The sequence below is a fragment of the Semicossyphus pulcher genome, unplaced genomic scaffold, assembly GCF_022749685.1.
Source record: "Semicossyphus pulcher isolate SPU_LCO1_2020_fin unplaced genomic scaffold, fSemPul1.0.p SCAF_4, whole genome shotgun sequence".
In the NCBI taxonomy this organism is placed as follows: domain Eukaryota; kingdom Metazoa; phylum Chordata; class Actinopteri; order Labriformes; family Labridae; genus Semicossyphus; species Semicossyphus pulcher.
The window spans coordinates 13,827,029-13,899,117 of NW_027211715.1; the positions used below are offsets into that span (position 1 = coordinate 13,827,029).

General features: G+C 44.1%; 1 protein-coding gene across 2 annotated transcripts; it reads right to left on the minus strand.

Moving 5' to 3' along the window:
- Window positions 1–29,131: 29,131 nt before the first annotated feature.
- Window positions 29,132–55,686, minus strand: midn (midnolin). 2 transcript variants are annotated; one of them, XM_069679734.1, is made up of 8 exons: window positions 55,411–55,686; window positions 52,884–53,112; window positions 51,137–51,224; window positions 50,940–51,002; window positions 41,713–42,276; window positions 40,239–40,362; window positions 39,829–40,152; window positions 29,132–32,762 (listed from the first exon to the last, which is right to left on the minus strand). In XM_069679734.1, the coding sequence occupies exons 1-8, from the start codon at window positions 55,484–55,486 to the stop codon at window positions 32,500–32,502; spliced, it is 1,731 nt and encodes a 576-aa protein (XP_069535835.1). In that variant the 5' UTR covers window positions 55,487–55,686; the 3' UTR covers window positions 29,132–32,499. The 2 variants fall into 2 exon arrangements, with proteins under 2 accessions (XP_069535835.1, XP_069535836.1); XM_069679735.1 differs by having other exon boundaries at window positions 52,884–53,218; window positions 55,411–55,497.
- Window positions 55,687–72,089: the final 16,403 nt, after the last annotated feature.

A 72,089-nucleotide genomic window follows, 5' to 3' on the forward strand; every position in this document is an offset into this window, starting at 1 on the left:
ATATGAGCTAAAAAAGCAAACAAGACCATCACCACAAGATTGATTTTACATTTATAGTTATTGTTAATGACTGTTGGTGTCAGACGAGGCGATTAACTTTGCGCTTCAAAATTGGCCTTTTTTAATATATTTTCCACGGCAAATATTCACAGCGAGTGAAAGAAAGCAGGATGAGAACACTTCTTTCACATGTACAGGACATGATCAGCAAAGAGGGAAGACTTCGTCTACAGGGATCTCCAAGATCAACACAAACCGAAAGTTCCTCAGAGGAGCTTTAAGTAAAGATCGAAAGAATGAATGAACCCATTCTAACTCCTTATTGGTCAAATACGGCAGCTTGGTCTGTGACCCTGAGCATAAGTGCACAGCTCTGCATTTAATTAAGATATTATAAATATCCAAGGTTCGGCTAGACTTTCAAAATAAAGCAGTCAAGTAAGGGATTATAGTTAAGTAACATCTGGTCATATTTTCAAAATAAAACTTTAAAACTTTAAAAGTTATTTTAGGCCCCAAAACGTGTTTGTTAGAAATAGAAACAAAGAAAAAAAAGGTGGTTTGGGTTTAACTAAGTTCTTACATAAGTGCACTTGTCAGCTGACTTTAATGCCATATCAGCACAATAAGCTAGAAGGCAACACCCAGAAAGAGTACATGGGGTGCACACAACGTCATATTTTGACGCACTTGGCCAATGCCCAAGCTGCTGTATTTGACGACTTAGTAGTGAGAGCCCGGCTGAAATATGAAATAAAACCAACTGTCATGCAAGAACCAGTTTGTGTGTTGCAACCTGTTGAACAGAACTAACTGACACATTAGTCATTAGCTTGCTAATCCATGTCCATTTAAAATAAAGACATTCAGCTTAAGAAGGAAGTTCACGTCTGATACTAATTCCAAGAATTCAACAAAAACTACTTTTTAAATTATCAAGATGTAACAATAATATAAGCTGCTTTTGGAGGAAACGCTGCATGCTGTGTGCATGCATTACTGCAGGAAGGGTAGCAGGCTGATGCAGGGAGAAAAGGAGCTGCTCGGGGAGAGGTCACGATACAAACACACAGCCCGGATCACCGGCAGCACACCATGCCTGTCAAAATAGAACTCCCTGCAGTTTTCCTGCAGCGTGACATCATTAGTATGTGGAAGTGAAACCTCTCCGCCGTCCCTGAGTCCTGTGAGTGAAGGCAACGTCTTCGGCTCAGCCTGCTGGCCCGAGCACCGGCTTTACGTCAGACACGAACACTCTGAGTATATGACTAACTCCATCCTACATGGCTCCTATTTGAGCTTTGCAATTCAAGCAGGCGGCGGAGCTTGCAAGGCCCAAACAACACAGACACGAGTGAGGGAGTAGAGGGAGGAGCGGAGGAGTAGAGGGCACAGGAAATGGAGTGAGAAACACAAGGCATTACTAAAACAATAATGACTTCCACTAATTGTGTTTCCTATGGCCAATGTGAGTGTGGTGACATTTCGGTTCTGTGTTTGTCGGTCAAAGGATGGGCTAATTAATATGGTAATTTAGCCCCGACGCCTCCAGTGACAGCCACACCCCCTCGTTAGCAGCCACAAGGACAAGGGTCGGATGCACCAGGAGCAAGAGGGAGAGAGACAGAAGGAGGGAGAGAGAGAGAGAGAGAGAGTTTTTCTGGCATTGCCTTCTCAGCAGCCCCGGAGTCACACGACTCTGTCTCTGTAACGGGAACAAGTGATTATTTCTGAAAAATGGGGAACTTTGTCAAAATGTATCCCACCCACACACTGTCTCTCTTTCTCTCTCCCTGTGGCTTTCTCACACACTCACACGCACAAGCCCTCTAACACACACACCATTTCAACTTTTATGTAGAGCATGTGGGCACACATGAGCTGTGCATGGGTATAAACATACACTATGAGTCTGTGTGTCAGTGTTTGGTGCACACACACACACACACACACTGACGCAGGACTTAAACTCTGAGGCATGCTGTCTGATTGATCCCATCAAGCCAAGGGCATCTCTGCCTGCGAGGAGTCATGTGGAATTCAAAATCATCCTGACAGCAAAACAGGCATCAGTGATGAAGGATAAGAGGGGACACACTCCAGCTAAGGTTTGTGCGAGTTTCAGACACAGAAGAGAAGCTTTACTGCACCTACTAGAGGACATGATGCAAAAGTGTAACAAGTACTTATATATCCTGAAAGTAAAAGTATTAATACTACTAAATAAAATGCCTCCACAGGAAGTGACAGTCAATTTAAAATCCTGCCTAGTTACATTATAAGCAAGTTATAAGTTATAAGCAAAATGTAGGCCTACTTTATATTTATAAGTTACTACATTATAATGTGAAGCATCAATGCATAAGTTGGGCCGAGCTTTCTGTGGTTGTGGGGGTAGCTTGAATGTTACATTATGGGTACATTAGAGTACTCGGATTACTTTTTTGTTGTGACAAGTAACACAGTAACATTCTGCAATTTAACAAATCCGTTATGTATTTACATTTTCAGAAAAAGTAATCTTTTACTTTACAAAAAAATTTTGAATTTCCCTTTTTCCTTTGTTTCCACAAAAGCAAAGAAAATCCCAGAAGCTCTGTTTCTTTTTAGCTGTGTCAGTGAGCATAGCAAGCTCATTCAACTAGCGAGATGGCAGAGAGGAAAACGTTTACTTTGTGGAAATATTCATATTATTTTCAATTTTTGGGCGAAAGGGACAAGAACATGACGGTGAAATGTAAGTTGTGTCTGGAGGATAAGTGCTCGTCAGCTCTGAAGAGCTCTACTTTAAATTTGAAGCATCTGCAGCTAAACACAGCACCACAACACTGGTGGGACTAAGAGCCTGTGTTGTATTGTTGTCATTGAAACAGCTGTGCCCGATACTGTGTGCCTCTGCCCAGTTCACTGTCAGATTGTTATTATAATAAAGAGCTGTAAAGGTTAGATTGCGTCTGTCATTCCTGTTATTAGGCTGCAGAGTTACAGATTATGGGCCGTATACGAGGCTATGCAATGACGGTAGAGTCAATTTATTTAAAGGAAGATGTACTGTCATGAGTCATTCTAGTTTAGTTATGTTTTTGTCTTGTATTTCGGTGTTCAGTTATTATTTCTTGTTTACCTTGTGACTTTGTCTCCCTGTCATGGGTTCAAATTGTTTAGTTTTGTGTTTAGTGTATTCCATGTTCGGTTCACTTGTGTCTTTTTGATTAGATCATTTCCTGTTTTACTTTGTCACCTTGTCTCTCGTGTTGTTCCACTTCCTGCCTTTGTGTTTCCCGCTTGTTTGATTATGTGCCCTGCCCTGATTGTTTTCACCTGCCCCTTGATTGTCTCACCTGTGTCTGTTTAGCCTCACCTCCTAAGTTTAGTATTTGTGCTCCCCTGTCTCGTTGGCTGTTCATTGTCGTCCATCGTGTGTGAGTCTATGTCCCTGACCTTTTTTTGGATATTCTTCGTGCTTCCCCTGATTTCCTTGTGTCCCTTGGATTACCTGTTCCTGGTTTTGTTTGTAAGTTTTTTGCTCTGTCTTTTGATTTTCCCTTTTGTCTTTTGTTGGAGTTAGATTTTGTTTGTGCATTTTTGCCTTTTATTTAATTAAATCCGTATCTAAGTCTGCTTCTGGGTCCTCACCTTTTTGTTTAAATTGAAACCTTGACATGTACAGTACTACACGTCGTCCTGATAATATAACCGACATGCGTAACGAGTCACAAAAGGTTTTACATTTTTGGTAATGCAAAAGTAATCTTATGTTACTTTTCTCAGTAGGTAATGCAGTAACGTAAGGAGTTACTTTTAAAAGTAACGTTATCCGACACTGCTCATAGACATGTTAAAAATGACAAGGTGCCCATAAAGGTAGAAGTCACAAAGGTTCCAACAACATCTTCCTTTAATATCCAACAAATGCAATTTGAATGATCTTTGATTGATGAATTATTTTGTTATTCTGAAAAGTAGCTTTAGCTGTCAGTGAATGAAGTGCGGTTAAAAGTATTATACTTCTCTCCTTTATGAAATGATTGACAAGAAACAATCTCAAATTGTGCCTTAAAGTCTATTTAAGAACTCTACACCAATGTACTTCAGATACATGTAGGCTATTACTCACTACAGTTTGGAATAAAACATTCAATTGTTCCAGTGTATTTTCTGAGCTGATTGAGCTGTAACATGCTATCAAACTGAATTTGTTGACGTGCTGTTTGCCCCCTTGCCTCAGTCCATTTTTGTAAGCTTCAAAAAAAAGAGGAGCTGAAGTTTGTATGCTGCCAAAAAACACTCAAGTCTTCACTTATGCAAACAAAAGGAGACGGCCCAGTGTAGAAATCTGAGGAGGCACATAAATGTTTGTGTGTTCCTAATAAACCTAACTGTAATGCGGGCTGTCAATTTAGAAATGTTGTCTAAATGTTACATGGGGACAAAGTTTGTTTTGGAAACTTGTCAGACTTGACAGTCCAAAATCAATGTTTCATATTCAGATAGTTTTCCACTGTGACTCCTTTATAACACGAGTGTTTATATTTCTGATTCCTTCCATAATAGTTTCTCTCTTGTGTCTCTATCTCTCAGTGGAGTGTGGAGTTATTTTGTGGCTGCGGGAGTTGGAAAACTAACAATAACTCTTTCCTTAATGTTCTCATCGACTCTAAGTGCCAGAAAATATACTTATATATTAACTGTGTATCACATGACAGGTGGTAGTAAAGAACTTGACTCCACAGTTCCCCACAGAAGAGCGTTGTAGAAACCTTGAGCTTGTTGTTCTTGATTTACAGACCACAATGCTACTGTTATGGTTCAGTCTCCCCCAACTTATAATAATTTGTTTTCAGATGTACAAGCTAGCTTTGAGAAAGTTCCAAAAACCAACTGTACACTACCAGCCGAGCACCAAAAAACAAGCTAGCAACTAACTGCTGAATATAATATTAAGCACATGAAAAGGGAAATATTTTTGTTTTATATACTTGTTTTCGACAACAAATTGTTGTATCTGGATGATTTTAAAAGTATCAGGATGCTCATAATATACTAATTTATAGCAGTGAATTTTAAACGGGGGCAGCTAGAAGGTTCCTGGTTCAAATCCAGGTTCAGATATAGAGGGGCTTTCTGTGTGGGTTCCCTCCAGGTACTCCGGCTTCCACCCACAGTCAAAAGACATGCTTAATTGGTGACTCTAAATTGACTGTAGGTGTGAACGTGAAAGGTTGTCTGCCTCTAAGTGTCAGCCCTGTGATTGACTGGCGATCAGTCCAGGGTGTACCAAGCCTCTTGCCCAATGACAGCAGGGATTGGCTCCAGCCCCCCTCACGACCCTGAACAGGATAAGCAGAATAGATAATGGAGGGATGGATGGAGACAAAAACAAAGCTAAAAGGAGAGTGAATATTGGACTTCATTAGGTGGCTATAAAACACAATGCAAATGTGGCACTTACTCAGGGAACATGAGTGAACTTTGAAAGCTGCCCCCCCTTTTTTTTAAATCATCAATTCATTGATCAAAAGAGGAAACACCTTATCTGCTATCTCCGCCTCACAAGCCATTTTAATAAGCCAACTCTCTGTTCCACCACCCACCACATCATTCCTCTTTACCTCGCCTTAGAAGTCTCGCCCCACCCTAACACTCCTAACACACAACTATGCACACACTCACAGACACACACACACACACAAACATTTGCCTGGCTCATTAATTAAAAGCACAAACAGTTTACGGAAGCCCGGCTCCTCCAGCATCCAGGGTTGGGGGCCTTTTTAGGGGCTTTTTCCCCTCCATTTGTGGAGGAATGTTTGGCCGCGCTGAGCCTTCTTGTTAATGTAAATAATTTACCTTTACCTTTATCCTGATGGAATCTTAATTGTGCCTCTCCGGCTCGCCTCGCAGCAATTCATCAAAGTCCTCCTTGAGCAGAAAAAGATGCGCTGCCAGCCGTTGGGAGGGGAAGAAATAAAATCGAGCACTTGGAAACCTAGAAAGTGAGCACAGACAATGGGAAGCACACACACACTGGTCTAGATTAATGACAACTCTCCACCAATTAAATGAGTGCTTGCTGTTTTCATCTGATGCTGCTGGTCATCTATTGTCTCTGGATATTGATCTTTATTTCAATGGAACAAATACAACCGAGAACAATAAGAGCATTATGGGCCAGGGCCGTGTTAGCCCCAGAACATTTGGTAGGTTATTGGCGGATCCATTCATTCCAGCGCAAGGTATTCATTATACCGCGAGACTGATAAATGCTAAGATGAGCTGCATGCACATATGGGGGCTGGAAGCCGTTCAGAGGCAAGATAGCGCCCGTGTGCATGTGTGTGTGTGTCTGTTTATTTGTGTGCAAGGGGAGGGTCAGAGCGTTGGAGGGGGTTGAGGAGGAGGGGTCGACTCTTTATTTTTCATTCTTGGCATATCAGCCTTGGAGGGGCTCGCTGGTGCAATAAAAAGCCATGCATCTCACTCACGTGACCCGCAGAGTGTAATTGCTAGCCTCTCGGCTTGAAATGAAAGCAGCGTTCGGCCATTTCTCAACACGCCGGGCTAAAACGAGACCACAAAAACCCACCACTTCCCTTAGCGAGAAATGTCCCTGCACTCCCACACCCTGCGCTCTTTACCAGAAACAGCAGCAGCTGACACAGCAACAGTGGCTGTGTGTGTGTGAGCGCAGGCAGGGCCTACGCTGCTCTCTGCTGATTTATCTATGCTTAATTATGTTGCACTATGCAGTCACAAGCCAATTATTTGCCCTTTCAGAGCTTCAGAACACAGTCAGAAAGAGAAGTATAACATCGGAATATTTCATAAAACAAGCAAAGCACACAGACGAGTTGTCAGGTTCATATTTGACCTTCATGCGAACAAAAGTGAACCTTTTCATTAATAGCTGTGATTTCAGAAGTAAAACCGAGGTTATATAAAAGTACAAAGCCCACGTTAATACCACAAGATGTACAAGTCTGCTTTAAAATAGATCTAAAATACCTACTTCCCCTTTACAAGCGCAGTATTTATCTTTCCCAACGCTTGTTTGCACATCAGTGTGGCCGAACTGACGGAGAGAAACATTAAAAAAAGGAAGGAAAAAAGTGACCTGGCGTGACAATAAACCGATGAGGTCAAAGGTCAATTGTGTGCGAATATGTGTATCTGTGCAGGAGAGAGAGAGAGCGCGGGAAGGTGTGCATCTGGGGGACAGGTGACAAAGTGTGTGTGTCCTGGTGATGAAGGGTCAGCTGAGGGTCACAGTGATCCAGTTACACTCCGCTCTCCTCTCCATTGATCCCTCTGATTCCTCTGATACACTGCTGTTTCTATATTGACATCTAACCATACAGACGAATGCTGGAAGGCACACAGTCTTCCAGTGTCTGAGCTCTTTATTGAGCCATGCGAGAGACGCTAATGACCAGGATAGCTTCCAGCAAGTCTTCGTGCATTTCTCCTCCACCTATTTTGACCTCGGTTCTCATCTCGCACACGATCGCTCGCGGCTACGATGTCATCAAGACCTCATGTCTGTCTTTTTTCCCTTTTTATCAATACTCACCTCTGTCTTTCTCCAATTTGTCTTTTCTTGTCTTTCTCACTCCTACTTTAGTTTCCATTTTCCTTGCTCTCTCTCCGCCCCTCCCCCCCTTCCTTTCCTATGTTTCCCCACCCTGCACACCTGCTCGGGGACCCAGCCCTGTGCCTCCCAGGCCGGGCAGGGCGGAAAACAGACGGCCCCTGTGTTTTCTGATAATCATCACATAGCTCACATGCCTGCTCCTCTTCTGTCTCTCTGTGTTCTTTCTCCACTCCTCTGTGCCCCGCCTGCCAGCTTACCTCAGCCAAGCCTATAACCGCCCCCACCCTCCCCGCTCTCCCCCCTCAGCTCCCCCTCCCCGCTGCATCTGCTCTGCCATACATCAGCCTTCTGACAGGCTCACTCAGCACCCACAATGCCTCGGTCTCATTCTTTTCACCTTTCGTCATCAGTTTCATCAATTGCAGCTGTCAATGGCAAAACAGACATCTAGGATGAGTGCTCTTTCCAGGAAGTGGGAACAAAGTGATACACAGTTAAAGGAGTCGTTCAAGAGGTGAATGAGTTCAGACACTAAAACACGTCAGTTGGTAATTTTAGAGTTTAGAGTAGAAACAAAAAGTCAGGCACATCACCAAAATAGCCGCACAATGTCTTGTTTAAACATTAAACTGATTAGACAGAGGCCTGCGAGATACGAAGTGTTAATTAGTAAGCTTTAAAGGGCCAGTTCGCCTTTGATACCATGTCTCGTTCAAAATCGTCAGGTTTGAAATGTAGACTGCAGACCTGAAGATTTTTTAGACGATCCACCAGTATATTCTCGTTGTGTTTCGGATTCAGTACCACTGTGAGTCATTGCCTGCAACGAAAACAGTAGTATTACACTCCAATGTCTCTCGCCAGGCCGTTCCTTTCAGAGGGAGGGGCGCAATGCACGCTGCGTGTTGTAGGAATGTAGAATGGGCGAAACCACGAGCTGTTTGTACAACTTTCTCCACAATTTCAAATATTATTGCTTCTATCAATTACAGAGAACTCCAGCTTGTCTTTTTCCAGGGACAAATTGCTGTGAAGGAAGTCACATATTTTAACCCTTAAACAGCAGGCTAGTTGTTTTCCCCTATTATACAGTCTGATACCCAATGCTAAGCTAAGCTAATGATGACTGTAATCTTATATTCTAACCACAAATTTGAAACTAACCTTCACCATATTCACAGGGCGGCCATTTTCCTCTGACGTCACGTTCTGGATCGAAAGCTCAAATGCTAATTATGCACTGTTTTGTTCCAGGTTAACAAAAACACTACAAAAGAAGGGAACCAGACAAAACACTATAATTTCACAGCTTCCTGATTGAGCAGCAAATGAAAAGGCAAGAGTTACTGAAAATCAGTAGGGACATTAGGCCGTTTCTCAAAGTAAAACAACATATTTCAGAACCTAGCTAGCTATCGTTAAACAAAAGCTAAATAGCATCCAACCACATACTAGCTAGTGTCCACAGAGAGTGATGTTAGCTATCTAAAAGTTTTAAGTAATGTTATAGTACTGTTAGGAGTTGTTTGAATGCCATTGTTAGCTATTGTGACTTAGCTGTCCAAACTTGAAATATTGCCTGATGTACTACCGGAAAATTCGGTGTATAAGACGTACTTTTAATTGATTTTTTTTTATCTAAAAAGTGGACTGCGTTTTACATTCGGTGCGACTTAAATTGCGGATTTTACGGTACCTCCGTAACTTCCCTGTCCACTGTCTTTTTGAGTAGTTAATCTAGAAGCTGCATGGTGTGCTTGGAAAATGAATGCTGTGTGAATATAGTGAATTTGGCTTATCTAACTCTTGACAAGAAAGAAAAAAAGAAACTTTCTTTCTTCCTTTCTTCTCCTCTGCCCCACCTTTCTCCTAAAGTAGGCCTTTCCACCTCTTACGCTGACACTCTTTTTTTCCCCTGCCCCTCCACCCCTCCCACGCCGTGCCTGTGTCTCGGTGCAGGTGTTCCCATTGCCGGGGGTGAAAAGCAAAGAAGCAAGAGCCTGAGCTTCACTTCATTCAGCTATTGAGCTAATGGTTCCTCATTCACCACCCACACTGCTTATTAGGCCTGCTCTAAATAACCGAAAAAAGAAACAGAGAAGCGGCAGTCAGTTCCCTTCCAAATGCTATTCACAGATCCCTCACTGCATATTACTCCGACGGCTACATGAGCGGGGATATCAGCTATTGGTGTCATTATTTGATCAAGTGGTTCTCAGTCATGCAGTGGTCTGTGTAGTTAGCACTTGAGGGAATGAACACCCCTGTGGGCCCCTCTCAGCGTCTATTGTGTCTGTGTAAAGAAGCCCCGGTGGAACAGGGGGCCCCTGTAGTAGAAGAAAATTGTTCATTTATTAATTCATGCTATCAGGTTGCCGGGTTTCATGTTTTACAAAAAGCGCCAGCAATGGGCAGATTAGTTATCAACACCAGCTGTCCAGACTAGACTGGCGAGACTCTCCTCCTACTCCGCCTACACTTCCCGATGCACGGTCCTATCTGTGCTCTTATCTGTTTATGTTAGCTTTGCTATCCTTTTCCAGCACCCGTCCCCACCTCTTCGTCCTGTGTACTCTGTGGCATTAAGGTCTGGATCAGGCAGATGGACAGAGCCTTGGATCAATCAGAGGGATCAATACTCCCAGACTGGCGGAGACTATCTGTGTAGACTGAGCTGACGGCTCTGATCCGGTCCAGTCTGGGCTAGTTTCCTCTGGTCATGGATTGGCTCAGTTTAGCTCGGCTCTGTCTGGTCTTATTCAGGTCTGACATGTTAGAATTTCAACTTGAAATGTTATACAGTTTGTGGACTAATGCATTTTCCAATTCGTCAATCAAAGCTCTAAAAAGAACTGACTATTGGATCAACAAATGAATCTATGCTACATGTGACTGCATAGAAAACAGCAGCAAAATAACAGATGGCTGCATGAGGTTGAATGCAACAACAATCACACGTTACCTCTTCTCTCTCTTCATTCACATTTCATTAAGTCAAAAGACAGCTCTGCTAAATGTCAAAAAGCTGCAGGGGGAAACCACAGAGAGAACCTGGTTTCATTGTTATGCTGCTTTGATTATACACAGGTCGAGTGGAAAGTCTTCCTCATCCTCTGAAAATAACCTTTTCCTTCAGTAAAATTGGCATGTACTGTGTTTTATAATTGCCCTGCACCAAGAAAAACTCTGATATTCTCATTTTCTCTCCCCCTGAACACAGAGTTCAGACAGGGCTGAGCAGAAGAACACACTGACAGAAAGCAGTCTGCTTTTTGGCTTACGTCCCTCCCCACCTGCCTGACACCCCCATCTATGCAGCACCGCTCGTTCTAGGTCAGTTTCTTGATGATAGACAGTGACAGAGCCGAGCAGAGCTTCACGGTTCCTGCCTGTCTTCCGGCTGCAGCGTCTGGTGTGTGTTTGATGTAGTCCAGGCCTACCGCCGGCCCCCGTCTCTGACTGTTGGCCCATGACACCAAACTCAGACAGAGCTGAAATCTGGAGGGCAGGAAGGAAGGAAGCACACTTCCAAGACAGTCAACTCTGAAACAAAAACAACAGCCAGTCATCACTCAGTCAGTGCTAATGCTTTGTGACATAGTTCAGGGGTTTGGCCGGGTTGTTTTCAGTCAGAAGAAGTAGAGGAGTAAAGATAAAATAGAAATAATATCGATGCCTTAGCCATTTACTGAAATTGCTGGCTGCACGTGGAGGGTCATAGAGGTCTGTTCAAAGGATTAACTATTAGTTGGATATCTATGAAACTTGGTCAAAATATTCACAGATGATAATTGTTTCTGACTTGGATGATCCCTAAACATCTACTACATGGATTGGCTGAACATTTAGTTACGTTAACAGACGTTCATGGTGCCCGGAGGATGAATCTTAAAGACTTTTGTGATTCTCTGACTTTACCTCTTGTGCCACTATGCAGACGATGTGCGTGTTTCTGATTGAAATCCCACAACAATCACAGAACTCAATTATCTTTGCCTTTTTGCTTTAATCATCTATTATAATGAAGATCATTGCTTCCATTTCGCTGCACTGTCCAGACCGCAGACACCACTGTATTATCACAGTTTTTAATGAAGGCTAAATGAACATTAAATTGCACGATCTGGGGGCACTATGGAAAAGTAATATTACAAGAAGTGTAACACATTAGTACTCCCCAGGAGTAATAATATTTTGAAGTGAATAACAAGGAATGAGTATTACATTTGGTTTTAATGCTTTCCAGAGGCTTGATAATCTTCATATGCAGATATTGGATGGAGACTTTGAGAAGTTTTTCATTAGGTCCTGTGTGTCTCTGATCTGCCTGTAGCAGCAGCCTTCAAAAGGAAGTCGCTGCTCTCGCTCGGTGTGTTTCCAGTTTGGTTTTAGTCAACTTTCTTCTCAATTTACTGAAATTCTACCAGTTTTTTGGCTCTTGTTTGCAATCAATTAAACATTACCTCATTTGTGTTGTGACAAACAACTGTGACTATAAGGGGATTATGTTTGGAGTGAATCCAAATATGGCAATTGATTTCTTCCAAATTAAAGTAATAGTAAGCGTTGTTAGTGAGCAGATTATGTTACCTTCATACAGTTGTGGACAGGAACTTTGTACATTTTCTCAGGTACTATACTTAAGTACAATGTTGAGGCATTTTCTATATCTTACTATATCCAACAACATTTTATCTGACAGCTATGGTTACTAGTTACATTTCCAGATTGAAGATTTAACTTCAGAATGAAATATAATACAATATACCTATGAAATACAATGCAATTAAAAACATAAGTCTGGTGGTTCCCAACATTTTAGCTCCTCACAGTTTTCACAGATTTGTGTAAAAGTATAGTTTTTTCTTCTTTTCTGTCCCATTAATTATCTCACAACCCTTCACACCAAAAAGTGACTGGGTTAAAGATTGACCCATGGGTCCCTATAGCACCGACACATAACATGACCCAGTACCAATGTGGTGTTTTGACCCAGTGTTGGTCTCATGTTTTACTTTACTGCTGGGTTACTGGATCGAACATCCCTCATGGATACTGGTCAAGATGAACACTGGGTCAAAACACCCCATTGCTGCTGGGTCAGGTTAAAAGAGTATAGCGTCAAAGCTATATTGACCCATGCAGGGTCACTTTTTAACCCAGTATTTTTTTAGCATGATGTCAGATTGATCTTGTGACCCTTTGAAGGGTCCAATTGAAGCTGAGAACAGCTGTATTAGACTTGGTAACAGTAAATGAGGTTATAACAGCTAGCTTCACCAGCTACAACAATAAAATTCTGCTAACACTTTGATTTAGCGGTATTAACAAGCTAACAGTTTCATAAAATGCCATCAGGAGGAGTATTTCTAGATTGTTGTATTTGTGCATTTACCTATAACAGGATCTGATTACTTCTTCTAAAACTGCCTTGAAACAAAGTCAGGCTAGCTGCTTGCTAGCTCCAGGCTTTCCTTCAGTCTTTGTGTTAAGCTAGGCTAACTGGCTGCTGTAGCCTTTTAGTTTCTATAAATGTTCAGAACCCATTTTATCCTCCTTCTCAATACCAGTTCCAATACCTAGACTAAGGTATTGTCTGACACACAATGCCCCTACAATAACATGGCGGTAAAATAATATACATATCATTGGTAAAAAAATATCACTGATGCTAATATTTTGCTAGCTTTGACTAACGTTACACTATTTGCTAGCACCACCCTGTTATTTGTTATTGTCACGAGATCATTTACCAGGCTGCTGGGCTAATACAGTTTGATGAGTATATAAATGGACATCACTGACCAGATACCAATTTCAGGCAGTAACTGATACCGTTATTGGAACAACTCTGCTGTACAGATATAAGAATAGTGTCAATGTTGTCATATCTCTCTGCCAGAAAGTGAAAAAGTGAAGCAAAAACCCCAAAATAATGCGATACTGTCTCTATGTGGAAATTCTTCCAACTATTTTGCAAGGTTGTTTTTACCCACATTTCCTCCACATTAGGATTTTTGCAGAACTCTGTCATTTAAAAATAAAAGTGAGGTTTTTTTTTACCCAAGAGTAATGTGTTATTAAAGATTTTAAAAAATACACTGTCAGCATGCACGTACTCCCTGATCATTTGAATATCCCCCTGGGCACATCTAAAACCATCATGTGACGTGTGTTTTGGCTGAAGGTCACGATGTGAGTCACAAAGCAAAACGTGCTCGTGTTTCCTGGTGGGGGAGAGTCGGAGAGTGTTTCATGCTTCCTTGCTGGGACAGGAAGTGGAGGGGTAAACAGAGGGAATCCCACATGCTGACGAGGAAACTCCACAGTGCCGTCCTACGCTTACCCCGCAGGGACTCTTGAGACTATGTCCTGCGTCCTTTCTCTCCACCCTATACGCACACACACACACACATGCATGTATTACTTCTAGCTTAAGTACATACATGCGTGCCCAGAGTCCCTCATGTCCTCAGTTTTAGACAATGGATTCTGTGTGGTGTCTGGCACAGATAAGAATTTAAAAGGCATTTGTTCTTTAAAGATTTTCTCTTTGTTCCGTTCAGTAGCTTCTCTGATATCCACTTATCAAGCTTTGTTTTAGAATGCACAGCATGAAGCGTGCTAATTTATGTATGGGCTAGTTGTGATGGCTTATGTCTCTGTGACAAAGAACATTACTGTGCACAGAAAAAAAAGAGCTGCAAAGTGGAGGAAAGCGTGACTCCAATATGCTTTGAAGATGATCACCATCGTGATGCAATAATGTGCAACGTGCCCTTTCTATATTTTCAGGGGAATTAGCCTAGTTTGTGAAATGTCATAGCCATTGCTCACCTTGGCGTAGCGCTTTCTCCCCTGTTAGCATGTGACCTTATTTCTCTTATCTGTGGCAGCCATGCAGGACCTCCGCTCGTCTGTTAATGTGTCAGTCATTTGTGGATGTAGAGTACAGGTCTGAGGCTTAGCTGACACGCTGCGCTGAACGTGTGGTCACCATTTTGTTTTGAAAACACACGATCTGCCTAATGGGAAAATGATCTAGAGCCTCCTGAATATTTGATGTTAATGTAATAGGAAAGTCATAAAAGCTTTTCAGATCTCAATTTATCCAGTCAAAGCGGTCATTGATTTAACCTGCAAATTTATAGACGACCCCTTCCTGTTCCCCCCCAGTTCACCACAGTGGATATATGCCCGTAAATCGCATGTCCAAACCACAACGAGGATTTTTTTCCTCCACAATTTATATTCCGAGGGGCTTAACTATCTCATTTGAATTATTTACTTGTGGGTTTGATGGAGAGACTGGGGAACAACTATTGATCTGAGAGATTTAGAGCCTGTTGGCTAAGCTAAATGGCAGAATGTGATGGTTAGTGGAAGCGTTGGGGGGTCTGGTTATCAAGTCTTTATAAAAATATGCAAAGAGAAGGGATAAAAATGGGTCGAACAACGCCAAAATCTGGCTTCCATTGAGGTATTTCTCAACATACACTTTACCAAAGCCCAAGAAAAGTGGACTAATTCAAGCACACATTTTATGCTGACAAGTTTTACGCCCCTTGAGGATGATATATCCGTCACAACATAATTTAGGTTGTATAGTCTTATAAGCTGCACCTTCATCAGAAGCTCAGGCATACATTATCGTTTGTTGTTGTGTGGAAGATCTCAGGCAGCAGATGTGTCAGAGGGTCGCCACTGAAGGCCCAAGGCCGCAAACCCTAATACTGGCTCAGACTGCCACACTTCTGTGATGATGACGATGATCCAAGAAATCGTGCATGTGGGTCAATGAGTGCCTGCCAGGGCTGCAAAGAGATGGGGGGGAGAACGGAGCACAGGGATCAATACATAATATCTTACAAATTGAATTCGACCTGGATCGACCCAGAGGGCGTGTGTGACCGGCTGAGAACTGTGGACGAGTGCATAGTAAATCCTCCTGATCAGTATGGAGGGGAGGGAGGACGGGGGAGGGAAGATTGCGGCGGGTGGGGCGTCCTCTCACAGGGGTGTCTGCTCAGGGGAAGGAGGCGTGAAGAGTTGGGTTTAGAGAGGTGATGGAGAGAGAGGAGTGAATATGCAGCGGGGTGGGGGGTGATAGAGTGAGGCGAAAAGATGGAGGAAGTGCAGCTTTATCACCTCCAGTCAGGAGGTCACTCACTTCTCCCTGTCATTACCTACAAGAGGCTTCACCTCCAATCTGTCTCTATAACGATGGGCTTGTTTGGACACAGGCAATTTTATAGTCTCATCGGGGCTCTTCAAATATCTATCTGTTTCTATGTGTGTCCATGTATGTGCGTTCAGATGCAATGGAGCAATTACCTGACATTTCAATCTAGCTTTAATGTAACAATTCTGATTATGAAACATGCCACATCACTTTCTGGTGGAGAGCAGGATGAGAAGATTGATATGTCTCTTGTGTATGTTAAATATAAAGCAGCGAGGGGCGGTTAGCTTAGCTTAGCTTAGCTTAGCACAAAGACCAGGGGGAAACAGCTAGACTGGCTCTGTCCAAAGGCAACAAATTCTGTCAACCAGCCCCTCTAAAGCTCTCTCATTGACACGTTATAACTTATAATTTAGTCCATACAAAAAGAAAGTGTTAAGAGAAATGTACCGTTTTGTACTGGCTAGGTAACTATAAGGTGTAGGTATCAGGATAGGAATCCATGACTTGCTGTGAAGAACCAAATTGTCATCTTCTCACTTCCAGGAATATGTACTGATGGAACAAAAAATGTACAAGTTGTTAGTTGGTATGTTGAGGTGCTGGTTGGCCGAGTTTGTTACTTTCAAACAGAGCAAGGGTAGCTGCTCTTGTGCTAAGCTAAGCTAACTGACTGCAGGCTCCAGCTACACATTAAGGCCGTAGATATACTTGCTTTTTAACCTTGTGTTCCGCTCATAACCCGCTGCGTCATGAACGTAATTTTTCACATCCTTGTCAATGCACTACGCGTGCTAGAGGACACCTCTAGAGGGCACACCAGAGAGCTCAGGCCGTATGCAACTACCGTATGTGCAATATGTAAATAACAGACATGGCGACAGTCCAGGAGGTTACATTATGTTATCTTATTATGCATCTTCACTGTCACTTTCTCCAACATGTTCCTCCGTGAACGTACGTAGCGGTCCCGGACTTGTTTCCATCTAGTTTTGCAAGTTTCGACTTCTAAAATGAAATTTATCTGTCACCAGCTATTATGACATGCATGTTTGCCGCTGTGCAGTGACAATGAGGCATCGTACAGATGTGGAGATTGTGGACTTGGTCTATTAGCTTGTCTTCATAACGTTCTGCCATTGTTGTCCGTGCTGCTGCGTTGACCCAGACACATGCCCTCAGCCATCATGCGAACATGTAGTCAAAAGCAAGTATACCTCCGGCCTTAGTCTGCAGACATGAGTTGCATCATTCTTGTAACTTAAATTTTCACTAAAAAGGGGCTAAAGGGTAAGTCCAAAAACAATGCAACTTCTAAGTGCATGTGCAATAGTAATACATTATTATTGTGTTAAATCAGCTTAAACTCTGCTACATGTTTAATCTAAAAACCTTTTAATGAACGTGCAGCTGAAACACCTCGGTGGACTATAAATAGCACTGGAAGTTATTTCACAAGAGCAAACAACTTGGTTCTCATGATGTTATTCAGTCAGCTATCATTTCTTCTGAAAAACAAAAACAAGCTTGGGGCAAACTGCTCCCCTGCTTTCATTTTTGTAAACAGCAGTTGGTTTTCAGAGAAACCAAAAGGAAAGGCAGAGCCATAAAAGGTAATTCACCTACATGATGTCTGTACTTTCACACACATTGTCTGGCTGCTCGCGAGCAAAGGCCAGGGTCAAAGTGAAAAACAATCTGTGCGGCGGAAAAGCTCTCGGTCAATTCTAACCCAGAAGGCCCTTTGGTATCGGCCCGGCTCCGGTGACACGGGGGCCGATGTGTGGGTGTCGCTTACATGGGAGGCTCTGCGTACGGCCAGCCTGCAGAGGTTGAGGGCACATTTATTTGAATCTGTCTAATTGACATGTTGGGATCGATGGGGGAACAGAAAGCCTCTCTACAGAGTCCGCCAATACAGAGCCGCTCCCCTGGGCCCCCACACGCTGGGGCCCGCCACCCTATCAGTCACAACCATAGCACTGAACTAAAAGACCCCCCCCCCCTCCCTTTCACAATACTTAAACACACACACAGATGGAACACACATACACACACTGACTGGGAAACAGACACCAAACGAGCACAGCAGACACACACATACACACAGACAATCAAACACACAAAATCCCTATTGATCATGGCCCCCCTGTTGTACCAGCGGCCCCACACTGTTCTGGGGGAGGGGGGAGGAAGGGCAGCATAGCAGGGGGGTCCCGGATGATCCACTGATCCCACCATGGACAATTGGATCACACTCAGTGGTATCTACTGGAGGGCCGGTGATGTGTCACTCACAGCTGCTTTGTTACTGGACAGCCCTGACACATAAAATACATCAGTCATGGAGACGTAAAAAGGCAAATGACTATATTTTACCCAAACTTCTATTTTTAAAAACTCCAATAGTCCTAAAACCCCAGACTTCCTGAAAATAATGAGATTCATTTTGTGGTAATTCTGTTTATATCAGCATTACAGACGCCTACCACCTACTGATCACTACAAGTGCGATGTATTTCATTTGTTCTATTTTTTTTCTTTGCTTTTATGGTTACATTTAAGCAACTCAAACTCCACGTAAGGTCAGGAAAATATCATAGTTAAATACTAAAAAACCTAGTTGTCAAGTGTAAACTGTTACAATGCAAAGTTTTGAAAGAAGAGACTGGCTTGTGCGTTGTGTTTTAATGTGTTGCTCGGTTTAATCTATAAAAACACACATTTTAAAAGCCATTAAAAACTGTTAAAGTAAGGTTTTGTATGCCCAACCTTCGCAATAACCGATTCCCTACGACCTCAGTGTAAGGCTTGGTTCCTGGATGGGAAAAGCATTGCCACTGAATGTAGTCCTGGCAGCACTTACATGTCCTCCAAAATATATTACGTTAAAGGAAATTAGCCTCACATCATCATTATTTGAAGGAGATATTGTGGTTGATACACTGAATAAGGACACTGAATAATGGCAACAACATTTCCTCTGGTATTCAGCTGTTCAGGAGGCCTCTAAATCCTTCTATCTTTTGTTGTTATATTTACTTTACTGTTTGTTTCCACTTCTATCTCTTTACATTGTGATAAATGAACTGCTTTTCTTGTCACTTTTACACTATGTCAAATTAACCCATTCACAAACACATTAATACAGTGATGGTGCTGAGGCTGCTATGTTAAATGCCCAACAGTCACATTCACGAACCGTTGGCTAAAGTTAGACAAAGACTAACTTAATACTTCCGTTTTTGGTCAACAGAAAAATTCCCCAAATGACAAAAAACAACCTCTGTGTCCTTTGTACATATACATTATAAATACACATAGACACACATTATACAAATAGCACAGCTTTGTGACTATAACTTTGACCTAACAGATTCAGTCAAATGGCTCCAACAAAAGCAGGATTTGGCAACGCAGCTGCTGACACCCCACAATCCACAGACACAGATGTTTCAACGTATAGCTCCTCTGAGAGATTTACTACCATAAATCATAACCACTGACAGACGTGGAATCACTATTCTGAGTTTCCATGACTGTGAATGTGTGTGTGTGTGTGTGTGTGTGTGTGGGCACGTTTGTCTTTGTGGGGTGTGCAGGGGGGCTAATGAGTGGAAGACAATGTCTGAGGAGCCATGAGGCAGCAGCACCTGTCCCCCGTCTATTGTAGGAGAAGAGGTGGTGATGGGGGGGTTGAGAAGGCGGGGGGGGGAGATCTGATGTTTGTCTGTAGGTAGGTGTGTGTAAATAAGTGCAAATTAAGAAAGCCCTGAATCATACAAACTACACACAGACTCAGTGTGGGTGTTGGTGGGCCCAGGGTTTACCCCAAACCCTCCCCTATCTGCATGCATACACACCTCCTCTTAAGCCCTCTTAAGCACGCTTGTATCCCCCCTTCCTGCCCCCTTTTAAAGGAGGTTTGTTGTCTATGGATTTAGCCTTGAGGCCCAAAAGAAATCTGACCCCCTTTTACCTTTTTAAACCTCAACGCTAACATACAGCAGCAGCATTAAGAAGCAACAGCTAATTACAAAGGATAAGGCTGCGGCTAATGAGCGGGGGACTGTTGTAGAGACAGAGCGGGATAAATGTGTACGGATGCAGAGTTTTTAATTAGGCGGCAAGGGGGGAAAAGCAAGGGAGGGCCATGAGGGAGTAGTTTTCTTGGCCCAAGATACTTTGTTATTTGACTGACAACAAATCACCTGCTTTGATAGTAAGCAACCATTTTTGTCGGCTTAAAATGTGTCAACATTTGACAACAATGACTGTTCAACCTAAATGGGTCAGTAGAGTCCCTAAAAGAAGCAAAACATTTTTAGTCAGGGTAAAAAGAAGATACTTTCCTGGTAGTTCCTGCTGTAAATAATTTCAACAAAGCTTCCCTGCAGAGATATTTAAATGAATAAGTTAACTGCTTCACCCCTGCAGGCATCACAGGCTATGACATTCTCTATTTGAGCCATGACCTAAAAAATTGACAGCATGACATGTGCGCTTCTGGCTCTGCTTTTTCCCCTCCGTTCCTAATGCATGCATGCTCGCTCGCAGTCCTCCTCCATTTCCCAGTTTGCACCATCTTCTACACCCTTCCAGCTGGTGGTGATAATTGCTTTGTTCCGTCGTATTTCGTCCTCTGAAGCCACACAACACAATTTCACAAAATGATCTGATCGCTCCCACATTCTCTCTGTCATTTTTGGTAAAGTCCTGCTGGCTGCATACTGGTTCGCATCCTTTGCCAAATCTGAGAAGCACAGATTTTACTAAAGCAGAGGTTGTGTAAACAATAAAGCTGCACTCGTTTCACACAGCGCATAGCTGTAAAAGCGCTAGCGCTAGAGTTTAAAAATGTGTTGCAACCATATTGCCAATTTGGCATAAACACAGCGAGCATTTGCATATTCATCAGTCACACTTTTGATAATATGCTATTATTATTGTTAGTACTGTCAGTGCTGCTTTTAAATCACTGTCCTTGATAGTGGTGAGCATATGGGGATTTTCCAGCACAATCAGCCTCTTAAGAGGACAAAAAAAATCTTATTGAGTATCTTGTAATTTTTATCTACGCATTTGAAACTTCCCTTAATCTCTGTGTGCGCTGCAGCTGCTGCCTTTAACTCACAGCGTATACTAGAAGTGACGTCAAGACATTGAGAAAGGCGAGTCCCTCCCCCCCCCCACCCCTGCTGCTTCGGGTTTCCGTTTGTTACCATGGCAGCAGCTGCCACTTCCTGCCAGAGCGGGTCTTCCTGTGTTCATTCATTTTTGCGTGCACCCTCAGGAGGAGTTACGAAGCGCTGTGTTTACATTACCATATATGGGGTTTTAAGAACAATGGGCACAGGGCTTCCCCCAAAGTCAAATAAACATCATTAATGGCATCCACACACACAGAGGCACACACTAGCCTCTGCGTGGACACACACTCAGCCTTGTGCTATGCTGGGAATCAGCTATTAAATCTTCAATCATTTGCACACAATTACCTCCACTTACTGTAAATGGAATCTAAATATGTGAATGCACTACTATATGTGGGACTTTGAGTCTGTTGTATTACCTTAATGTTTATTATTCTGGGGCTTTTATACACTACACAACATGAGAGGGGCTTATTTTGCTGTTGCTAACAAGATAACATCCATTATCACAGCCTTTTCTACTTATCCTGCCTTATTTGGGTCCCTCTTGCAGTTGAGTGTTTGTCTCTCTTTTGGAGACGGTTTAGCTGAAATTCACCTTTTCTCAGTGGAAACTATGTCAAACCCACGCACACAACCGGTGTTTCCTCGCCTCATGTTCTGCAAGGCGGCGAAGAAAGAGGGGGAAAGACTGAGAAGACGAGGGGGAGCGAGAGAGAGAGAGGGACGGCTGTCAAAAAGAGTTCTTCTTTTGTGTGAAACCCTGACTACTGTCCCACATTTTTTCGGCCTGATTAGCAGGATCCCCGTCCCCGCCTGGCGTCTCCTTGGAAGGAGGAGCAGACAAGATCTCGCACGGCTCAGGCTCGGCTTGCGGCTGGAGAAAGGCCAACTCATTTACATTCAGCGCACGAGGCTGCATGCGCTCTTTCTGTATCCATGACCTCAGCTGTTTCAGCGCACCGTAAAGCCCTTCCATAACTCATAGCCCCACATTCCCTTATGAGGGCCAAGGGTGAACGGATGGGAGAGGAAGTGGATAAGTGGGGCGAGAGGGATTGAGGGAGGAAGATGCAAAAATGTGCATTAATCTGCCATGTGCTCCTTCTTTCATTCTACCTCTCCCTTCCTCCTGCCCTGCCTTTAATACCTGTTGGAGGGCATCCAAACTGCTGGCCTGCCTTTTTCATAGAGTTTTTAGAATAAGAAATCCCATCGTTTGCACAGGAAGCATTGTCAGCAAGGAGCACCTTTAACAATTAACTCAGAATGGAGGTGTTAATTAGGCAACAAGCCTGAGAACCTACAGCTCTGCGACTCCACACTGTGCCATGTAATAGTTAAGAACAGGTTTGTTAACGTTGGGGTGTCCGCGCGGATCAGGATTACGAGCCCTGGGGTGCTGTTTGCGGCCATGCCAGGCTCTTTAATTATATTCCGGACAGCGTTGATGTTTGTGTTGTCAGAAATGGGGGGGTCTAATGCTATTGTCTCATGCTGCTACAAAGGAGATTAACTGAATGTAACATGTGCATTTGCCTTATGGTACACAGGTCACGTCTTAGGCTGCTATCATTTTCATGCAAAGCTCCAAAGGTCGTAAAACACACCTCATGCCAACTGGCAAAGATTTGCGATATTGCAGCTCAGTAATTCAGGGTAGTGCATTCATATAGACATGGAAAAAGATACAGAAAGAGTGAGATAACCAGGATGAGGTGAAGGAAGCTCAGCCAATTTCACCCCCACAGCTGCTAAAGGTCACTGGAGCAACTGCACAGCCGTGCCTCGTCTACTTCTCAGAAGGCAGAGTGAAAGAGAGGTGGAGGACGCTGACGAAAAGAGCGTTTGACAGATGACAGTTTCCAGAAACCTCCCAAGTGCTGAATCTGTAAGTAACAGCAAAACACTGAAAGTGCAGAGGCCTGTGTGTGGACAGCAAGTCAGTCAAGAGTGAGCCACAGATACAACTGTTGGTAAAAAGACAGATGACCTGCTTTTTTAAAACCAAAAATATCATTTCAAATAGTCCAAAAGTTTCATTTAGTAACTGTCTGTAAAAGTAAAGGTCTGAAGATCACAGCTTTCATGTCGACTGATAACATCAACAGAAAGTACACGGCACACCACAATATCTGTGTGACCAACAGGAAAAAAATCATCATAAGCCCTATGTAAAGATGCAGGAAGGAAACGAACCACACTGGCCTTTCGGTCTGATTATCAAGCTAACCTTTACTCACCATTTAAGATGTGTTGAATCGAATGGTGATACACTTCTTCAATCTGATAGCTTCTAGTTGTAGAAACAAATACTATAAGACTTGCACACATTTGAAGCGGAATACCTCTGAGGTGTTAATTATAATCTGGCAAATATACAGACATACAAGTCAGTGATTATCAGTGCATCATGGCTGTCTGTGATTGGTTACAGGGAACCCCGCTCGCTGTCTGTAATACCTTAGGATTTAAAACTCCTTCTCAGAGGTATTTGTCTTTAAATAAATTACAGTACATTTGATGAGAGGAGTCTCTCTGAGCTCCAGAAGCTGGTTTTGTTGCTAAGCAGCTTCATCCATTTGTATTACACTACAGTAGGTTTGTACTAAAGCTATGATGATTTGCTCCTCTTCTTCTTCTCCCAGCTCAGCAGCATTTGATTACTGAGTGCCATATGTCCGGGTGGGTGTACACATCCTGTTTACCCAGTTTCCAAGGTTTATTTTAACCATGACCTCTGTGCCATTTCCCCCCAGGTCACATGGTCAAGCTCCGAGGTCGGCTCCTCACTGATGGGGGGGGGGGACAGCTGAGCACCTTTGAGGGTTAATGAGTGCATGTGTGTGTTCACTTGTCCTCCTATGGGCCAATGATGGCTCGTTCAGGGGTTCACAGAGGAACTGTGTGTGTGTGTGTGTTTGTGTGTGTGTGTGTGTGTGTGTGTGTGTGTGTGGAGCCTGAAAAAGATATCAAAGGTTCTCTTCACAGCCTCACAGCTGCATAAATATCCATCAGGTAATGTTTCAAACAGAAAGCCATTCTTCTCTTTCAACTGTGCAGGGAACAAACAAAAATAGACAAAAGACAACAAGGTCCCTGCTGACCGAGCGAACAGCCCCGAGTCTTATTGAGAGAGGGGGAGGCTGGAAGGCCGGGCTCTGATGTGTATACCCTGCTCTGAAGAAAATGCATCTTCAGTGTGTTCGCTTCATTACTCTCCAGTGCAGATGGGCCTTTCATTAGAGCAAAGAGGGTGTTTGTTGTCCTTATGTAAAATGATAAAAGCATGTACTTACACAAGAAACCAAAAAAAGTGTCCACATAATTATTCAAAACAGTAAAAAAGGAACAGTTGAATATTTTGGGAAAAACACATTCTCACTTTCTTGCTCTGCATTAGATAAGAAGTTAGCCTTAGCATACAACCAGCAGCTTTGGAGCTTAGCATAGATATATGCGAGGTGTGTCAATGTTTTCATGTTGCTCTCGTCACAAAAGGAAAAGAGTTGTTCCCAACAATTTTAGTCTTAGTTTTTACCTTTGGCTACGTGCTGTTGTCTCTATTGTTTACTGATTTCTTTAGTCTAAATCTGTCTTAAAAAATGTAAGGCAAACACTCGTAGCATAAAGTAGCTACAGCATAAACTATGTGTCCTCATGAAAATTTAGACCAGCGAGGTTTAAAGATTTTCTAAAGTAACAGTCAAACATTTTGGGAAACACGCACACTGACGTTCCTGCTCTGGGTTTGATAAGATTGCCAGATGCTAGCATAACCATAAAGCTAGCACACAGCCAGCTTTTTGTACTTTTTTATACTTTACTTACAGTTGAAAAATAAAGTGCTCATTGGTTAACTTTAGAACTACTGGAAGGCAGATTTAGAGTCAGGCTAGCTGTTTGCCCCTGTTTCAGTCTTTGTGCTAAGCTAGGCTTAGCTAAAAGTAGACTGTAGCTTTGCATTCAGCATAGATATATGAGAGATGTGTCAAAGTTTTCATGTTACTCTCATCAGGAAATGGAAAAGAGTTGTCCCCAAAAATTTTGTTCTCACCTTTTTTAACTTTTGGTATTTACTGATTCGATAGTCTAAACGTGACTTAACATGAGAGGCTAAATCACTTTAGCATAAAGCAGCAAGAGCACAAACAATGTGTCTTCATAAAGGATAATTTATTACGGTCAAGTTAAAAGATTTTCTTAAAGGAACAGTCAAACATTTTGGGAAACACTCATGCTGACTTTCCTGCTCCGGGCTTGATAAGATCAACAGATACTAGCAAAACTATAAAGCTAGCACACAGCCAGCAGCTGGTTAGATTCTACTTTTTTGTATGGTATAAATGAAAAATAACTGTTAATAACTGCATAAATAAGTGCTCATTTGTGAACTTCAGAGCTATTGGGAGCCATCTTTTGGAGAGAGTCAGGCTAGCTGTTTGTCCTGTTTCAGTCTTTTTGCTAAGCTGGGCTAAGCTAACGGACTCCTGACTGTAGCTTCACATTTAGCATAGATAAATGAGGTGTGTCAATGTTTTCATGTTACTTTCATCAAGACATGGATAAGTGTTGTTCCCAAAATGGTAAACTATTTCTTTAACAGTGCGTTTATTGATTAGCAACTGGCAGAATCACACAAATCAAAGGGTTTCCTTTGAAATGTAATGTGTCATTGCAATCTGCGGTTAGACTGTAAGTTTGACTGTGATGTGCCGGGAAAGCACATTTTTACATTAAATACATCCATCGACTTCTCTCAAAAAATACCTTGGTTATTTCTCAGGTTTTTTTAAAAATGTATGCAAATATATGCACTCAACACTCAACACACACAAATGCAGATAACTACAGTGTATGCTATGAACTTTCGTTTTGACAACAGGGTATATGATACTCGCTTTCGTGCAGCGTAACATCCTGGAATATTTTCCGTTATGATCGTGTGTGTATCTGTGTGTGTGTGTGTGTGTGTGTGTGTGTGCGTGTGCGTGTTTTCTTTTTAGGTGAAGATAGGATACAGCTGAGTGTGTCTTATCTTAGATCACACAACAACGTGTGAAACCCAAACTCTGCGGAACTCCTCTCGATCCCAGAGCCACAGGGTTTCAGTTTGCGGTGGCAGCTGAGCCTCTCTCTCTCTCTCTCTCTGTCTGCCTTGCTCTCTCTATCTCTCTCTCGCTCTCTCTGTTCTTTTTTTTTTACTCTAAAGGCAGTTACATCCACAGGCGGCAGGCTTGCAGACAGCAGCAGTAAAGTGTGGAGGCAGCGACTGACAGTCAGATGCAGTCAGAAATAGGCAGCGACTTCTCAGAAGAGGTTCATGATAGTTGCAGAATGACTGGAAGCCCTGAGAATTTGTGTTTTCTGCTTCTTGGTCATGTCCGTAATAAGTCATAAAGATCACAAACACAGTCAGTTTAAAAGGATAGTGTTAGGTACACCTGCAGCATATTGTGTAAAAATGTGTCAGCATGTTCACGTGTGGTTGTTTTGTTGAAGTTTCTTCAAACTGACAAAAACCTTCCCAAAAACACATACTGGCACTGTGTAGTTTGGTTCTTTTAACTTGTAAGCCCCTATTTTGTTTCACTATTCAAATTGTATTGGTAATCCGGAGCTATAATTAAAAAATAACGTCACAATAATGTAGAACTGCAACAAACATGCATGGTCTATGTTACGTAAGTTAGTGCACACCGTTCAGCCAATCAGATCGAGGGGTCATGGTATAAGTGGAGTCAATCCCATATACTTCATCTTGCAGCTGTAAATAGTGTGCATGTATGTATTTATCCGCTGGTGAAAGTAGTGCTGAAAATTATACTGCCGACTTGTTTTAGGAGGCAACTTTTTTTTTTTTCTTTTTTTTTTTACATAAAACTTTAGATTTGAAACTTTGTTTTAGAGATTTATGTCGTCAGTAGAAACAAATGCGCTTTAGGCGAAGAGCAACAAACAGTTCAGTCAGAGTAGGAACGTCATGAAAATGTATATGAAAGAAATAAAGAGGAACACCCATCCTCTCCTTTTTCAATGCAGGCATGTAGTGGAGGGAAAGATCGGCAACATAAGCAAATTAGGGATGAAAAGAATCACATATTATCAACATATTATCAGGCAATATATATTAAAGGAAAATCCCCAGAACATCCAGAACATGTTTCTGTGTTTCATAATTAAAAGGTTTCATTTGTGTGATAAAGATGATTTTTAAGCCTGGCTTTCTTAATCCTAATCTGTCTCTGAAGATTATTTACATTTTAACTTCACATTTCAGTCAGTATCTGTGCTAAGGATCCATTAAAGATTTGCTTGTGTGAACCTAAACTCCAAAAAAATGTGTATGGACTGGACAATTATTCCGAGAGAGTTTGGGTTTACCTTACTTGAATGCAAACTTGATAACTGGCTATTGGTGAACTGATCAATAAATAAGCAGTTGTCCAAATTCTTCTTTCACCTGCGTCACTTTCGAAACTCTGAGGCCCTGCGTTCACCACAGGCCTCGGACTGAGAGGTGTGTTTGCTTATGTGCAGAAGGCCACTGTGTGGGAGGCTTTCATTGCAGCATATTTCTGCAGAAATAGGAAGAGAGAAGGGCAAAGTGACATTTCTTAACCTTGGCTATTATCAGAATAAATGTGTAAACAGTCATCTGGCTTGTTTTAGAGTTCCAGTAGTCTGACATTACAAAAATAAATTGTTTTGAGCTGATGAGTTTGATGATTTTAGCCTTGTTAAGAAATGTTTTATCTGTCAGTCTATCTTTATAGTCAATAAAATGCAGCAGCAATCTGTCATCGTGCTATGATGCAGCTTCTCACAGTATGCACGCCGTGTTATTGGCCCCCTGCCTGAGCCTCGCTCTGACATACAGTAGGTTTGCCCTTTCATGTTCAATCCTCTCTCTGCTATTTCTTGATGCTCAGAGCCGAGCTCCCCTCTCTGCCTCGCTGGTTACAGAAGCGGGGCACTACAAGTGCTGCTTCAAAACACCTTTTGCTGTGAGAACATGTGTCAGGAAGCGGGCTTCACACGAGGCACGGCTCTTTCTGCTTCTCCAATCTGTCACTCCACTTCCATATTCTGTCTCATCTCGAGCCGGGCTGCACTCACAGATGTGGAGAACATCTCTGTTGGCTCTCACTGAACCTCCTCCCCCCTTAAACCCCCTTCCATCCCCACATGCACACAAAGCCCTCGTCCCAGGGATCTACTTTCTATCATTTTGCTTTTGTGGGTTAAAAACTGCATCTGATCCTCAGTATTGTGTGTAAACATATTATGTAGGCAAAAATGTACAAGAATATCATGAAAATATGTATAGGGTACTCAGTTCAGAAATAAATCAGTTTAATACAACAGATAGTTCTGACCAAGTAATCTGATTGGACAAGAGGCATTCTATGAGTGCTGATATAGAGAACAACATTACTGGGACTTTTCACTCTGTGTATCACTCCGCCTTAGCCATAAATGTACATAATGCAAAGTAGCTGCTCTGTGATAACTTTTAGTCACAAAGTAGCAGAGTGCAGGAGAATGTTTGGGTTGCTTGGCAACAAAAGTCCAGTTTCAGATACGCTTTAGAACTAGTTGACTGCTAGATCGTTACTTTACACTAGGCTACTAATTTGCTGCTTGTATAACTGTTGTATAAAAGCAATATCACACTCGAGGTTGTGATGTTCTTAATATCAGCATGGCGGTGATTATCTGCGGCACGAGGCTACGACCGAATCATAGCCGTTCTGATATTCAGTCCAACATCACTCCCTCTCATGTGATATTGCTTCATTAAGACCTCAAAAATTAGAATAAGAAATTAACAATATTTTATAAATAAATAATAAATAATAGTACATTCCTACTGGGACTCTGACTTAACGACCCCAACACACCTCGGGCCCCTGGGCCTCTCACATACAGTTTATGGCTGCCACTACAGGCCTACATGAATCCATTCATAGCCCCCCTCCACCTCTCTCTGAGTTGGTACAGTCCAAACATCAATTACATTAGCTTCTGATATAGTGCAAGGCAATATTTTATCAATGCCTTTCCAAGCTTCTCTAGGTTTTCATATGCCACTCATATCGTATAACCTCATGGAATAGATTCTCACATGAAATATGAGAGTGAATAGCACCTTTCACTCAATGTTATTGAATGGATCAGTAATGAATACTCACAGAGACGACCTGACGTACTCATTTTGTTTTTTATTTATTTATTACCTAAAAAAAGAAAATGTTCTATCACAAGTCACACTGAAATGTATTGCTTAAGAAAAAAAATATATTCATATATTTTTTCTTTTTTTTTAAACTTTTTTTTCACCTTTTTTTTTCTTTTTCGGAAACAAGTTTCGTTCCCATTATATTCCACCAAAAAACAAAAGAGTTTTTTTCGGACACGAGCAGCCAGCTGCTGCCGTGTCCCAGCAACCTTCTCCCCCAGCTTTTTAAAAAAATGCACAAAGAAATACATAATTCACAGTTACCATTTTGGTTTCATAAATTAATACAGTCACACATGTGCTACACCGGTCTAGAGCTAGAACATTGTAAATTGTATTCTTGAATCCTGTTATTTTCAATAGTTGGCTACAAGAAAGAACAGGCAACTTAAATGACGCGATCGGATTTCCACCAACGTACTGTTTTTTATCCTCTCTGTAATGCTTTTGTCATCTTTTTTGTTTTGTTTCATCTTTTTGAGTTTCACACAGAAGTGAGGCACACACAGAGTATAGTTCATACATATAGAAAAAGAAATTAAATTAAATTTGGGAGGGGCCGGGGATAAATTGTCCTTTAATTATCTTAGTTTTTATCTAAGGAAAGAAGAAGTGCATGAAGTCTGGAGTCCTCAGAGGACCTTTGTTATTCTGAATCAGGGCTGCTTCTTGCCATCTAAGTACTGTGGTGTAAACTTCAATTATCGTAAGTCACACAGATTTGTAGCTGTTTGCAGCTTGTTGGTGGGAGAACTGAGTTAAAAGGGATGTTTCGGACAACGGAGACCAACAAGCATGGCAACACAATGAAGAAACGGGACGAAGACAGTGTTTGAGGAACTAATGAATGATTCACTCAAACAAGCTTCCCCCCTAAAATCTACGACTCTCATGGCCGAACACTTTAGTCTGTGTATCAACCATTGAAAAAAAAGCTTAAATCTGACACTGACACAGCAAGGGCAACATTTTTAAGGCACAGAAGCCTTGACATAATAGAGACTCCACCAGCTAAAAGCACTAAACAACGGATGCCCAGTGTCCTCAGTGACAAAAAATGGCGCCTTGATGACAACAAGTCCGACAACGATGCACAGAAAGTTTAAAAACCAAAAAGAAAAACCCGCCCCCATTGTCCCCAAGTGTCTCATTTTTTTAGTGAAAGGTAAGGCCACTTAAAAAAAAGATGAGGTTCACCAAAAAAGGTAATCTCTCACTGCAATCTCTGGGAGTGCAATAGTGGTAGGGTGGTCGATCGATCGGACAGACAGACAGATATAGAGACAGACCGGATGCTTCTCTCGGGTAGGTTTTTGACGGACAGTTCTGTAAATCCGCTGGTCTGTTGGTTCCCTGCGAGAGTACGTCCACACGAGCCTCGACGGCTGGGAGGAGAGGGGGGAGGTGGCTGAACAGTTCGTAGGCTGTCTGGGTCCTTGAGAGTCACGGGGGGTAAAAACCAGCGCTCGGGGAGGAGAGATAGAGAGTCAGTCGCTCTTTGCTCATCATCATCATCAGCTTCATTGTCACACAACAGGAATGTTCAGTGCTGAGCAAGACGTGAGTCCACACTTAACTTCATCTGTTTTGGTTTTGCGTCGTAATACTTTAGCAGGACACTGTTGTTCTAACGTTGAAAACAAAAGAAATTACAAAGAACCTAACCAACAAAAGCAGCATTGTTTTATTTTCTTCACAAATTCATGCATGTTGTTAACCTTCATTCCCACAGCACCAGTTTCTTTTTTTTTCTTCCATCAATAGAAAAAAGTCTGCATGCAAAGAAAAGTCTTTCCCCCCCTCTCGCTTTTTTTTTTTAATCATTTCAAGTCCCCGTGTGTAGCAGCGGAACTGTGAAAGGCCTAACCTGATATGTCAATGGATGTACTGGTGGAGGCACTAGATAATGATGCTGGAAACTGATCCCACGTCTTCCCCCTCTTAGCCAATAAAAAAATAGTCATTATTAAGAGGACTTATCGTAAAGGTACGCGCCAACATGGGCCTAAAACTGGGAACCAACGTAGAATTCATCCTGTTGTGATATAAAGTAGTAACTAATGCGTTTTACTGCAGCTGACAGCTAACATGTTTGGGAGAAGATAACTCGGACACAAATTCTAAATCAATTTACACTAATGTCAAACACACACACACCCTCATAAACCTTTGCCAATTGTCACATGTATGTACACAAACTAATACAAACCCTCAACAAGTCCATTCAGGTCTGTCAGGTCTCTAATTTATCTCTCCGTATCATTTGTTGTGGCTGGATGACTATAATTCACGAGCTAATGAAGGATTGAATGGATGTATTTGTTGGTAGTCAACGACTTGACTGAAGCCACAGAGGGCGGCTGTTTTTTGAAAACAGCAGATAGGAAGAGAAATAAAAAATAGATTTGTTTTTCCATATACATTTTAAAGATTTTTAAATCCTCTAAAGCACTTTCTGTTAATATTAATTCATTTTGTTTATTCATTAATCATTCCTATCGATACCCTATGTCACTGAGGTTGATATCAATACTTCCATATTCATTTCTCTCTGTCAGGCCCCTCCCCCTCCTTCCTGCACACTCTGACCAGCTGTTAGAAATCAAGAAAATGTGCAAATCAACAACTACTTTGAACTGTTATATGAAAACCTGAATGCTTTGTGAACAATGCTACATATTTTTTTGTTTATAAAATATAATAATATGTTTCAAAATGGAACAAAAAAAGAAAAAGGTTTAACCACCCCGTAACAGGTAAAAACTAGACTCTGGTTTGTGAGTTTTGAGATCGATAAGAATGCCCGTTGGAATAATCCACAGTTCGGCACTTCTGCCATTCTTGGGATTAGGAAACACTGAGGCCTCTGGTGCTCCTGTCCTCTTAATAAGTCCAGTGTGGATCTCTTCATAGCTGTCCAGAGTGCGCTTTTAAAAAAAGAAATCTTAAAAAAAAACAATCTGTAAATACCACCACCACCACCACCCACTGAATTTTGCTATGCTCAAGTTCCAGTATGGTCTCTGAAATCATACCGTAAAAGTTCGTGTACACTGTTAAGTCCAGTTGTCCAAATCCAAGCATGAAAAGTTCTGCTATTGTTGCTGTTTTTTCACAAGGTCAACTGTGAATGACAGAATGGGATTAAAGTCTGCAGGGAGCTTTTTTTTTATCATGTGACAGACGCCAGTCACAGAGACAACTTTGATTTCCTCTTTCCACAAGACACCTTCGCACAGTTCTGTGTCACCTCCTGCCACTCCACTCCCTTCAAATACAATAATTAAATCCCATGCGACGCTTTTGCACATCTTTGAATCCAAGCACGTGTTCAGGCCATGACGAACTCTGACTTCAAGTCAGCCTTGACGTCGGGCTTCCACACTGAGTCGTCAAAGTCCAGGTCCAGGGAGCCCTCGCTCGACATGCTGCTGTTGCTGTTGCTGCGTCCCGCCTTCCGGTTGGGCAGCCACTGATAGGGAGCGCGCTGGTCCCGCCTGGCCTTCCTGCGCAGACGCTTCTGCTGCATCAACAGCTGCAGGCGCTCCACCTTGCAGCGGGTCGCGCGGTTCTCGGTCTGACGCAGACGGTCACCTAAACAAAGGAGGGGAAAGATGATCAGTCAGGTGTTCCTCCTTGCATCTTGACCTGTTTGTTTACACTGAACACAATCAACGCTAGCTACTCGTAAGTGAGCTAGTAAGCTAATAGATGTCTCTGTGTTTTTGAGTGTGTTTAGCAGGCTGCAAATAAAGCTACATAGCCTTGATGCTAAAGCTAACACATGCTAGGATCATTCCCTTGGCTCTCTCACACACACACACACATGTACACAATGTGGAATTTGCTCCCTAACCTCCCCCACTGAGCATCATCAGCGCCCCTCAGTGCCATTTCATCCCCTTATCTCTGAGCGTGGAGACCTTCTTAGACCTGACTCTCCTTGAGAACCACCAGCAAGGCCAACAACGCACCAACACAAACCAGAGACGACACATTCCGATAGCTGCCTGCCAATTGCGCACGCATAACTGCAGATGACGTGCCTCTGCTACTGGGTGTGCTCCTAAGTGCATTTCTAGCTGTTGATGTGCCTATAGGAGAATGCCGTCTCGGGGGAGAGGCCCCGCACTGCACTGTGAATGCTCTCCTACAGTGGCCCAGTCGAGCCTAATTCAATTTATACGTATATTCAGGAGGTTGGAAGGAAGGAAAAGCGACCGCAATCTATTAGCCAGCTCCATTAGTATCTGTCTGGGAATTAAATAATTAAATAATGGGCTAGAATGTCAATAAACCGAAGCACAGCGGCCATCTCTGCCTCTGCTGCACACCACAAACACACACACAAACACACAATGTGTAGATTCATATACACACGCAGGTGCACACGCTCACGGCAGCACGCACGCACGCAAACACACAGCAGCAGCAGCAACAGCCACAGTAGCTTTTAACGTGGATCGATGGCAAATTAAAAAGACCTATTGATTAAACCTTAGCTCTAGTGCAGCCATCCATCTCGGGCCCAGGACAACGCTATTGGCTTTCAATAGAAAATGCAAGCGAATGGAAATTGTAAGCGGAGAGAGAGAGACAGGGAGAGATTGGGTTTTTTTCTGCTATTTTTTTTCTTTATTATGGCTGTAGCTTCCCACTCTCAGCTCACTGACCCAACACCCCCCTCTCCTCTTTCAGCCATCACACACACACACACACACACATTCAAAAGACCCCCCTTCCTCCCCTCTTCCTTCTTCTTCCTCCTCCAGCTCTTGCCCCATGTCTCCCCAGAGACAGCTAGGTGGGGCAGTGTGAAGACGGGGAAGCAGGAGGCGAGAGGAGAGGGGGGTGGCGGTGTGGGTTAAGGAATTCCTCCCCCAGGGGCGAGAGGGGGGGGGATATGAAAAAAAAGGACGGAGGAAGAGGGTGGAGGGTAAAGGATCAGCCGTAGGTGGCAGTTTTCCGAATCGATCGTGCCCTCCTCTGCTTTCCCCCCCCATCGGAATGAATTCCGGACTCTGTGTGGGCTTAATTTACCTCTTTCCCTCATTTGCTTATCGGATCGAGCAGTGCAGAGCCTTTTCTCCAGCTATAAATATTCACCACAGTCTGGCAGTGCATACTAAAGAACTGAAGTGTCGTCAAGCAGCCTCCATAGAAAGGATGTGCACAGTGGAGTTACACACATCCACGTACAGATGGGGTTTTTTTTCTCCCCACTTCCTGCCAACATGTTCTGTCCTCATACAAGCATACGTGTGTGCATCCAGATGCCATGTGCGCTGTTGTGTGAGGGCAGCGTGTCATTTCTGGAGAATGAGGGGTGAACCAAAAAGGGAGGGGGGGGTTCTCCTACATTAGAGCCATTGTTCCGCTGCCTCAGCTCCATGTGACACTCACATACGCTGCCGCAAGGCTTTGTTCCCCCTCCAGTCCTCCCTCTTCCCCTTATTCCCCGGCTCCGGCTAGCCAACAGCGAAACCGCCCCTCGGCTGTGTTGAAATATGGCTGTACACAATGAAACGGCACGAAGCCAACACATGCCTACTTAAAGAATCTGTGTGTCTGCTGCTATTTGCTTCAGAGGGTCTCAGTTCAATTATTTATTAATTTAAGCAGGGTAGTCCACTCGGTAATGATCACGCGTCCTTTGAGGTACATTTACTGAGACAGCCTAATATACAAAACAAATGCACACACACATAGACACTTGAGCGTAAAGGGCAGATTGCTGGAGCTGTAGGTCTTGGCCTTTGACTTGGCAAGAGCTCTGAGAATGTGCTTGGAGCCACACTAAACTTTGTGTGTGTGTGTGTGTGTTTGTGTGTGTGGCCATTCATCAGCGTCACTACCGGAGCCCTGGGCGGCTAGGCCGGACACAGCTGGCCGCAAGGATCTCCAGACTATGTTTATGACAGTAGGGCTATTATTAGGGCTGGCAAAGAAGGACAGACTATACACGCAAGACACATACACACAGGCTGGCCCAGAGCCTGGATGCAGAGACTAGGGTTTGACATGAGCACAACAACCTTGGAGGACCCAGAGAGGGTTGGGTAAGAGACATAGGGAGTGAATGGGAGAGAGAGAGAGACCATGTTCACATGACACAGAAAAGACAGAAGAAGAAGCAGCAGATCTTTTCTTAGAAACACTCAGTAGAAGACATCAAAAAGAAGACAGGTCAAGGGCACACACAGGAAGTTAGCGCCAATTTCCTTCTCTCTCTCTCTCTTTTAACAGCTCTCCTGCCTCAGAATCAAACCAAAACTCAACCCCGAGCAGCTTCTTTTTTTTCCATCCTCAAACTCTCCTCCGTGCAGACTCTGACACGGGCCTTTAAACACACGGAGCACTGCAGAGAAAGCCAAAGAAAAACAGACAGAAAGAGAGGGAGAAAGAAGGGGTGATCTATGAATAATCGATGCGTCAGTCAGTTTTCCTTGCCTTTGAGCCCGGCCCAGCAACACAGCAAGGACTGAGATAGGGGAGCAACACGGGAAGGAGGGTGGGAGGAGTGGGTGGGTTAGTGGAGGAGGAGGAGAGAAAGGGAGGAGGGCTGCAGTGTGCAGGACGCACCGGGAGATTAAAGGAGCTTCTCCTTTTATTGATTGTATAAAGATTGGCCTTCATTTGCAGTTGTGTTAGTGCTGTTGTTTGTTTGTTTGCCTTGATAAGTCTTGTGATCTTGCAGAGAGAACATTGTGTTTTGCTCAGCATCCAGGGAGCGAGGGGAGAGAGAGGGAGGGGTGGACGGAGAGAAGGAGAGAGAGAGAGAGAGAGAAGAGGAAAGAAAATCACATTGCAGCAAAGTCAGCTTTGGTTTCCTCTTGTGTTACTCTTTGTGATATGTGCAGAATTAATATTATAATTCTCCCTGTATTTGACAATAGCTACAGTAGTGTTCAAAATCATGTTCAATCAATCTCATGTTGATGGCGATAACAGTTCAGTGTAGCCCAACTTTAGTCATCAAGTGAACAGGTTAAACAGGGTACCCCCAAGATTCACCGAGACTTTTTAAGAACTTTCTAACACCACTTAAAGTTAAATCTAAGCAGCAATTACCTCACCAACTCACTGCTACAAACATCTTCTTCAACCTGAAACAAATGTCCGTGGATCACTGCTGATCCGCTCTCTGTGCATGGCGACTGAGGTTAACTGAATAACTTTCTCTCCACAAAGTTAGTCCTTAAGCCAGTTAGCTAGCTAGCTAGCTAGCTCTCTGAGGAGACACGACTGAATGAAACACGATGACAAAAACAGCTCAACGGGTACCGCTCACTGCAGTTAAGATGGACCAACAAGGTTAGCATTTTGAGGCGAGGAGCTAACGTTAGCTTGCGAGTAGCAAAACGTTTAGTTTTCTTTCCAAACAGCTGATTCTCGCAGAGCTCCCGCACTAAGAGCGTAATGCAATGCACTTTATGTTAGCGGTACGAACCAAATGTAATACTTTCAAGGCCTGATTTTGAGACTTTTCAGCCCACGCGGGTCCCCTATTTAAACTTTTTATACTATTAATGAACTTTGAGTATGAGAATGAGTTCACTACTAAGTAACCACTGAAAATGCAGCATGTCGTGTCGTATATTTAACATCAGGACGAACTAATAAGACTTTTTCACAGAATCAACCAACTAATGAGACCCAAACTTAAGCAGCCAATCAAATCGTAGCTAAAATGAGCATTTGACAGCCATTGAAAGGGCATTGACAGCCCTGCAGGGACATGAGCTCTTCAATGACTTTTAGACTTCATTTGCATTCTCTCTCTCCCTCTCTCCTGCTCTCCTTGTCGACGGCGAAAGGGCACCTGATGTGCTCGGCTGCCTTTGCTAGATAGCTCTGTGCTTTGCTGCGTTGTTCGCTGAGTTATACCGCCGCACGTGTGCCGCACCAAACCTCTGTGTGCGCTGAGAGAGGACTAAAGCCTTCCAGAGGATAATGCGCGGGGGCCTCGGGCCGAGCAGGTCAGGGCTTTATAACGCAGGACTCATTGGGCATGAGATCTCTCTCTGTCTCCCTCCCTCCTCCTTTCGCTTGCCCAGTCCCAGCCAGCACGAAGCTAACATGACCTGACAAATCGAAAGGGGGATGAGGGGAGGGGAGAGAAGGGATACAGAGGCACACAGGAGAGGAAGGGGCTAACTTTGCTGTGGGCCTGTGTTGAACTAAGGCAGCTGCAGTGGGAGTTGGACTAAAAGGCAGCCCTATAATCCCATAGCCCTCCCCTCGTCTGTCCCACAATGGCTCAGCCTGGTGCCCTGTATGCAGCCCCTGTCCCCGGCCCCTGCACAATAGCTTCGGCCGGGCAGGGGGCTGAAGGGGCTAGAGGGGGGTGCCGGGGAGGTCCACCCTACTCAGTAAAGGAATTTAGCTAACAATCAGCCTGCCAGGCCATCCTAAAGCCCTCCTGTTCAAATCCAACACAAGTCCGGGGCTGACAAATCCCCACACTCAGCAATACTACCCGGCAAAGCCTCGAAACCAAGCGAGCTGCCAAAGCCTTTAACCAGGCGTTTGTGGTCGAGAGAGTGTGTGCATGTGTGTATCTTCAAGCTTTTTATTTACGCTTGTCTTCTCCCCCTCGCACATGAACTTGCAGTGGAAAGGGTAAAGGCTCTCGGGAGACGGCCAAGCTATGTGACATTTTCAAGAGGCTGTTTCGACCCAGAGTTTGACTGCGCGCACACACACACACACACACACACACATCCTGACAGATTGGAAGTGCAGTTTATTCCTGTAGCTGAATGAAGGCAGGTTTGTGTGAAGCAGTGTTAAGCCGCGGTGTTAAGTCCAGTAAGTCTTCCATCAGGTGTCGGCTGATAAGACTGCCTGAGAGCGCTTAGTCATCAGCTTCCTTAGGACACCATGTGGAACGGGATAGCAGTCGGCACGCACAAACACGACGGCACGCTCATTGTCTCTGCGAGCTTAACTGTGCTCGCTCGGTTGGACAAGTTACTCATTCACATCACTTTCTGGGAGTGTACATTGTGAGCAGGAAGTTAGACAGGGTAGTAAAGTTGAAGAAGGGACTTTTTCTTTGCCTCTGGTTTATCAGTGGGCAGTTGGTAGACTGATGGACAGGATATGAACACCCATACAATGAATGAAGGCTTACTGTTGTGGTTTTAACAACCCCCCTCTTCCGCGTCCTCCTCCTCTCCCTGCCCTCTACTTCACAAAGAAAATGCTTTCCAGGGCTGCATTTCGGAATAAATCTATCTATTTAAAGGCCAAATGAACACAGGCTATGTATTGATGCACAACACAGACATGGAAAGAGAGGGAGGAAGACGAGAGAGGAGATGAATTTTACAGACAAGGCTGTTTTTGGACAGTAAGTGGGGGGAAACACTGGCGTGGGCCGCTCGGTGCAGACGTAGACAGATGACAATAGTGCGAGAGGAGGGGAAGGACGGGACATGTGAGCGGGGGCAGTGAAGGAAAGGTCTTCCCTGAGTTAGAAAAATAAGCCTGTGTTATTCCAACTGTTCGCTGAACACTTGTAAGGGCTCCCAGGGTGCTGCAAAGGAATACCGGACATTCCCCAGTCGACTTGTATTCACTGCTGCAACTCAAACACTCCGCTGCGCCCGCATGAGAAGGTCATAAAACAGGACACAAAGCCAAAGCACGACAATAGAAATGTAGGCTCTTGTTTTTTTTAAACAAAGGGAAACATTAAACACAAGTCAGTGTATTCCAGGACGCTCCCTAACAGACTGTTCAACAAAATTTACCCGCAGCTCCATTTCCTCCACAGGAGATAAGGAGGCAGCGGGGGGACAATGCTGTTTCTCTAAGCACAGCCAGTCTAACCTTACAACATCGACTGAATGCTATCAGCTCTGGACATCTGTCTGACACTCAACATCCTGTGTCTCTGCAAGGGAAGGAGGTTTTTCAAACGGTATCATCTTAACTCCAGCACCTGCCCAGGCCCAGCCCCATGGGCACGGGGTATGCGGAGGTTTGTCCAGCCCCAGCCCGTACAAGCCCCAGCTGCAGCCCTTCTCTAAGAGGTAGGTTAAAGCACCCAAAGCCTAATCTAATCTAAACATAGCCCAGCCCAGGCTTGAAGGGGTAAACTTATCTCCTTGGCGCACAAAAACAAAGCCAACTCTGCAGCCTGACAAGTGAAGCCTGACTGAACAGGTCTGGAGAAGCTGGTATTGCATTACTAAGGAGACCCCTCCTCCTCCTCCTCCTCCCATCTCTTCTTCCTCTCTGCCTCAAAACCAAAGAGAGATGTATGCACGACTGTTTTTGTTCTTTAATCTGACATTTCTGTTCTTGCTTTGTCAGGATTTAAAAATGTAAGCCTAAAGAGGAAAACGGTGCAAAATCATCCAAAAAGAATAGCTAAGCACGATGTCCAAGAGAAGAGAGGGCGACAAGACAAAGATGACGATGGATTGTTCTTAAGTAGGTTGCAATGTAAGAGCAGAGCTCAGTGAAATGAAGGTTCTAGACAGCCCTTTGCACACACACACAAACACAGGCACACACACTCCTCCAAAGCTGCATCAACAGCAGGAACATCTGCTTCAAGGGACACACAATACCTTAGTGTGAGTGTGTTTCTTTTTGTGTTCATGACATGTTTGAACAAGCAGAAGGAGCGCAGGGTAGAGACACTCACCAGGGGGTTTGCACATGCGGATCTGGCTCTGGCACTGCACCAGTGGATGAAGAGTGGGCGCAGGGCTGCTAGGGCTGCCGGCGGGCACAGAGGTAGCTTTGGCAGAGAGGCCCGTCATGCCAACAACCGGGGGCGAAGGAGGCGGCGATGGGGACGAGGAGGTGGGTGATCCACACTGGGTTTGGTAGCGGAGCTGGGTGAGGGAGGGGGGCATGCCCTGGTAGTGGCGCGTGGCGCTCAGGAGGTCATTTAGGATCTGCAGGATGGTACCGATATCTCGTCTGGGACGCCCGTTGCTGTCCTGGCAGTTAGGGTGCAAAGTGCCTGAGAGACGCGGGAAAAGATGGTGTTACAAAAACGGCCTAATGAGTTTTCAATCAGTCGTCATGGAGAGCTCGGCGTCCTCTCACCTGAAAAGGTCCCTGAGAAGACTCCGGGAGCGTGGTTGACAAAGCTCTCAATGATGGCGCCGGGTTTACGGGAGCGCGTGGAGGGACTGCTGCCACTGCTGGGGCTGTTGGGGCTGCAGTTAGCCTGGAGGAAAAACAAAAGGCACAAAGTGAGGCATGGAAAACACACATCTGTACACAATCTGTATGAGTTCACCTCCCATACTGTGTTAACATATACGTCAAATGACAGTCATGCATATCTTGTGTATGAACGTCTTATCCCACTGGGAAAGGTTGACATCATGTTCTGACCTATACCCCTTATATATACAGTACGTAGCATAAACACAGTCTGTAAGCGACCTTTACTGCAGGGTATTTGCACTATGTCAGTAACCTATGCAGCAAAAGCTAAAGGTTATAAGAAACCCCACCAAGCTGGAAACCTGAGCGTTCTGCTATACTATAGCCCCAAAACACCCTGAGATATCCTGTTACCTAAAATGCAAGAAAGGCCAAACTTGGCAACGCTGCTGCTTCACCTCAGCCTAACTCGGCTCACTCGACTGACATCTGAAAGTGAAATCGAAACCCAGGCAAAGGTCTCCGTGTGCGTGAAAGCCTGATGAGGAATAGCCGTTTCCGCTTTCTCCGCACTAAACTATCCTGTCTTTCTGTTTTTTTTCTTGTTGCGAAGCGTCTCTCCCACAAAGTCCACGGACATCTGGTTCTTATTCCCGCTCCATAGACCGGAGCGGAGGGAGGTAGAGAAAGTATAAACAGCTAATTTGGTTGGTGGAGACGGGCGAGTGTGTTTGTGCATGTGTGTGCAGCTGTTGTTACAGTTATCGTAAGATAAATGAATGGCTGTAAAGGTTAATGATAAATAGGTAACAACACTGAGGTTAATGATCAGCCGTGTCATAAAAAACTCATATTCATTAAATCTGCCTCTCTTTAAATCACTCGCTCTTTATCTTCCCTCTTTCCCCCCTGTATGTCTCAGGATGAGGTCATAAGGATGCCGTAACCGTTCAGCCCATGTGTGTGTCAGCCTGTTAGTATGTATTCGGGAAGCTGACTGCACTCCAGTGATGACTAAGTGCACTGTGGTTTGGAAGCGCACACACACACACACACATCACGTGCGAACCTTCGGCAGACCTAACTAAACCTCGGGTTGGCCCTCACGCTGCAGGGATATCCCACTAATCTAATCAATTTAATGGAGGCTGATTTATTTGTGCGCACGGCACTCGGGTCAAACGGTCAAAACCTGTCCCCGCCATTGTTCATTCATGAGGCGGCTAAGTGCCAGGGATGACTTCAGTTACGTAAAAGTTAAGCTATTTAGCTTCTGTCCACCAGTTTATATAGCATGAGATAACACCTGAGATGTTTTGTACACTTGTCGCCTCACTAAGTTACATTTGATGATGGAGTTGTGACAGTAAATATAAAGACAGTAACACATTATGTTTTTGAGGCGTACCTCAGGGCAGAGAACCGGGGCTACAGGGCTTGCCTGGCCGATGTCTTGGCTGGGTTGGCCTGAGGAAGGCTGGTGGTAGTGGTGGTGGTGATGATGATGATGGGCTGGAGAGCGGAAAAGACCTCCAGGCATGTGGGCTGGGCGAGGGGAGTGGGCCTGAGGAGGAGGAGTGGGGGGGCTACAGTGAGCAGGGGAGGGCGACTGGTGGTACATGGGAGGCAGCGGCTGGTGGTGCAAGGAGGGCAGGGGGAAGGAAGGGGAGCCCGGGGAAGAGGGGGAGGAAGGGACCAATTGAGGCTGGGACAAGTGGGGGCTGGGGTGACTGTGTGGATGATGGGGGTGGTGGTGGGAGTGGTGGGAGTGTGGGTGAGGGTGGGGAACACGAGGCTGCCCCGTGGGTTGTCCCACTGGGGTGTCTGCGTTGCCCCGGGTGATGACGTGTCTGTGCTGGAGCTGGGGACCGCCGGACTGCTGCGCCGCCAACTGGAGCTGGACGAACATCATGTGATCACCCACACGCAGAGCCAGGGTGAGGGGGGAGCGGCCGGACAGGAAGTCACTGACCTGCAGGAAGGAAAAAAAAGACAAAATAAGTCATTTGATTAAAAACATAACAAAAGAAATTGCACTTAAAGCCTTAAAAAGAGAACATCTCCTGCAGTCTGCACCATGGATAGAAGCTAAAATGCACACAACAGTGCTTTGAGCTCCCCCTCTCATACAGACACACATTCGCCCATCATGCAATCAATCACGATTCCGTAACACTGGCCTATTTACATCTGCTGGGGAGGCTTGGATGAGGAGACCTTTTGGAAAACACAAATAGAGCCCACTCACACTTGCTTCCCACTGCCCCTCAGTGCCTTGTTAGTCAGCAGAGTCATTCTGCTCAGAGACAGAGGCCACCCTTCTGTCTGGCCCGGGGCCTGAAAAATCAGTCCCACGTCCAGGAAATATACCCCGCCTGCCTCTCACGCACAGAATGGCCGATTGTCCGCGGCGGATCTGGAAGGGTTGCCCATTTTAGGAGCTCTGGCAACGGCTAACAGGAGCCAAGTGTGGAGGCCTTCGCTGACCCACCCGTGGCCCGGATGGACACACACAAATACACACAGAAGAGTGGAGTTGTCACGACTTGGCTTGAGGATTCAAACTAAACAACAAAAGTCCTCTTGTCCCCCTCCTGCATGCTCGCAGCTCGGTGGCTGTGTATTGACACTCGGTGCTGAAGCCTGTGCATGTATGAGAGTGTGTATTTTCTAGCTTGAGTCATTCAGGGGTCAGGAAGCTTCTTTGGGTCTTGAAGACTCAGCAGTAATGACATCTGAGGTTCCCCGCAAATAGAAGCAAACAGAGACAAACAGCGCTGGCAAATACTAAGAGACGCCTCTGTCTAAAAAGGTTTCAACAACCCCTGCTGCCTGTGTGCTTTCAGCCCCCAGAGAGAAAGTGAAGGGGAGGGGGGGGAAACAGGAAGACAGAAGCAGCACTGAAAAAGCTACAAAAGTAGAGCACCATGAGGAGGGGGAGATGGAGAGAAGGAATAATGACCAAGCAGAGAAAACAAGTAATAGAAGCGTACATACAAAGACGGCAAAAGAGAGCAGAGGCCTCACTCCCCACAGACCCCGCAGCCTTTGGAGTGTGCTTGTGCGATGCTGGCCTGTAGTTAACCCTGTGAATCACCAGGCTCTGCCCTCCATCACTTCTCTCCTTTTTCTTCTGCTTATTTATTTCTCTATCGACCGCTGCCTCTCTGTTGCCAGGGTGACCTTTGCACATTGGTATTGACACGGTGTGGAAAAGAGGATGGACGGAGAAGAGAGGCAGGTGAAAGGACGAGGGGAAGGGGGGGGTTGGACTCTAAAGGCTGCATTACAACATGTAAATAATCAACAGCTCAAGCAGCACAATCAGCATATAGGATGCTGCAGGATAAACAGAAACTCAGCGTTAACTCAGCCTCAAAGGGCTCGTTGATAGTCGAGTCAACACCCACGACGAGTGAGACAATACACCCAGAAGGGTGGGGTGTGAAGCGAGGACGAGAACAGGGCAGGGTGCTACCTGAGAAGGCTCTAGGAAATTCCATGCACAAAAGGTCACCTGATAGACAAGATCTGTGTGTGTGCGTGTCTGTTTGAGACCTCGGGGGGGGGGGGAGGAGGAGGGATCCCAAAAGTGGGTGGGGGGAGAAACAGAAAAGAGAGAAAAGAAGGAGGAGGAGACGCTGACTGTGTCTGTGACTGACAGCTGTCAAGAGAATGAGTCGGCAGTTTGCCAACCCACAACACACACACACACACACAACGGACGTGCATACAAAGGCAGAGCCCCTGAGGGAGACAAGTCAGTGTTTAGAGAAAGGGAGGGTGGGAGATGTGGGAAACACCCCTAAGAGGTGAGTATCTGTTTGTCTAAGGTAGTTCAGATCTACAGCCTTGCACCCATTTAATGCTGACTAAGTCAACGTTCAGTGAGGGCAGGTTACAGTCCAATCTCTCCCGGGGGATCAGGTTTCACTTCATCTGCTCACATTTGTATCTGAGAAGAGAGTCAAACCGCTGCTACAGAACGAATATGTGCATCTGTGCTTAGTTATATCAAAGAGAGGACTGCAGTGGCTGTCGGCTTCTTCTCCACCCTGTCAGAAATGTTTGGAGAAGGCCAATCAACTGTGTAGGTCACGGACACATTCACATTGTTCATGCTGCGGTTGATATGATGAAGGAGCCACCCAAAATGTCACTTAATGTCAAGTCTGAACAGGGCCTTTTCTTTATCGCTCTGCGCGTGTGCGTGTGTGAAAGTGAGAGAAGAGGGCCGACAGTGAGCGACAGCAGGAGAAACAGAGAGGGGGCTTGATTGCCCTTATAATGACTGGTGTGGATTATTCCAAACCACCACAGATGAAACTCGTGTACTCCTACTGAGCTCCCAACACCACATGGCAGGCTTCAAATTAGCCTGCGAGAGAAGCGAGACCTTCTTCTGGCTGTCTGTGGCGGGTTTGTTATGAGAGGCGCAAGACAAGGGGAGTGGAGGGCCCCACTTTTGTTGTGTTAAGGCAGACGGAGAGAAAGCAGCCATTCATTGTTCCCTTTCTGATGCAGCAGCGGTGATAGAGGAGAGGAGAGCACGCCTGAAGGACAAGGTGTGTGTGTGTTTGCTGAAAACATCACACATAGGTGATTATACTCAACAGAAACTGCACGGGTAATGTCAGGACAGAGTCTTTACAGGTGTTGATAAAGGGCGGTTCCCATTAATTGTTCCTCTTTAGCAACCGACCCCGGAGCCAGCGCCATCAACCATTTCGTCCAGGAGGTGCTATTTTGTTTAGCAGGAGGCTTCGGTTGCTATGCGGTGATGGGGGAGAATATGATAAGGGGCAGCAAAGGGGAGGAGGGGGTGGAGAGAGAACTGAAGGAGACGGAGGGGGGGTGGCATGAGAGAGGAAGAAGGCAGGGATGGTGGGGGTGGGGGGGGATGGGGGATGCGGGCGATGGGGGTAGGGTGTCAGAGTGGTGGTGGTGGTGGTGGGTGATGAAATATTCAGTGAGAGTGTGCCTCTGGCTCCTTCCCTCTTTTTTTCTTTCGACATCTCTGGCTGACAGTTTTATTTATTGGGGTCCCTGTGGTTCAAGGAACTCATTTGCAGTCGTTCTTCCTTTGCACACTAAGCGAACTAAGGGAGGGAGATAAGGAGCGAGGGAGGGAGAGAGAGAGAGGCTGAGAGACTCGGGGAGAGGGAGGGAAAGATAGAGAGTGCTGGCAGCACTGAGCTGACATTCATGAACAACTGAGCAGCTTTGTGCCAGAGAAAAGAGGATAGAGGATTGGAGGGCGGGACAGGAGGGTGGAGAGAGGGAAGCCTTGAGAGGAGGAAGCCGTCTCCACCAGCGGCTCGGGCTCCGACGCAGGATCTCACCTGTCGAAGCGCTAGGTGAAAGGGACGGTTCAAAAACCCTGCTTATTAACCCGCCTATCGACCTAGATGTTTTGATCGCACCAGGACACTATTGATAGTCTCTGTGCAGACACACACCGACTAAAGATGCAATAACAGGCTCTCAAAAGAGAGATGGAAAAAAAAAATCAATGACTTGCATCATGCCCCAAATCCTAAAAGCAGCCGGGGGCTCTTCAAAGGCCCCATTAGAAAGATAGGCGTCTTCAATACTGCCTGATAAGAAACAGAGGGGGCCGAAAGGAGCCAAAGAGGACCAGCTGGCCATCACTGAATTTGATCGGCTGAGTGAAGAGAGAGATCAGAAAGGCAAAGTTCAGGATGATCAGGTTCCAAGCTTAAGCCACCGGTCACACTCCCAACTGGGCGGACAACTGTTAGGCGCATTGAGCCGTTGATTCGTATGCACATATACAATCCTCTAAACCCACGGCCCTCGTGCGTCAGCTTCATTTGTTGCTCACGCTCCTCTCACTCCGCCGAATACTCATACCTGCTTAAGGATGAGCAGTTTCCGTGCCCGGCAAGACAAATTTGTGGACATCCACACGACTAACAAAAGAAGACTGAGAAAATAGCATCTCAGCTGCTTGAGATAAAGTAAGTGGGTTCAGGCAAATGGAGAAGCAGGACAGGAGTAATGAATGACAGAGATGAGATTGAAATGGCTAACATGAGCGGTGCATAAACACTCTTCTCCGGTATGTTTTTCTATGACTAAAGGGTCCTTGATCTGGACCTTCTGACCCCGGCCTCTCTTTTCCAGCAGCAGCACAGGCCTAATTGACTTCATTAGACTTGGTGGTGGCTATCAGACATGACATTCCCGGCCTCCATCCGCCCACACAGTAGCCCCACTAGTCACGATGCCTGCTACTTGAATCACAAAGGCTCAATGTCACCAGGGAATGGCAAACAATGATGGTCACGACTCAAATATGGAGGAACACGACTCCCCCGGACCGCCGAGCGAGGGCGCACACAGCGACGCGGACATTAAAAATGGATGTTGGCACACGCACGCACACACATGCGAGCAGATGCATATGCACAATGGGACAATGAAATCCCCTGCAAAATCCATCTCTCCCCTTGATTTGCCCCACAACACACCTTGATCCCCATCCACCCCCCCACCCCCCCCGCTGTGCATTTCAGCATCACAAAGGGGGATTACACAGGTGCAAAAAATAGTGCGTGATCAGCTTATTAATGCAATTTTCAATGCCGGGATTTACATGAGCGGGGGACTGAAGGGGCCTTTAGATCAGCATTGTCTTTTATTCCATACACAATTTAATTTACACATCCGGCAACAAATTAATTTCTGTAGCTTTCATTTAGCAAACAAAAAGGCGAATTAGCATTCGAAAGAGCAAAGACGCTCTCTCTTACACCGCATGCATGTAAAAAGCTTTCATTTCAATGGCACAGAGGGGGCTGCATGCCATAAAAAGAGGAGGATCTTCACTTATTGACCAACAAACGGGCTCAGTCATTTTTCAATCCCTTGCCCTCCCAAATTCTCAATACAATTACTCTACAGTGATTTCCAGTAGCGTCAATCCTGCTGATTAACTAGCATGTAGATAAGGTGGTGTACAGGGGTGCAGGGCTGGAAAAAGAAACATATCGACAAACTGCATTGAGCTGTTTTACACACAGACATGTACGGACACACAGGTACGCCATTTTCAAAGCCGAATGTCTTCTCTACTCTTTTGTCTTTGAGCTACCGAAGCATGCAAGCCTATCCTCCCTACTACATCTAAAACAACTTACACACACATCAGCTTGATGTTCCATAATAGCAAAGCACTCCCTTTTCTTCACTCCTCCACCTGGCCTAACATGGCACCCCCCGAGGGAGTCGGAGCGGAGGAAATGAGGTGAGGGTGACCCTGAGGTGACTCCCCCAAACATTGTTAGCTCCTATGATTTTGCATCTGTCCACTTCTAGACACAATGACAAAGTTCCTAGACGAGGGGGGGAGGGAGGGTGAGGACAGGAGGCGGTGGAAAAGTAGAGCAGATATGTAACAGCGCACTCTGAGGGGACGTATGGAGTGGCGACACACAACCCCCTTCCCAAAGCAATCTGTGTTAGCCTTCAAGGCGAAATTTGTCAATCTGCAGCCCGCTGAGCCTCGCTCCAGCTGGGCCGCGCATTGATCTTGAAACCAGTATGCCCCACTGTAGCTGTAGCACTCGATTGGGTTCAGCTGACGCCTATGGATGTATGGAGGATGAAAGGGGGACGTGGAGGGGAGGGGGGTAAACTTAAAGAGTGACCCTCAATCATTGTGGTGCGTTTGAGGAGTTGTCAGCTGGGCAGGTTCGGAGCTCATGCTTTAAGACAGGAACAAAGAGGTGGCTGCATGGGGGAAGGGCAACGGGGGGATGGTGAGGGTGATGCCTGCCTGCCTGGTTGGCTTTTATTCTAACATCCATGTGCATCAATGAGCAAATAGTCCCTGTGTGCACAGAGGGACATATAATCCGTCTCTTTTTGTCAAATTGCAAGATCAATACATGGAGTGATGATGTCACGGCTTTCATATGCACAGAAACATTGCTTTTATTTCTCCCGTCAATGCTTGTCATATAAGTATACATGCATTTAACTACAAGGATCAGACATTTCTCATTCTCTGAGCAGGATCAGAAATCCTCTTAAATATATCCTTTCAATTCTGCTGCATGTGTGTGTGTGTGTCTATTCCCGTGCATGGCTGCATATGTAAGCTGTACATACAACCTCTATTTAGCAGACAGAAAGAGAAGAGAGGAGCAGGCAACTGTACTTTGACGGGCTGTCAGGAGGCAGTGGCTTAATACAGCTTAGATGTCATGCAAAAAGTCTAGTGAGATGCCAGAGGAGGAATTAAGGCAGCCGGGATTGTCCTTGCTAAGGAAGAAGCCAGCCATCACGGTCAAACCGAGGCAGCTAGCCGGACTTGCAAACCGCAGCACATTCAAATTATAGGGCCCGGGGAGAGCTGTTAAGCAGAAACAAGAGAGGGGGAAAGAGGAAAAGGGGAGACAGTTTAAAGAGAGAAAAAAAATCCCATTCCGATAATTGCCGGGGCTCCATTTCCATAAAACATCTTCTATCCAACTTGCTCCACAAAAGTCTGAAACAGCCCTGGAAGCTGTCATGTTCTGCTTGGTCGGCTGCCTAGCTAGCTGCTAGCTGTTAACTCCCCCGGTATCTCCACGGAGGAGAAGTCATAAGGGGATCCGCTCTGCCATGTCTTCCCGCTTCCTGGAAAACCACTTCCAATGTGGAAATGAGACGTTACGGGATCAGAATACATGCGGGTGCAGGGGAGAGGGGGTTATAAGAGGTCCAGGGGTTCATACCCGCTTCTTCTCCGGCGAACATCCACCCCACTTCTCCCCCAGGCTATTTTTGGGTGTTTGGGCATATCAGTTATCATGTCAGACACTTTTAAGAGCTAAGTGCATTGATTGATTTTTGATAGCCCCGGAGTTAGGGGGGGGAGAAAGGAAATGAGGGAAAGCTTTTGTGTTCCTATTTTCTAATCTTACTCAGATCCTTAATCTCTCTGCAATCTATATCATTCCATTCCGCTTCATGAATTATAAAGTGGAATCAATTTCTCGGGATAAAAACACACTAAAGCAGCTTTATGCCTTTTTTTAACCTTTTAGTCTGATATCGTTCTTACTGCCCTTCTTTTATCTCTCCCTACAGCTGGATTATGATTATCATAACAGTAAATATGAATGCAACAGTAAGAAATTCTTGTGAAAAACCCAAAGATCTGACTTATAATAAAAGTAATAAAACACAGGAAGAAGAGGGAGACACCTGCTCTTCTGCTGAAAATGACAGTCACCCATGGCTGCCCAGCAAAGGCGTACCACATGATGGGCAAGGCTCGCTTCCAGCCCACTACCGCTCTGACATACACAACACAAACATCCAGTAACACAGGCGCATGTTCCCTTACACACACCTACACACATGCAGTCATCTGCTGTCAGTGCTACGAGACGCACGCTGAGTTCACACACACAACCAGGCCAGGATTTCCACCACAAAATAATCAACAGGGAATGGAGCCATACCGAACCACACTCCGCTATCTCCTGCAGCCCACATTCTCTGATAACACTGTGTGTGACTCAATGTAGAATTTTTAGAATTCATCAGGATGTAACCGCTGAATGATTGACACACGTAACTCCTTACATCAGCACCCAATTTTGCCATCTTGCAGTGTAGCTTTCAGCATTCAGCAGTGCATCACTGATGCACTTACGTACGTCTCAGTGTTACCCAACGCTACAAAAGGAAGTAGAACTGAGTCAGTCAGTCAGCTGAGAAGTGCTGCATACGTCACTATGTTGTCTGTGTGCATTCAGCCTTATCGCCTCTCTTCTCGCTCGCGCTCTCTCGCTGCGGCCAGCGCGGAGAACTCTGCCTTTTTCACTTTACTCTCACTATTGATCATTTTGGTGAGTCACGCCACAATGACTCAAATGCATACTGTATTCAGCAGGCCTACCGAGCCATTTCACTGTAAGTACGAGGTGTAGGCCCCGCTCTGGCTTGTGTGTGCATGCTACGCTTCCAGGAACCTTATGCTAATACAGAGTGAGAAGGCTGTCATCTGGTGATCCAGCGTTCTGTTTATGAGTGCGTGAGACTACGCTCGAGCTCCATGCAGCCACAGCACACTTCCTGGAAACTTGCCTGTGCATGTGTGTGTGTGTGAATGTGTGTGTCAGAGCATGAAATACAGAAGGAGTGGAGCGAGATTACAGATAAAAGCATAAACAGAAAGGTTGAAGTGTGTTGGACCTCTCAGCAGCTCACAAATAAGCCTTTCTTGTGCGGTGTTCGCCCTGGCTTCCTGCAGTGACGTGCGAGCACATTCACACACACACTATCACAGATGTTACTAGGAGACAGGAGGGTGTTGCTGCTTATTATATCCGAACAGCTCACAGTGGATGTCTAGCTTGGCTTGGGTTGTTTAAGAGGCTGAGATTAGACAAGCAAAGAGGCTTGTGCTTGTGCAGCCTGCTCGGCTCATCTCTTTCTCTCTGCATCGGTCATATCTGGGGGTTGCTCTGTGCTTAAGCAAAGCTACAGCCTCCCATAACCCCCATGCAAACGCACACACACACACACACACGAAAGGCTAGAGCTCATTTAGTTTGCAACCATGGTAGGATACTATATTTGTTACGTTTTTACTATTGCAGTGAAACATCCTCTTACCTGAGTTTCTGTTAAACTCTCCAAGGCTTGCATGACGGACTGCTCGGGTCTTGATGCTTGAGACTGCAAAGGAGGAAAAAAGGACATTAAAGAACGCATGTGCAAAAAGATGTATTATTAATGCTAATATACAGTTGTGTTATTTATAAGGCATAGACTCCAGACTGAAAACAGAATCACACTCAGGTGAGCCTTACCATTAATCCTGCTTCGACTGTTGGTACAAGTGTTAACTTGCTCCCATCAGATATGCCCAGATCCTGGAGTTTGCCTGAACTTAGTCGCCTGCAGGGTTAGAGAGAACAAGATAATTAGACTGTGCTGACAATATCTTCTCTCTTCAGACACACAAACACCCTTCAGCCAGGGGGGGCAGACAGACTTCAAAACTAGTTTGGAAAAGAGCCGTGGGTGAAAAGCACCATGAAAGAGAAGTATTGATTGGCCTGTCATATTTCAATTTCGAGTATAGTGGAGCTTGACAACTGCTCGCCTTGGATATCTGGCACCACTGCCACTTGCCTAAGTGGAGGTAAGTATTTTCTTTTGGCATTTCGAGTTGAACAAATGAGGAGCAAAAACGACAAGCTGAAAGCAAAAACCACACACCTGGGAAAAGGTAGCATGACAAGTAGCTGTTATTGACATTGCGGGTCTATTGTTCTCGGTTAAAATGTACAAAATAATGGCAGCTGTTTCAAGTTTAATAAATACATTTACATGTTTGGTGCAGAGCAGGAGCATTTGTTCCACAATGAGGAAATCGTCTGTCCTTGCAGTCACTCCGCACTAAAACCACTCACACACAAGTGCCTGATTGTCTGCCTCCTTTATTTTAGTGAAGAATGTTAAGGACAGCCTGCTGTACAGGCATGACCCAAATCTCACCCCATGCAGCTGAACAAAGGCCCTCAGCACTGACTTGCTGTAGGTCTACAGTTTGAGGAGCAGGAGGGGAAGTAAGAAAAAAGGGGGTTTCGGGATTTAAAGGATGATGTGATTTAATTGGTGATTACAATGGATGGGAGGGGACGGGGGCTGATAAACAATGCTGACTGTTTGCATGTACTAAACCCTCCCTTCTCTTTTTGCATAACACCACCTGCACTATTGTTAGCTAAATTAACCTGGGCCCGACTCATCTGGGAACCGCCTAATACCAGAGGTTGTGGTTGGTTTTAAATAATAAAGGTTTAACTAGTCCCTTGTTTGCGCAGGGCTGCCCTGATGTGCTATTGTAGCAGCATTTTCTGAATGCTTGAGAAACCGGCTGACCGATACCTCTCACTAAGAAATCAACTGAAACCACTGAGGTGCTATTCTGCTTTCAAAGCTGCTGGCTCCTACCAAAACACACTTACATCCTCAAACCACTACAGGATACATCCACCTCCAGTAAGACGTCAAAGAATAACCATGCCTGTGCAGCTGCAGAGTAAATAAATTACAGGCTACGAAGTCCTTGTGACTTTACTCATTAATGATTAACGTGTTTGATTCCCACAGCATTAGTAATTCAGTCAGGCCTCGGTATTTATAATGAAGGAGACATGAATCAATGCAAGTCTGCAGATCGCCTCGTCAATACTGTTCCAGTGACCGGTGCGTCCCCTATGCGTAATTCCAATACCGTGCGCCCTGATGGTCAGTATTTTCCTTGAATGTATTGATGACCAAAGCAGCCAAGGTTGCCTGTGAAGCTCCCGAGAGCTCAGCAACGCATAAATCCAAAGTATAGATTTAATCACCGGGGTCCCGGAGGAAAAACGCAGCTAAACATACATTTAAACATTCATGTTTTTCTTACTGCGGAGCGGGTACACATTACGCCTCATGCTGTAAGTGCAGAGATAACAGACTGGTTCTAAGGACAAAGGCGTATATAAATGTAAATAACACTTCTGGTAAACAGGTTTCAGTGACGGCATAAGCAGGGTTACTCACGTTTCTTTGTGCAGCAGAGCGAGTCTTTCTTTTGGTACTTTGAGTTTCTGCGACAGCCTCCTCTTCAATCCTTCCACGGTCTCCTCCAGGGGCAGGGAGAGCTCGAAGCGTGTGCCGGTGGTGGAGTGGATGTACAGATTCATGGAGGGCTCAGTCGGGACGGCCTCGCAGGACGAAGCTCCGCGACTGGTGCAGCTCCGGGCGCTGGGATGCTGGTCCATCCGATAACCTGTGGTCAGAGAAGGGGGGGAGAGGAGACGAGCAGAGCCGGGGATGAAGAGGGTGAGGAGGAGGATGGTGAAGCAGATCCGTCGCTTCGGCTACCGTCCCGTGTTCTGCTTGCAAATGAAAGGCAGCATTCAGAGAGTTTTCTCTCGTTAGCTCTTGGCTGCTTCTTTCTCTCGCTCTCCGAGAGTCAGAATAAAACCCAGTCCGTCTTCTCTCTGGTCGATATCATGAGAATATTCCCCCAGGAAAGTCAACTACATAAGGCTGGATTTTCTCTTTGTTTGATCTTTTTCTTTGTTTCCCTTTCCAGCATGCATGCAAGACTCCTAAATGCTACATAGATGGGTAAATACCAGGCAGAAACGCAAGTATGTTGTCAGCAAAAAATGCCATGAAAGCTCATTAACGCAGGGGGTTACCTTTAAAACAAAAACTGCGAGGTCTAATACAAAAAGAATATAAATTCCTCTCGGTGTTTTGCAAGCTTTAGCTGAGAAAACACACGGTCCGTAAGCTGCAAAGCCTCATACGGCTAAGTGAGAGGCTCTCCGCTGCGCTCTCATACCCACGGCAGCTCCAGTGAAATATCGACAATGAACAGTGTCACAAAGTATCCCACTTCCACCATCGATAAAAATACGCCCACAGACCCGGGGCAGCTCGACCAATCACGGGAGAGCTCCACCAGGACGCTGCTGATCTCAGCCAATAGCAAGAAGACATTCACACCCACGTGGAGGGCAGGCGAGTTTAGGCCATTCATAATTACAGCATAAGATAAAATATGTGCCCATACCACAGGAGCCTACAGAAGCGGGTTTTAAGCTAGGGTCCGTGGTCGTTTATAGGTCTCCGGAGGGTTTGAGGGGAGCTCAATTAAAATGACGAATTGTTTACTTTTTGCTATTGCTAACTTACTCACTATTAATTACTTATTTTAAGACGTTTATCGATGAGAATTAACTGCCCAGTGGAACTACGTCTTTCATTTTGGCTAATGCTATTATCTCCCAACAAGAGGAGATGTGCTAAAACGGTACTTCAGGGTCCATGTGTGCAAAACACACGACAAAAAGAAAATGTCTTAAGTTTTCTAAATAGACATTCAGGAGCTTTATAGTCCACATGCAGGCTGAACTACGACAAACATAATTAACCCAATTAATGTTTAATTTGACATTAATGTAATTGACTTAAGCCAACTGTTAATAATTAAACCTGGCTCCAATGTCTTTAGTGTTATAATATAGCCTAGTAATAAACAGCATTAGTGAAGGTGCAGCTATTTTAAAGACATGGTGGGCTATAAAAACCAGTGGTTCCACTGGTAAATCTAAGTTATCAGATGGGCTGTAATGACATTAATAGTGCTGACGCCATCATCTTTCCCCTGACCTCGGCAGCATGCAGAAACCATTAAAGTGATCGTCAATAGTATGCAAATTACACATTGGAGGGAGTATTCTCTTCAATACAGAGCATAAGCTTACCTTCTAACTTGCAATAGACATGCCAGTAACAGAAACCCGGTTTGTAATGATACAAAAAAATGGAAAAAATCAGATGTGTGTCTACATGCAATAGCTGCACGACTTCTTACAGCCTATTCCAGTCTGAGGTGAACAACACATGTGGGTCAACAACATATCTAAGCAGAGAAACTTAAATAGAGGGTATTTGAATGCAGTCATCTACACTGAGTGAATTCACCTCAGATTGTTCCAATACAAGCAGGGGCTTTAACTTAAAAAGAGAAGATACTCGGTCGCCCCCTAGTGGACAATGAACGAACTGTGACAACCAAAACTTAAATTGATTCCTGGTTTACTTTTGTCTAACAACGGTAGATCAGTCAGTTCGCGTTTTACAACAAGATTTTACGTATGAAATTGTGAATTATCTTCTTTCTACCCGTGCTCATTAGATAACGTGCTTACTATACCCTTAGCACGGCTGTCATTACTACAATATAATGTAACAGGGTCGTTTATGCGATTCTAAACAGACAATATCTGCAACGACTAACTGTCAGCTGCTCATTGTAATTTACAGTAACGGTGACATTCTCCTCCAGTCGATACCGGCCTCATTAAGTTAATCATGTCCACAGAGTTTACATGGTAGGTGACTCAGACATCCCTACACAACAAGCTTTTATCGATCCGTGATTGATTACTTGTCTTCAATCACTCTGTTGCCCACCAATACATTGCAGTCTCCGTCAAACTTGTCTGAGGTGTCAACGTCACCGACAGCATGCCTATATCTTTAAATGTTAAAGTGAATTATAAGTACTCACCAATTATTGTGGCGAAAACTGTGAAGCTTCGCGCTAAAGTCTGCTGTTTTCCAGTCTGTTCCCCCAGCTTTGGCATATGAAACAAACCCAGACAGCGACGAAACTCTTTGATAATCCAAAATATATGAATATCCACGAGCAGTTCCCTGTAAATTCTCTGCAAGGCTCGTGCGTATGCAGCGCGCGACGTTACGCACTAAGCTCCGGGACTCCTGACCAATAAGGAGCTGCAGTTATGTCCAAAGATGCCTCGGTGTGTTGTCAGCTCACCGGCGTCTTTCGTGGTAATAAGAGCGTAATCGGGAAGGTGAGACACCTCTTAACACACTCTTCTCGGATATGGGTGGAGATTGTTATGTCAGCATGTGATTTAAGGTGGCCTTGCGTCGCTACTGTAACCGCCTCTGTCTCTAATGTGTTCTCGTTGGTGGGAAAGAATGTGCCTACGCAAAGCTGCCACAGATAAAGATATCCAACTGTGTTAATGCCACGGCTCCATGAACAGCAGAAAGGGCTTTAAATGGTGGTAGATACGTAAATAGAAACAAAACACCAGCAGCCCGTGTACTACCACCTTAACAAAACGTTAATGAAACGAGTGCTTTGGCGATATCAGGGGTGTTGCCAATCTGTGACGACATAGAGAGAAAAATGTCAGCAGGTAAACAGTCTCCTTGGAAACGAGGGCACGTACGCGGGCAAACAAGCACTTTACGGGCAGGACTCGCCTCTGTGTTTGAGGAAATACACCTCAAATAAAAGCGTTGTTGGGCAATTCAATGGTCATTTGTCAAAACATACACAAATGTCGGCCACTCTTATTGTGTCAGCAAAGCCAGTTTTGCTACATTTTTACACACATAAAGGCGTTTCTGTAGCGTGTCACTTGACGTGATAGTGCCTGTTTTTATCTTAATCACATAGACAGAAGTGAAAGAAGTACAGATATTAGACTTACAGTAGAGATACAATACAGAAGTATGTTCAGTTAAATGCACAGAAGTTAAATAACTTCCTTATGCTGTAGTATTGCACATATAATTGTTTTATAATAACATGCATTAACGTCTAAACAGAAAAAAAAAATTGCTGCTGTTACAGTTAAAGGTAAATGTAACCCTTTCATTCACATTCCCATATTTAAAACATGTATAATATTTTTAAGTTTATCAATCTAAATAAAAAAGTTGGCTATCTAATAACAATAGTTGTCAAATAAGTGTCTTGAAATTATAATAGTTAATTCCCTTTCAGACTCTAAAGTACAGCTGTCTTCTACTTTAGTTCAGTAGCTACTAGAATAGATGAACTTTCCATCCCTGTCTGTCAACACACAGTAGGTTAGGGCAAACTATTGTATTCTGCTTATGCAGTGATTACACCCATGCTCAGATATGTGATTATCATCACAATAAGGTTCACTTCAAGGACAAGAGATGTGTTATGCAATGTGCCAAAGAAAAAAAAAAACACCTGACCCTGTTGACCCCGTGTCAGAGAATGCTCACATGCACCAGCCAAGAACAGTCCTTCCCTCCAGCCTCAGGACCAGCACAGACTGTCTGTCTGATTACAGAGACACACTCCTCCCTACTGCGCAGGGGACGCAGTGCCCCACCAGCATATTATCACACTGTCTGAGAACTGAATCATCAGTATGTGTGTGTGTATGTGTGTCAGCAGAGTGTGTTCAAAAGGAACATCTCCTAGCGACTCCAGGAGCAGACAAAGGTGCCAGTCTTTGCCCAGCCCCAGCAGCTCCCTCTTTATCTGTCTCCATCTCTTCGGTTCACCATGGGAGATGCTGACTCAGTGGAACAAAGTGAAAGAAGTTGGTTAAACTCCCTCCTCTACTTGAAACACAACCCTTTGTTGAAGTCAAACGCTGCGCTTTTGATTTTGCAGCTTGTTGTGACGCTTGCCATGGCAGCCAGAGCACGTTGTGTATGATCTGTGTGTGAGATTTTAGACCAGAGAGGAAGCTAATGCGCGTCGATGTTTGTCATTGTGGCCCGCTTGAGAGTCAAGTTCTCCTTTCAGCAGTGAGGCGGCTTGGCTGTGCTCGTCAGCAGGCTGCGGCTGTCAACACAGCTCGGGTCATGCAGTACACTCTGACCTTGTTTGCCTGAATAAGACCTTAGCTGAGCTGACAATCTGACAAAGTTGCAACTTTCACTTCCTGTAATACTGGATAGCTGCTCATTATTCAGTAAAGTAGATGTGTTTTTAGATGTTTTGTCTAAAGACCTCCTTTCTGTATGTCATCTGTTTTCATTCACAGCAGCTAGTAAAAGACGTCCCCTCATTCTATCTGTGCTAATGTGACAAATTACAATGTGATTTAATATAAGAGTCGTGTTAATGCTCAAATTTATCATCATACGGCCTAAAAGCCAAATGTTTTCCACTGTGTGCTGCATGGTGCAGTAGGATGCACATGGGTAAGCCTGTGATGGAGGATGCAAGCGCAACCCCCATATGCAGCTTCATGATAATGCATCACGCATACTTCTGGGAAGAGTTTATTGACAGGGGAGGAAGGCCATGTGGGCGGGCCGTAAACATTTCACGTTGGATATCAGATCTGGTGGGACAGGGCAGCCTGTGTGTGATTGTGTACAAACCCATCTAGAAGTGTATGTGTGTCTATGTGCGAGCTACAAGTTTCTGCGTGAGAGACTGAGTGTGTGGGACATGTGTGGGCGTGTGTGTGTGTGTGGGTGAGCAGCATTCCTATCCATCAAAGTCACCAGTGGGCCGCCCTCTGCCTCGGGAGAAAAATGAACCATGCCCGACGCGCTCAGCCTGCCGCTGTTGTTCTCCTGCCACCATTTCCTCCTGATTCACCCCTGAGCGGCTGTGAGTGGGACAGACACACCTCGCCAGGCATCGCCTCGATGCATTCACAAGACAACCACAGGAAGCTGACACATAAAGATGCCTGAATACCTGGCATGCTGATACAAACGGCCTGAATTAAAAAAATTGTAAAAGTGATCGCACAAGGTGTGGCTCGCTTTCTGACAGATGCGAGGGTTGCTTCTAAATAATTGCACACATGCACTCAATGACTTCCAGGAAAAGTGTGAGAGACACAAGTTCAGTCAGTGTACCGGCTGTGTGACGTAGGATACGTCAGTTCATGTTCTAAAACCCTTGTCTATCTAGTTCACATGAAAAACTTAAATTAATTAAGCATCAATGCCACATATTTGATGAATGATAATGGAGTAAAAAGTACTTTAAGTACAACAAGTAAAGGCCCACATCTTTATGTGTCTTTGATTGACATCTTTGAGATGGTATTGGCTAAAGCTTAAGTGCCTGTTACTGTAAGTGGACAAAGTTTCTGAGTTATGTGGATATTCAGGCATTCGAATGGCCTCTCTGCAATTGAAATGTGACTGTACAGCCAAAGTACGTCTTTATTTCATAATGGCACCTTTCATCACAAAGTCTTCGTCTATTGTGTAAGTGTTAGTTAGTGTGACAAGGAACTTCCTGTATTACGCATCTCGTTTATGAGACGATCATAAATGTATTGAGACATGTGATGACACATCATTCACGTGTGGAAACGTCGCATGTATGACGTAAGGTAGCGGATTCTGTGTGTTTCAATGAATTCGGTGTCTTCATATAAATATGTAAAGACGTGAAGGCACAGGCGAGGTCTGATGTGACAGTGCATAGCAAATTCAAGCACAAAATTCAGGTCAGAAATTACGTAACTGTGAATGTGGTTTACGTCTCAATTTTGTACTGAGAAAAGAAGGACATAACAGGAATGTCAATTAAAGCATAACATGAGGTCCGTGTCATGGGATTTGTCAATGCTTCCTGGAAAAGCACATTTCCACAAACACTCTGCTGCAGATATGAGTCGGGGCTTAGGCCTTTTGCTTCTAACATACTTCCCTAGCTTGAAGAAATCTGGTCATAGTAGTGGCAAATGTTGAGTGGGATCAGTGTTAGATTTTTGGGACACAGTTCAAAACGGCCGAAGAAACAGTGTCAGGTGAAATAAAAAGTCCTCAGACAGCAGAGGGGCGAGAAGCTGAGTGGGAGTAGGAAGGGTTTCGGTGCAGACCGGGCCTCTGATCCCACACCTGCGGAAGGAGCCCCGTTTGAAGTGCCGCTCGCTCGCCCTCCCGGCTCACAGCACAGATGATTGATGACACATTCGGAGCTCTTCGGCTTTACACACTAAAGCAGACAACGTTCCAGAGAGGGTGTCAAAGCCCCGGCTTGGGAAAGAAAGAGAGAGAAAATGTGCAAAACGTGCAATTACAGGGGACAAGAAAAGAAAGTGTCACACCAGACTATGAGTTAGTCACAGTCACAGCTTACAGTAAGTCTTACCATCTGAGCCAGGGACATTTCAGCCAGACCCCCGTTTTCAGCATCGCCGGTCACGACATTCCCCTGAAACTTTTGTGTCGGAAGTGAAGACTTCATTCTTTAGAAACCATACGAAGTGGATAATGACTGCAAATTAATCACCAACTTGGTTACATACTTGAAAGTTTATGTCTTCTAGTTGCTGAGTAAGTGATGACTAAAGGCAACAACCTCTGTAGAATAGCGCCTAGAGGTACACTGGGAACAGCCCAAGCCTTTCAGAATCAGGCTCACTGTATTCATTCTCCACAGATGGTACATTCATCATATGGCTGAGTGTGTGTGTATGCACAGTGATGAGTAACATAACGTTCTGTTTGTTTTGTTTCTACATCACATTTGTCACTTCGTACTCGGTCAACACATTCCCAAGTGGCAGGTAAAGTTGATGAGACATACTTTTTCTACCAAGTGTGTAATCACAGTGCCATTTGTCATATCTTGTGAATGTTTTGTTACTAGAAGAGTATTCATCAACTTGATTCTGTCGACTTTATCACACGTTACAGTAAGTGATTAAGTCATGGCATAATTGTCTTTTTACAGTGGCATAACTGTTCCTGATTATAGAGTTCATTCACTTGTGTGTTTATTTGCTTTGCCAAGAGTTAGATGGTGTAAGGTGTAAATACAAGTTGTGATTTTGGGTGTTTAAGAAGCAGGCAAAATACTACTGGGACCATTATAACCAATTCAATCAGAATTAAACGATTAAACGAACGTTATTCTGCAGTCGTACAACAAAAGGGGCTGTTAAATGTGAACTCGTAAAAATCAGATCCATGTCAGCAAAAGTTGTGAGTAACCGCAGCAGCAATCAAAACCTTCATTAACAATTTATGCAACGTGTTAATAAATTATTTACGCATATTTTGGATCACATAAGCAACCAACTCATATCCAATTTGCTTTAACTCGCTTCTTCAAACTGAAGCCGAAAGCAAACAAGGTCTGTCATTTGTTCGGGAAATCTTTTTATTTGGGGACAATGGCATGGCTGGTTAGCTAGCTAGCCTTGTTGTTAAACATAAGCCCCTTTCCTTGCTTAGTGGGAAAGGCTACAATCAGCATTCAGACCCGGGTAATTATCGCCTTGGCTAAATCGGCATTGATGGGAACACAAAACCCAGGTCAACACGTTAATCTCCGCTCCCTTTCTGGCGTCCAAGCAGCTCCACTGAGAGCTGCCACTGCAAAGGCGCAGTCTCCCTTACCCATTAGCCTTGACCTTGGAACAGTTCAAAACAGTTGCTCTGAGGATCTGAGGGGCCTAGTGGTAGAGTAGGGGCAAAGGAGTTCTGAGGTATACAGGGGTGCCAGCCCATGTGTGGCCTTAAAAACAATAAGAAAGAACCTTAAAATCAATCCTGTATTTAACAGGCAGCTAGTGCAGGGATGCTAGTATCGGTTTAATGCTGTCTCTTTTTCTTAAACCAGTTAAAAGTCTCGCTGCAGAATTCTGCACCAGCTGCAGGCGAGACAAAGAGGACTGGCCAACACCCAGGTACAGTGAGTTGCAGTAATCTAGTCTTGAGGAGATTAATGCAGTGATGACGGTTTTCATGTCGTTGAGAGAGAGGATGGATTTAAGTTTGGCAATGTTCCTTAGCTGAAAATAGCAACCTTTCATCACTGAGTTGATCTGTTTTTGTCAAATTTTAGTTCCAAGTCAAAGATGACCTCGAGATTCCTGGCCTGGGTATGGATGTTTGATGACAATGGTCCTAGGTGGCTGGCTATACTACCTGTGGTGCTGGGGGGACCAAAAACAATCACTTCTGTCTTGTTGTCATTAAGCTGAAAACAGTTTTTTGCTATCCAGCATTTCACGTCCTGGATGCAATAAAGAATGGATGTGTTGGAGCAAGAATCCCCCGTATTCAATGGAACGTATATTTGCGTGTCATCAGCGTAACAGTGAAAGGAGACATTGTGCTTGCGGAAGATGGAGCCTAAGGGAAGCATATACAGCGCAAATAAAATGGGCCCTAAGATGGAGCCTTGAGGTACACCACAAGTTATATGGGCAGTAGAAGAGGAGAGGCTGCCAATCTTAACGGAGAAAGTCCTGTCAGTTAAATAGGAGGCAAACCACTTGAGGGCAGAGCCCTGGATGCCAACCTGGTCTTTAAGACGGTTTAATAACCGTTCCACATTTGTCGGTGCCGAGTTTGATTAAGAAACAAAATGAGTAATAGATACAATAAAGACCTAACCACTGTGACATCTTCACTGGCCTCCATGCTGCTTACCAAAGACTATAATGTAAGTTCTTTGTGCGTACTATTGTTTAATAATCCTGTTTCCGGTGCGTTTGTTGTATCAGCAGCAGAAAAGAGACCAAAAGGAGTATACTCCACTGGCAATGGGAAAAGAGCCAATTGGCATTTATTATCGGGTCTTCCCAGGTCTGAAAAACCTGCGTCAACGCGCTCATTTTGGTGGGAAATGGGTAACACTGTCAAATTATATTTGCTGTATGTCAACCGTACTCAGTGTGAGATCTTTTAGAATCTTTGAGTCCTTCTAGCATGCCCTTAGCTTTTTAGCTTAGCTTAGCTTAGCCAAGGTGTTATCAGTGAAACAGGTTATAGCATTTTAGAAAGTTAAGATTAGGATCAGAAAATGCATGAAAACATAAACATCATCAAGTGGGATAGTGCCCTTTGAGGTGTCCATAATCAGGAATTTATAGACTGCTGCCCAGGGGCGTAGCACAAAGTTCTAGGTACTCTACATAGGCATTCTCAATGGGCTCCTCACCACATCCACGGCTATTATCTTTGTGGGCCTTTTCCACACAAGGACCCCGAGTACTTGAGCTAACTTTAGTCCCTTTCAAATTCATCATTTCTTTGATAGTGCTGTAGGCTTACTGCGAATGACACTCACTTAAACTGCCCCTTAAAAAATAAGTTGAAAGAACAGAGTTTAGTTCGGTATAACTCTAAAACACTCAAATTTACAAAGTCATAAAAACTTGTAAGGATATGGCATTCCACCAAACTTGAATTACCTCGCTTGGTTTGGCAAGACATCTCAGAAAGATAGTCTTAAGGTCCTCTGTAATTTTAGAGGAGTCTATTTCTCCACATTAAACTACTATAAAAACAACCCTGAGTTTCATTTCAGCACCGTGGCCAGGCTGACAGAGAGTCATAGCTCCATTGAGCCATGTATTCCTACAGCCCTCAGTAGTAACAACTTAATTAAGTAATTAAGTTTTTAGATGTTAAAATTCTAAATAGTAGAGCAAAAAATTGTCACTTCCCAACCTTTACACACAGTTTTTCCCTTGAACAGAGAAAACTTAGAAGCAGACTTGAAAGCCAATATACCTAGAATGTTTTTCTCCAGTTGATTGTCTTGATCTAACTTCGACGATTTCTTCATCTAAACCATCAACCTGTCTCTTAAACCCATTCTCAACTGGACTGCTCAAGTAAGTCTAACCCTTAGTTAACACTTCTTTACTAGATATAATCAATATTTCTTTATTTACAGGCTTAGCACCTGAGTCATTTAGTAGCTGTGATTAAACCAGATCTTCAGGGCAAGTGGCCTAAAAGGTATGTGACTTTCTTCATAACAACAGTTTATTTAAGGATGTTCAGTCAGGATTTAAAGTCCACCATAGCACTGAGCAGCACTGGTGAAAGTTGACAAATACTACTTATTGCTTCGAACAGATGACTCCTCTCTGCACTTGCCCTGTAATCTTAGTGCTGCATTTAACACAACAGACCATCATATCCTGTCACAGAGACTGGAACTCTTAATTGGATTAAAAGGAACCACATTAAGTAGGTTTAAATCCTATTTATCAGATCGATCTTAGTTTGTACACATTAACAACGAATGCTCTGTGCATGCCAAAGTTAGTCATGGAGTTCCACAAGGTTCTGTACTCAGACCATTTCTATTTGCATTTAGTTGAAATTATTAGAAAATACTACATCCATTTTCATATATATGCAGATGATACCCAAATATACTTATCATTGAAGCAAGATGAACCAATCAGGTAACTGAACTTCAAATGGCTAGTAGGTTGTGCTTGGCCCTAAACACATTATTAACACATTATCTAATGATATCGCATCTCCAGCCCCTATGTAAGGAACATGGGAGTTAGCTTTGGTCAGGATATGGCCTTCAACTCCTGGATAATAAATATTTCAAGGACAGGCTTTCCTCCTTCTGTGCCTTGCAAAAGGTTAGGCCATGCACTGTCCTGTCTCAAAAACCATGCATGTGTTACTTATAGGTTTAATTATTACCTATAAAGACTCCGAAATGCTGCATGTGTACCAACAAGAACTTGAAAGAGAGATCACATTACTCACTGGCTCCCAGTAAAATCTAGAATAAAATCCTTCTTCCATCCATCCATCCATTATCTATACCAGGGGTTCCCAAACTTTTCCATGCCAAGGCCCCCCAAACAGCATTAGCTTCTGGCCGGGGACCCCAAAACCCACAGACAATGATACAAAATATGCTCCTTCGGTCTATTTGTTGTCAAAACAGCTGTCCATTTTGCGCTAGCTAGCTACACACAAGCTTGAGGAGCAGAGCAGCTTGATAACAACAGCCAGGTCTACACAGATTATGGCGTCGTTATGACGTCGTCATGCCGAATTTGCAGCTGAATTTGAGAATCTGAGATTACGGCAGTTTACGTGTTGTACGATTCAGGACAAATGGTTATTATAAAAATAAAATTAAAAAATAAAATTTATTTTATTTATTATTATTATTATTATTATTATTTTTTTCTTATCTTCCCTCCAATTTTCTGAGGCCCCCCTAGCGCCCCCTGGCGGCCCCCACTTTGAAAACCACTCATCTATACCGCTTCTCCTAATCAGGGTCGCGGGGGGCTGGAGCCTATCCCAGCTGACATTGGGCCAGAGGCGAGGTACACCCTGGACTGATGGCCAGTCAATCACAGGGCTGACACATAGAGACAGAAAACCTTTCACGCTCACTTTCACACCTACAGGCAATTTAGAGTCACTAATGAACCTAACAAGCATGTCTTTGGACTGTGGGAGGAAGCCGGAGTACCCAGAGAGAACCCACGCATGCACTGGGAAAACATGCAAACTCCACACAGAAAGGCCCCGGTTCTTCTCACCTACAAAGCTCTTAATGGTCAGGCACCACCATATCTTAATGAGCTCATTGTTCCGTATTACCCCTCTAGAGCGTTGTACTTGCATGATGCAGGCCTGCTTGTGGTACATAAAGTTCATGCAATCATCCAACTTGGGTCAGGGAGACAGACATCCTGGGCAAACACTTTCCTGCATATATTCTGTATAGTTTTGGCTTGCTCAGGCTTGGACCCCTAGTTATGCTGCTCTTGGCTTAGACTGCTGGGGGAAGAAATTATTGCCAATATTATTCATATTTCCATTCTTATAACTGCCATTTCTGCTATAAGTCTTAGCTCTGCTAGTATCATAATTGTTGTAGCTATCTGTATGTCTCTTTCTTTTTTCTGACTATTTCTTGTTCAGATGCAGTGACCTCAAAGAGTCTTGTCGTTGTGTCGAATAGAAAGCTTTAGAAGTACTGGTTAACATATTTTGCACCCTTTGGATGGACCCTAAAAAGCTGTTTTCCCCTGTTTCCAGACTGTATGCTAAGCTAAGAGCTTACAGTCTCCTGTTCGAAGCTTTCATCTTCTCATAACTCTTTGCAAGAAAGCAAATAAGTGTATTCCCTAAAATGACAAACTGTTCCTTGATGCAATATTGGTAATTACAGCCATCGCCTGGTAGTAGTAGTACTGTGAATGAGCTCACCACTGTGAATTGAGCCCCCACATGGATCCTGTGAGAATATGATGTACTGTTATGGCTTAGCCTATCACGTTTGTAACAGGATACTTCACACTGTGCTCCATATTCTGTCCATGTGTGGTGAAGCATTTGTCTTCTTCACAGTCTCCCTTGTGTCGTGATGTTGCACGACTCATAGGACACTATGGTGTTGCACTGCCCTCCAAAACCACAGATCCAGGCCTGCAAACCACTTACTGCACAGCCTAATCTAAATGGTGTAAATTTGACACCCCCACAGAATGGACCTGATAATTGCTGCCTTTTACAGAGCCGGTCTGCTCACACTAAAAGGCCCACAATAGGACTCAGCCTGGAACTGGGCTCAATGTGCTAAATAAGCTAATGAAATCCACCCACAGGATACAAGCCGGGCACGATAAGAACCTTTATAGCTGTGAATCTTGGCCAAGCTGGGAGGGTGTTAGCTCTATCTGTTTGTTTATTTGTCTGTTTGACAGCCCACGGCGGAGCGCCAGGGGGACTGGTGGTCCGACAAAGGTTAGGTGTCAGCGCAGAGTGTATAAAATAGAACAGAGCAGAAAGAATGAGAGAGAGAAAGAGAGAGTGCAGAAAAGTAGAGCAAGCGAGAGTGGAGGAGAGAGAGACTCGGGGCAGGAAGTGTGGGTGGCTGGGTAGGTGGTTTTGGCAAAGCAGAATGGACTTCTTGCGTATTACTTCTGGTAAAACAAATATATGAGTTTTGCAATGGCTCTACCCATTCACTGAGTAGTATCAGTTGTAAAAATGCTGCTCTTTGAGGTCAGCGTGTGTAGAGGGGACACCGAATCAGTTTAAGAGCAACATGTTATGATGTGCACCAGAACTCTGAGCACTTTTTCACTGAAAGAAAACAGATAGGAGATAATAAGAATGTGTGCATGTGTGTGTGTGTTTGTACAGTACACACAGTGATGAATACCAGATGCAGGCATTTCCTTTGTTGGTGCAAGCAATTTCCGAACTTGCCAAATCGCCGTGCACTCCTCCCACACGGTTGAATACTTCCACACACACCCACACACACTCCAGAATCCCTGCCCACTAATCCTCCTCCATCCTGGGCTTAGGGGTGGCCGAAGCTGCAGGCTAATTCAATCTTGGCTGATGCTTGTCTGTTTTATATCTCTCCTGTTGTCTTTCTCTTCTCCACCCTTGGTCTTTGCACTCACACTCTTGCCTAATTAGATTTTTTTTACCATCACTGCTTTTGCACCAGAACTTTGTTTCTGCACACTCACTTGATTCTCTTTCTATTTTTGCTTTCACTTACTTTCGCCTGTTGTTTCCTTTGCAGTAGTGTATCTCCTCTCCACAGGCCTTTGCTCTGCAGTTGTAATCTTATCACTGATAGCGAAGGTCATTGTGGGTCACATGAGCGGGCTGGCAGGCCGTACAGAGAGTTGATCTCATCTGTGACGTCAGCCCAGAGGAGTGCACAGCGGCCTTCTCCCTATCACATCCTTAAAATAGCCCTCCATTCCCACTGACGACGTCATTCATTCCCGTCTCCCTCTGGCGCTACCGCCCCCCTTTCCTCTCTTGCTGTCTCACCCCCCTTTTCCACCCCTCCTCCTCCTCTTACTTTCAAGGCTTTGCCGTCCCCCCTCCTCCCCTCCCCTTTCCTTCCTCTTTGCCATCTCTCTTTTTGTGCTTCTTGATAACAGCAGTAATTCTATAAAAAGAGAGTTCTCCGCACTTTCGGCTGATTGCTCTGCAACAGCTGGCTTTCTCTAACTGTCGGCATAATATGTAAAATATGCTCAGTGACTGTTTAAATTAGGGAAACCTCCGTTCAGGGCTTCTTATGAAAAAATGATAAAAAACAATGACTTGCATATGAATGTGGCTTTCCCCGGGCCGCCGCTTTCCCAGCACTTGTGCATTGAAATGCCAAAGTCATTTCGGAGAAGAGGATACTGAAAACAGAATCCTGCCAGTTATGCTCAGTTAGAATATTTACTGCGCTTGGGAGGATTACAATGAGGCAAGAGTGAGTCACACAGGGAAGAGTGCACTGACCCTATGTACCTTTATAACTAATGATCAAAGGCAAGGTTTCAATCTAACAGCGGCTCCGTTAGTACTACCTCCACGCCGTGGGTATCCTGTTGCTCTCTAACACGAATCCTGAACTTTATCTTGTATTTATATCAGGAAATAATCCCATAAAGTGTGTCAACCCAGGCCTGTTGAGTTTCATTCAGTCGTCTGAACTCATGATTCAGCATTGTGACTTTTGTCCATGTGACTCCCATGAATTGATGCTAGTGTTTTTTTGCTGTCTTCCATTGGCAGCAAAGTTTTATACAATGAGTCATTTTTATAAACATGCTTAAAAAGGATCTAATTCACATATTTCCAATGGTAGGGGAGAGTCACCATAATTGTAACGTTTTTCACTTTTCTCTCTTATACTCAGGGATTTTTTCCCCTACATATATATATACATATTCATATACATATAATATTTTCAAGCAAATGACCTACATGTGTCTGCTATCATAAACCACTTAAAGCTGCTGTGAGGAACTTTCAGTTTGTGTTGATTTTGGCGCCCCCTGTGGACAAAGCCATACCTCTTATCTCTTTGCTGATTTTCTCCTGTACATGCTTTAGTGGTGTTTTTAACAAAATATCTCATCCTGCTTTCTTTTTTTTCAACAGTCGTATGTATCACTCACTTTAAATTTTTGCCCTGGAAAATGGAAACAAAGGCAGCTTGCAGTTACTCGCTTCGTCTGACACTTACCCCCCACCAGCAGTTTAAGGCATTAAAAATAACTATATAGAAATCAAACTTGTCGCTGATGGTCTGGTTTGCTTTTGTAGGTTATATAGAGTAATCATGGTCATTTTCAGTCAGTTTCATAACCAGTGAAAAACTCCTCACAGGAGTTTTATAATAGAGAAAAAGGAATCGTGAGGAATTAAACAGAAAGTGGACGCTGTCCGATGTTACAATTGAAGAGCATGGGAGTTTAAATTATAACAGCGTGAGCTCGATTGAAAAACACGGCTAAAAAAGGTAATTAAACAAATAGTAAACAATAGTCAAGCAATTGTGTTTACGTTGATTTCAGACCAAGGATGTGATCAAATAATGTAAAAAATAATTCTATTATTAAAACCTACCGGATGTACAACAGCACCGCGTTACATTTAAGGCAACTCTCAACGACTTCCCTTATTGTGATATAATTCTTAAATTGCTGCGAATACGTTTTGTGTTTTAGTCAAGCAGTGCGGCTCTGAGGCCTCAAATTGTTGGACGGATTGCCATGAAATTGTGTACAGATATTCATAGTCTCAAGGGGATGATCTGTTGTGATCCCATGACTTTTTCTCCAGAGCGACCAGCAGGCCAATATTTCCATTTATTTGGTGGACTACACCAATGTCTGCTCAATGGACCTGCACCAAAGTTCGTGTCCAGTACTTAAGGTTATCACCAAATTCCTGCAAAACTAATGATGTTTCCATCATCCTCAGCTTTATTATGGTTTTATTGCTAATGCTAAGATGAGGAACTTGGTAATTATTATACCTGCTGTACACCAACATTGTCACTGTTAGCTAAAAGCATGCAGCTAAAAGCACATCTGTGCTTGAGTTCAGCCTGACAGAGCTGCTTTCATGGCTGTAGTCTCTTAGTTATGACAGTACTAGTAGTTTTTTTTAACCAAATCTTAATGTTGTAATGAAATGAAATAAAAGGCTTACAGCAATAATGATCATCATATTACTCATAGAAGAATGTTTCCAAAGAGGATTACCTTAACAAAGAGACACAAAATCATCACCACTCCTTGTTTTCTTATTCATGCTTCCTTTAGTATCGGCCGTCTGACTAAAAATAGCTGTTCAGATCCAGAATAGTCACAATAACAGAATAATCTGCTCACATTCGACTGGAGCCCAACCATCATCATGTGAAAGCACTAAAGTATAAACCATATGATAACTAACCTCCACTCACTCGCTCCTCCAGGCTTCGGCCTTGTCTATGTTTAGTCATGTCTATTCTTTCTATTTGATGTTACTCGATACAGCCAGTTGGCCAACTATGAGTTCACAGTTAATTAGTCAGTTGTGTCTATTTATATTGTACCAGCTGACGTGTGTAGTGTTGACTGCTCGTTAAGGATCTGTTTATCGAACACTCGCCAGTGTTTGTCGCACAAAGGCAAGAAAGTAGATGAGGATATTATATAATTAGACGCTTGTCTTGGTGGGTCGGCTGTAATGGGCCAAGTTTAGCGCCAGTTTAAAGGGTTATTTGAGTCTACAAATGGGGGTGGATGCTGTAATTCTCCGCTGCATATTAGGTCATAGTGGAGTAAAATGTTTTGTCAGGCCATGTCATCGGCAAATCAGGCTCTGATCTTAGTGGATAAAAATGTCTGTCATGATCTAATAAATGTACAGCGTTGAAAGAATTTTCCACTTATGTAATTCAGCCTTCAAATCGAAGCTGAAACAAATCTAAATTAAGTCTCTGGCATGATAGGGGTAATCAGTAGTATCATGGTTCTTAGAAAACGACCTTTAAGATCTATCTTGTGATAATGACGAAGATCATTCACTTCCCCTGGAGCTGGACTCTTTGCCACTGATACTAAAACACATTTATTGCCTCTCTTTCCTCCACTTTGATTGTTGTTCACAGTGATGTCAACAGCAATCAATATGAATCTTGACCCCTGATTTGTTAGCACAACGCATACCAATAATTAACTCAATGGTTAGTCATAGTGTTACATCACACTGATTGTTTTTCTTTCAGTCATTCTTGTTGTTCAAATCTCTGGGCATTTGGTTACAGTAAGACGTGAATTGTTATGACAGTCCTGCCCACACTTGGTCAGCTAGCAGTTTCCTAAATTACTTAGGGTGTAGTACAATTTTGTTTGAACTTTAAAAATCAATAAAAAAACTGGATGCCAGAAACTTGGATGTATTTTTTCACTTTTAAACAAATAGTTTGACATTTTTATAGCTACTGTCATGTATGTCCAGTTGATGTAGACCACCAGCAGTTAGCTTAGCGGAACGACTGAAAAGTGAGAAACAGCTAGCCTGCCTCTGTAATATTTGAACAAAATCCACTCACTAGCACATCTAAAGCTTGCACCAGACTATATCTTTGCCAATCAACCAGCTAAGACCTGGAAACAGGAAATGAATGCGCCTAGCCGAGAAATAGTCCAGCACATAAACGCACATGTAACATGTTAGCTTGTCATGTTCGACTTAAAGTCGAGCTGAAACGGCATTTCGAAAGTATCTAGCTTCTGTATCGTAATGTATTTCCGGGTGAAAGAGGACGTGCAGGAGGGACATATCATTAGAGGGATTTGATTTGATCGTTGAGAAGTGGACGTAGACAGACGTTCTCCACAGCGCAGTAGCTAGCTAACCGACCGAGCGTTCTTGGTGCTCTGCGGCTAAATGTTGCAGACTGATTGGTTGAAATTGTTTGGTGCTAACTTACGTAAGCACGCGTGAAATTTAGTTTTACCAGAAGAAAAAATGATTGGATTTTGATATAAGAATACAAAGAAATGGATTTTCTGTACTTTTTTTGGCCTATATTGTCAAATAGATGCACAATATTACCGGGTATGTGATCTAAAAGGATTAAAATGAAATTTTTCATTTCACTTGACTTTAAAGGTTTGTACCAATGACTGTATGGATGACACATCTCCATCTGCTCTCATTGTACAAAGCCAAAATAGCCCCCGTGATAGGCGCTGCCATCTTGCAATGGTGACGTCATTTGGAGCCAGAGCTGCGCAGTAGAGAGCCACTTCTGCTAACCAAAACACACACTTAATGTACCAAAAAAACCCAGCAAAGATCCCGCACGTCGGCGTATTTAACAGAAGCAGAACAGCTTCTTGTGTTGCTCTGAATTAGACGTTCACATATGTGGAAACTTCAATGACTTACTTACCGCAAATAAATCTGATTTGTTTAAACATACTCATCCAAACTCCAGCAGGAGAGCAGGTAAATGTTGAGCAGCAGTGTGATATCAAACTGAATCCTCTGATTTAATGGCTCATTATAAATATTACATTTTTGTGTATTTCAGTAATTCTGGGCATTTTCTGACACTTTCAGGGCTACATGCTGATTAAACATTATGAACATAAATAGCTACTGTACGTAGAAGTGATTCTATATTGGAATCCATCTATCTGACCTTTTCAGAGCTGTTCAAATAGTACTTTGGCTGTCTATTTGGAGTCATGGAACAACCCCACCTCCCAAGTCTCCACGTGTGGAGTCAGTCAGTAGGTGCATTCAGGGGATGTCTGGCCTGGGCTGAACTCGCGCAAAACACATGCTCATGCAACAGGAGCTATTTGTTACATTGACTGCATGTTACAACACAGAAAAGCAATGTGGTACAGGTTATTG

Bases quoted from the DNA above. Each gene is read 5' to 3' on its own strand.
- midn (XM_069679734.1), bottom strand. From the start codon at position 55,486: ATGCCAAAGCTGGGGGAACAGACTGGAAAACAGCAGACTTTAGCGCGA. The intron at 51,225-52,883 runs GTGAGTAACCCT...CTAACCCTGCAG, and splicing joins GCTCTGCTGCACAAAGAAAC to GCGACTAAGTTCAGGCAAAC. The intron at 51,003-51,136 runs GTAAGGCTCACC...CCTCCTTTGCAG, and splicing joins CAGTCGAAGCAGGATTAATG to TCTCAAGCATCAAGACCCGA.